The sequence below is a fragment of the Saccopteryx leptura genome, chromosome 1, assembly GCF_036850995.1.
Source record: "Saccopteryx leptura isolate mSacLep1 chromosome 1, mSacLep1_pri_phased_curated, whole genome shotgun sequence".
NCBI classification, from domain to species: Eukaryota; Metazoa; Chordata; class Mammalia; order Chiroptera; family Emballonuridae; genus Saccopteryx; species Saccopteryx leptura.
The window spans coordinates 304,196,589-304,267,781 of NC_089503.1; the positions used below are offsets into that span (position 1 = coordinate 304,196,589).

General features: G+C 41.9%; 3 protein-coding genes and 2 non-coding genes across 6 annotated transcripts; 2 read left to right on the forward strand and 3 right to left on the reverse strand.

Annotated features, from left to right (window-relative positions):
* Window positions 1–4,628: 4,628 nt before the first annotated feature.
* Window positions 4,629–12,211, forward strand: NANOG (Nanog homeobox). Of its 2 annotated transcripts, none has more exons than XM_066361237.1 (4): window positions 4,629–4,779; window positions 8,985–9,244; window positions 11,571–11,657; window positions 11,795–12,211. In XM_066361237.1, exons 1-4 carry the CDS (start codon window positions 4,629–4,631, stop codon window positions 12,182–12,184), a joined length of 888 nt encoding a protein of 295 aa, XP_066217334.1. In that variant the 3' UTR covers window positions 12,185–12,211. The 2 variants fall into 2 exon arrangements, with proteins under 2 accessions (XP_066217334.1, XP_066217335.1); XM_066361238.1 differs by having other exon boundaries at window positions 11,840–12,211.
* Window positions 12,212–23,626: 11,415 nt separating this feature from the next.
* Window positions 23,627–42,031, reverse strand: LOC136386398 (solute carrier family 2, facilitated glucose transporter member 3). Its single transcript, XM_066357835.1, has 10 exons — window positions 41,671–42,031; window positions 39,572–39,664; window positions 38,895–39,052; window positions 32,786–33,026; window positions 32,336–32,498; window positions 31,834–32,021; window positions 29,954–30,058; window positions 29,487–29,588; window positions 26,127–26,330; window positions 23,627–25,525 (listed from the first exon to the last, which is right to left on the reverse strand). The coding sequence occupies exons 1-10, from the start codon at window positions 41,683–41,685 to the stop codon at window positions 25,307–25,309; spliced, it is 1,488 nt and encodes a 495-aa protein (XP_066213932.1). The 5' UTR covers window positions 41,686–42,031; the 3' UTR covers window positions 23,627–25,306.
* Window positions 28,267–28,607, forward strand: LOC136389431 (metallothionein-3-like). The gene has a single exon (XM_066361239.1). It carries the CDS (start codon window positions 28,314–28,316, stop codon window positions 28,518–28,520), a length of 207 nt encoding a protein of 68 aa, XP_066217336.1. The 5' UTR covers window positions 28,267–28,313; the 3' UTR covers window positions 28,521–28,607.
* A 4,697-nt stretch (window positions 42,032–46,728) lies between the features above and the next one.
* Window positions 46,729–46,835, reverse strand: LOC136390185 (U6 spliceosomal RNA). The gene has a single exon (XR_010748620.1). It is a non-coding gene; the product is annotated as a U6 spliceosomal RNA (small nuclear RNA).
* Window positions 46,836–55,561: 8,726 nt separating this feature from the next.
* On the reverse strand, window positions 55,562–55,668 carry LOC136390191 (U6 spliceosomal RNA). Its single transcript, XR_010748625.1, has one exon. It is a non-coding gene; the product is annotated as a U6 spliceosomal RNA (small nuclear RNA).
* Window positions 55,669–71,193: the final 15,525 nt, after the last annotated feature.

Genomic DNA, 71,193 nt, shown 5'->3' on the forward strand with positions numbered 1-71,193 from the left:
CTTTTATTTGTTTTTGAAAGTTCTTGTAATTCTCCAATTTGTTAGTGTTTTAGCCACTGGAGCTGATTTATTAATTTAATAAAGATGTATTGACCGTTTCCCCTACTGCCTAGCACTGTATTCCAGAGCAGTGCTTCTCAGAATTTAGGGTACACAAGAATTAGTGATTCTTAAAAGACAAGATTTCTGGGTCTTACTCCCAGTGATTCTGATTACATATGCACTGAAAACAAAACTAAAAAAAGGTATAACTAGCATTATTGCCGTATTTGTTTCAGTATGGTGGTCTGAAACAGAACCCCCAATATCTTCGAGGTATGCCCATACAATCTAAAATAAGGGTTTCACTGAATCCCTTACTTACATTTGCAGCCCTGGACTCTAGCACGTTGCAGTACACCCCTCCTCCACCCGTACAGCCTACCCAAACAAACCCGAGGTCTCCGACAGCTTCTGAGGCATTCTCAACCTTATTCAAATCGCTTTCCAGGGCAAAGAATGTAGTAAGTCTGCCTTCTAGCCACCACCCCTCCCTTTTGGCCTTTCACTCCGGAGGCTCTTATGCTTGATACAATGGGACACAAGTCAGGGGGATGGGGTGAAGTTGTCCCAGGCTTTTAGGCAAAGAACCCTATCATCAAAGAACAAAGCTTCTGGAACCTGCAGTTTAGAGAGCTCCAGGAAAAATAAGCATGCAGTCTTGACTGCTCTCATTTACTGAACTGCTAATTGAGAGCCAGGAAGTCAAATGTTTCCCTTTTTTAAATCCCCCCGATTTATTGAGATGTAAATTGACATATAATATTGTATTAGTTTAAGGTTTACAACATAATAATTTGATATATGTTATATATGGAGAAATGATCACCATAATAAATTTAGTTACCTGTAAACCACCTCATTCCACCCCCTTTTTCTGCATTCCCTTTTATAATTTTTTTTAATTAAATTTTTTTTTTTTTGATAATGTTTTAGTTTTGGCTAATGCTACTATGAATGTTGGCATACAAACATCTGTTCAAGTTCCTGCATTCAATTTTTTGGGTATGTGCACAAAAGTGGAATTGCTGGATGATATAGTAATTCTATGTTTAACTTTTTTTTTCTTTTTTTTTTTTACAGAGAGAGAGTCAGAGAGAGGATAAATAGGGACAGACAGGAACGAAGAGAGATGAGAAGCATCAATCATCAGTTTTTCGTTGTGACACCTTAGTTGTTCATTGATTGCTTTCTTGTGCCTTGACCGCGGGCCTTCAGCAGACCGAGTGACCCCTTGCCTCGAGCCAGCAACCTTGGGTCCAAGTTGGTGAGCTTTTTGCTCAAGCCAGATGAGCCCGCACTCAAGCTGGTGACCTCAGGGTCTGGAACCTGGGTCCTCCGCATCCCAGTCCGACACTCTATCCACTGCGCCACTGCCTGGTCAGGCAACTCCCCTATTCTTTTTTTTTTAATTTTTTAAAAAATTTATTCAGTTTTAGAAAGGAGAGAGAAGGGGGGGAGAGAGAGAGGAGAGAGAGAAGTGGGGAAGGAGCAGGAAGCATCAACTCCCATATGTGCCTTGACCAGGCAAACCCAGGGTTTCTAACCAGCGACCTCAACATTTCCAGGTCGACGCTTTATCCACTGCGCCACCACAGGTCAGGCGACTCCCCTATTCTTTTTTTTTTTAATCTTTATTCATTTTAGAGAAGAGAGAGAGAGAGAAGGGGGAAGGAGCAGGAACCATCAACTCCCGTATGCCTTGACCAGGCAAGCCCAGGGTTTTGAACCGGCAACCTCAGCATTTCAGGTCAACACTTTATCCACTGCGCCACCACAGGTCAGGCGACTCCCCTATTCTTAAGGTGACCAACTTTTTTACAATGAAAAGGAGGACAAAAATAAATAGAAAACAATATTATAAGTAAAAGAAACATTTTATTTATTGCAACAATAATACACTAATATGATTAATGCATAATAAAAACATTTGTAATATTTTATATTGTAATTATGCTTACATGCCTATTAATTTTTAATAATTATAAGAAAAAAAGTAGCCTGACCAGGCGGTGGCGCAGTGGATAGAGCATCGGATTGGGATGCGGAAGACCCAGGTTTGAGACCCCGAGGTCACCAGCTTGAGCGAGGGCTCATCTGGTTTGAGCAAAAAGCTCACCAGCTTGAGCCCAACGTCGCTGGCTCAAGCAAGGGGTTACTTGGTCTGCTGAAGGCCCGCGGTCAAGGCACATAAAAAAAAAAAAGTACTCATTTAGATACAAATACATCACATCACATGCAATGGATCAACTCTGCATAGATCAAATATGGACTTTTACAGATTAGTCTTCCAATATCAAAAAGGAGGACATGTAGGAGGACTCTTTTCAAGGGAGAATGGAACTTACGAAAGGACTGTCATACCTAAAGGAGGACAATTGGCTACCTTACTATTCTAGACACTTCTGTTTCAGAAGGATGGTCTGTGAAGACAAAGAAAAAGTTACATAGAATTTTATCCCCTTGTTTGGACCCAGCAATACTCCTACACGCACAAATTGGCATCTTTGCATCGTGAATAAAAAAACAATTTGCACGGGCGCAAAGCCAGCAGCTCTAGCTGGAGATCCAAGTGTCGGCGTGTGTGGTGGGGGAGGTTAGCCAAGAGTTGTATCTTAGAAAAACATTATGATTGGGACTGGCTAACAGTTAACTTCTAGGGGTGGAAGATTAAAAGGGGATAAGAAACCTGAAGTTTTTTGAATGTTGAATTTGAAAATGAGGAGGAAAATTGCAAGCCATAGACTGTTTTGTCATAAATATGTTAATGCTTGAAACTAACTCTAAAAATTCTTCTTTTAGAAGACGAATCAAAAAAGAACAGTGTGGAGATGGGAGTGGGGTTGAAGATCATGACTGGATGCCAAACCAGAGAAGAAAAAGCTGATTAAAGAAAAAAGCCAGCCTGACCAGGTGGTGGCGCAGTGGATAGAGCGTGGGACTGGGATGCAGAGGACCCAGGTTCGAGACCCCAAGGTTGCCAGCTTGAGCGCGGGCTCATCTGATTTGAGCAAAGTTCACCAGCTTGGACCCAAGGTCAGTGGCTTGAGCAAGGGGTTACTCGGTCTGCTGAAGGCCCACAGTCAAGGCACATATGAGAAAGCAATCAATGAACAACTAAGGTGTTGCAATAAAAAACTAATGATTGATGCTTCTCATCTCTCCGTTTCTGTCTGTCTGTCCTGGTCTATCCCTCTCTCTGACTCTCTGTCTCTGTGAAAAAAAGAAAAAGAAAAAAGCCAGAGGAGAAAGAAAAGTCAGCAAATGATGACTGCTTGGGAAAGAGGGAGAGACAGGAGGGCAAGCATTGACTCTGCAAGGAGCCCATCACAAATGTGTTGGCAGGTCCCTTATGGGAATAACATTTACCTAGAGTTCTTTTTAACTCCCTCCTTTCAACTGGATTGGTCAACAGATTTCATTATTTTATATCTAGTAATGTCCCAAGTGAAATTAAAAGGTGGTGTTTTCATTCTATCATGTTGCCCACTGGATTAAAATAAAAATCACTACAAACGGTAATGCAAACTTGAAGGTCATGGGCATAGGATCCTGACAGAATTTCTATCAGCAGCCACCATTTGTAGGTCACTAGCTGATGCGTCAAATACTGCATTTAGCTCTTCATTTTCTTTAATTCTTACAACACAGAGAAGGTACTTTTGTCCCTATTCACAGATGAGGAAACTAAGACTTTTAAAAATTGCTGCACCAAGATTCTATCCAGTAAGGAGTGTAAAGAAACTAAAAATCTTTCATAGTAATGGTATGTGCATAATTACTCGCCGGGCACCAAAGTGTCTTGGTTAGCAGATCAGCAGATAGCAGCTCCTTTCCTCTGGATGTTGTTGAAAACAAGACAACAGTCCTATTGGAAAGACTGCCTGTCCTCCTGTAAGCTAAAAAGCAAAGCAACTTCAGTGGAAGTTGAAAACAAGTACTGTTTTTAACATCAATTGAGGCCTTAGCAACACACAATGTGTGTTTTATTGTGACCTCAGGGTAAATCAAAGAAGGAAATGAGAGTTTAAGTTTCTGCATAACTAACCTGATTTCAAGGGGTCTAGAAATTAAGGAGTTAAGTGTCCTAGTGGGAATTTCATTCACCTGCAGTAGCCTCAGGAACTGGAGGTGCATCTTTGATGTTAAAAGGTGGAAACACGATAAATCTAGAAGTATTTCGTTGTTGAGTTGATTTAGTCTGTGGCCCCAGTTTTCTCATTCCCCACCCAGTCTGGGTTATTCCGCAGCTACCTTTTGCATGACAATGGCCGTGGTGAGACTGGCAGACAGGATTAACTGAGAATTCGCAAGGGTGTGTGTGGGTGCGGGGCTGCCAGGAGGGGCGGGTCTAAATTTGGTTGACCCTTCCTTATAAATCTACATCCTCCAAAATCTCCACATTTTGCAAGATTGGGCTGTTTGGCCCCTGTTACTGCAAAGGTGATTCATTTCATTCCATCTTTTTGATACTTTTGCATTTGGAGACCTTTTTATTTCTCTGAGGTCTTCTATCTAGATTCTTAAGCCTGGGACTTTCTTACAATTTTGCTCTTTGGGCTTTTTCCCCCCTCCTTCAACTCAGCAACATGAGTGTGGATTCGGTTTGTCCCCAAAGCCTGCCCTTCTCCGAAGCATCCAATTCTAGGGAAACTTCACCAGTGCCCGAGATTTATGAGCCTGGAGAAAACTATGCATCCTTGGAAATATCATCTGCTGAGACGCTCCATACGGAGACTGGTAAGAAAATGGAATCCTTGAAAACCTGAATTCCTTAAGGGGGAAAGAGGATAAGGGTCATACTTTTCCCACTTGAGCCAGTACAGCCCATTAATAGATGCAGGTGTCCGTTATCTATTAATCCTCAAGACACCTCTCATTCTATTCTTAGTGGCACGTGCCCTTTCACCAATGTCCCAGGTGTCAGGAGTTATGAACTGTGACTAGGGACATGGGACTCAGCAGTTCAACTGCACACTATGTTTGAGAACTTGCGTGCACAGACACTGTAAAAACAAATGAGCTAAAGTAGATAAGCTAATGTATAAATCTTTTTTTTTTTGACATTTTTTTTAGATATTATTTATTTTGAGAGAGAGAGAGAGAGAAGGGAGAGGAGCAGGAAACAACTTTCATATGTGCCTCTTTTTTTTTTTTTTATAAAGATTTTATTTATTCATGATGGGGGGGGGGAGAGAGAGAGAGAGAGAGAAGGGGGGAGGAGCAGAAAGCATCAACTCCCATATGTGCCTTGATCAGGCAAGCCCAGGGTTTTGAACCGGCAACCTCAGAGTTTCCAGGTTGACACTTTATCCACTGCGCCACCACAGGTCAGGCTAATGTATAAATCTTAACGCTGTTCCTGGCACACGGTAACAGTAAATATCACTAAGCCAGAAGTGATAACATCACAGCTTGGGGATTAGGGCAAGGTGTTCATGGTGAGCGGCCTCTTCCTTGCCAGTCACTACTAGAAATGGCATGGCTGATTACATGGGTCTCACCACGTGGAAAAGTCTGATCTCTACAAAGTAGCAATTGGCTTTTCTCCCATCCTTTGGATGTATGAGTGTTAATGGAAAGCTCTTTGAGCACATGCTCAGATCTCCTAAATCTCAAGGAGAAGCGTTCACTTTACTTTATGGTAGATAATTCCAGAAGGTTTGATCTGCTGACAAAGTGGCTAGAACTCGGAATTAAAAACCAGTTTAGGCTTCAAAGCCTGTTCTCTAGTGCTTAGGCTTCTAAATAACCGAGCTAATCTGTGGTAGTACAGTGGATAGAGTGTCAACTTGGAATGCTGAGGTAGTGTCAACTTGGAATGCTGAGGTCGCTGGTTCTAAACCCTGGGCTTGCCGGATCAAGGCACATACGACAAGCAATTGATCAACGAACAATTAAAGTGAAGCAACTATGAGTTGATACTTCTTGCTCCCGTCTGTCTCTCTCCTCTTTGTAAAATCTATAAATAATTTTTTGAAATGGCAATTGAGGGTGTGGGAGATGCTTGGGATACTTAAAGCTGGCACCACTTTTTTAGATATTATTTGTTAAAAACTATTTACATTATTACAACTATAAAACTAAGTTGTGGCGAAGGAGTTACTGCTATGTTTGAGTGTTAGATATTAACGTTATCCTGTTTTCCTAAACTTTGTTAATGTCCTTTGATCATTTCAAACGTTGAAAATACAGACAGTGCTGGATTGTGAGAGAAATAGCTTGAGAAAGAGCAGGTGAACATCCCTCTGTAGCAAGCAAGTGTAGATGGTGAATTTGTATAGATGTAAAACACTGCCCACTTCTAGTCTTGAGAGCTTTTCTTCTTAGAGCTACTTGCAAGAAGCACCAGGTTGTGAAGTTTTGTCTTTTAAAGCCTGTGCATTTTGTACCATGACAAGGGTAGAATTGGAGTGCAAGTAGGAATTGAAGTACTTAATCTAGGTAATACAGGAAATTAATTTTCAGTTCCTAAAGCTGATATGTCCAGGTGCTCTGCTAGACAATTTTTACCTATTACTTCATTTTAATCAATGAAGAAACTGAGTGAGGGAGGAATAATTTTGGAGATGAGGTCACAGAGTAAAAATAAAGGCAAAGTCTGGACTGAAACAGAAACCCATTGAAATTCATGTCCTTTTAGTCCTCGTATTTAGAAATGGGCAATATAACTGTTAGCTTTATGAGATTCCCAGAATCTAATCATGTTTATTTATTTATTTATTTATTTATTTATTTATTTATTTATTTTAGAGTAAACACCTTTATTACATGAGCTGAGATAGGAGAGAAGAGAATTTTTAAAAATTTCTTTAAAAATTTATTTCTTCTTGCCCTGGCCAGAGATAGCTCAGTTGGTTAGAGCATTGTACTAATACACAGGCTGCCGGTTCGATCCCTGGTCAGGGCACATACAGAAACAGATCGATGTTTCTGTGTCTCTCTCTCCCTTCCTCTCTCTCTAAAATCAATAAATAAATTTTTAAAAAATTATTTCTTGATTTATTTATTTATTTTATTTTTTAAGAGAGAGAGAGGGGAAGGGCAAGAGGAAACCATTAATCTGTTGTTCCATTTATTTATGCAGTTTTTGGTTGCTTCTTGAATGTGCCTTGATTAGGGATCAGACTGCAACTTTGGCGCTTGGGAACGATGCTCTGACCAACTGACCTACATGGGCAAGGCCAGGAGGGATGAGGATTTATTTGCCTTTCCGGGCCTTGGTTTCCCTCAGCTGAACTCCCAATTCCTTGCGCTGCTAGAACTGCTCCTCTAGACTTCAGTGTTCTTTTTTCCTTTCATCATATTTCTTCTAAATTTTTTGGGTCATTTTTTTTTTTTTAAATATATATATTTTTTAATGGTGAGGGTGGAACCCAGGCACCAGTACTTTTTTTTTTTTTTTTAATTTTATTTATTGATTTTTAGAGAGAGAGGAGTGAGAGATAGAGAGAGAGAGAGAGGAGGAGGAGCAGGAAGCATCAACTCCCATATGTGCCTTGACCAGGCAAGCCCAGGGTTTCGAACCGGCAACCTCAGTGTTCCAGGTCGATGCTTTATCCCACTGCGCCACCACAGGTCAGGCTTTTGGTCATTTTTTGTTTAAAATCTCTTCTTCCTCAGGAATCACCTTAGCCCCCTTCTTGTGGCTCAGGTGTGCTGTCAGTGAGTACAATACGGTTCTTTACTAGGGTCTTGGTACAGGCCAGGCAGATACATTGTAGACAGACAGCATCAATTCTGATTTGTGCATGCAACACCGGGAGCCCCAGGAGAAGTTGCACACTTCCAGTCTCATGAGGCTGAGTACTTTTTGCTGCCTCCTTGCATATAGACTGTATGTATGCAGCAAGAGCCAATCTTTGTATTGGCAGCGGGGCATCTCAGCTTATATTTTCACTTTGTATTGAGGGGCTTGTACCTAGAGATTCCCATGGTTTGGGACCAGCTGGAAAGAACTAATCATCAGTTTTAAAAGTTATGTAGGTAATGATTAAGATTACAAAAAGAAGTTATGAAGTGACGCAGTAGGTGGGAGTCAAGTGATTCAATTTGACCTTTATGAACAGCCCAGGTGTTGTCAAAGAGGTTTGAGTCCCACTGTGTTCAGCAATACTAGCATGTTTGTTCTATTAGCCTTGTCTGTCATTATTTGCCATGTCCATTGCATGTAAAATGGTGACACTGGATTGTACTAGATTGTACAAAAATTGGCAAATTATTCAGGTTGCTTAAGAATTGTTGCTTACTATCTAGTTCTGAGGTAGTAAGAACTTTAAAAATGTGTCTGACCAGGTGGTGGCGCAGTGGATAGAGTGTCGGACTGGGATGCTGAGGACCCAGGTTCGAGACCCCAAGGTCTCCAGCTTGAGCGCGGGCTCATCTGGTTTGAGCAAAAAGCTCACCAGCTTGGACCCAAGGTCACTGGCTCGAGCAAGGGGTTACTTAGTTTGCTGAAGGCCCGCGGTCAAGGCACATATGAGAAAGCAATCAATGAACAACTAAGGTGTCGCAATGCAGAACGAAAAACTAATTTGATGCTTCTCATCTGTCCATTCCTGTCTGTCCCTGTCTATCCCTCTCTCTGACTCTGTCTCTGTAAAAAATAAACATAAATAAACGTATTTATAAAAAAAAAATGTTGAAAATATGCCTGACCGGTGGTGGCACAATGGATAGAGTGTTGACCTGGAATGCTGAGGGTCTCAGGTTTGAAACCCTGAGGTCTCTCACTTGAGGATGGAATCATCAACATAATCCTCAAAGTCACTGGTTTGAACAAGGGATCACTGGCCTTGTGACGCAACTACGAGTTGATGCTTATCTCTCTCCCTTCATGTATCTCTCTCTCCTCAAAAAAATTTTAAAAAGCTTTGCAAATAATAAATTCGTGAATTTAATATTTAAAAAGCTTTAGAGAAAAGTGTTGTTTTTATTCCCAACAGTCTCTCCTCTTCCTCCCTCCATGGACCTGCATATTCAGAACAGCCCTGATTCTTCCACCAGTCCCGACGTAATATTACCTACTTCTGTAGAGGACGATACAGTGAAGGAGGAGGAAGTCCAGGTCAAGAAACAGAAGATCAGAACCGTCTTCTCACAGACCCAGCTCTCTGTACTCAATGAGAGATTTCAGAGACAGAAATATCTCAACCTCCAGCAGATGCAAGAACTTTCTAAAACCCTGAACCTTAGCTACAAACAGGTAAGGTTGTTTTGTTCCTGTCTCTGCAATAAGAAATAAAAAATAATAATAATAAGGCTAATTTGCAGATAACATCTTTCTATGCGTTCTGCTTTTATGCACCCCCTAAATAATTTAATATGAAAATGAAATGTTTTTGTAGTATACTTTGTAACCATTGTTCATTAAACAGTCTGTTGTGTAAATGTGTCTTTATTTAACACTTCCCTGTTGCACAAACCAAAATTGTGGAAATGTTTCCAATTTTGCCTCAATCAAAAGGGTGTAATACTCCCATCTTCAGGTTAGAGAGTCCTTAACCAACATTGGTTCTCATTAAAGGAAAAATTGCATCTTTTGTTTTTATCTGTGTGCATTCGATTACTCCTGAGGTTTATCATTTTTCATGCATTTCTTTTTAAAAAAAATAATTTATTGGCATTTAATTTTATGGTTTCTTGTCATTTGTGCCATACTTAGAAAGTCCTCTACTCTGTGATTTTAATCTTCTGGTTCTTCTGTGATCTAATTTTCTAACAAGTTTATAAACCATGTGGAAATTTTATTTTGTGTGCTATAGTATAACCTGATATTTTCTAAATAATTGTTCTAGTTGTATGTTCATAATTTCTGAGTTAAAATTGCCACTATTCTCAGGAAATAGGTAAAGTGTTCATCTGGGTGGGGGCTAGTCATGCAAACAGTTTACCATTAACTGTGAATAACGGCATGGGTAAACTACATGTGTACTTCCTGGTTAGTAGATTTGCAGTCTGTCTTTAACTGGTTAGGTTTATTACACAAAAAGCAACCAGCTGACCTGAGCAGCTTGATAATTCATTCATAGAATATTGATTTAAGATTCTTTTTTTCATGTCATCTTTAAGCAGGGGACATTCTAATCTTTGTATTGTTCCAGTTTTTTTTGTTGTTTTTTTTGTTCCAGTTTTAGTATTTGGCTTTTTGTGAGGGTTTTTTTTGTATTTTTCTGAAGTTAAAAATGGGAGGCTGCCTGACCTGTGGTGGCGCAGTGGATAAAGCGTCGACCTAGAAATGCTGAGGTTGCTGGTTCGAAACCCTGGGCTTACCTGGTCAAGGCACATATGGGCGTTGATGCTTCTAGCTCCTCCCCACCTTCTCTCTCTGTCTCTCTCTCTCCGTCTCTCTCTCTCTCCCTTTCTCTCTCCTCTCTAAAATAAATAAGTAATAAATAAAATTTAAAAAAAAAATGGGAGGCAGCCCTGGCCGGTTGGCTCAGTGGTAGAGTGTTGGCCTGGCGTGCAGAGGTCCCGGGTTTGATTCCCGGCCAGGGCACACAGGAGAAGCACCCATCTGCTTCTCCACCCCTCCCCCTCTCCTTCCTCTCTGTCTCTCTCTTCCCCTCCCGCAGCGCGGCTCCATTGGAGCAAAGATGGCCCGGGTGTTGGGGATGGCTCCTTGGCCTCTGCTCCAGGCGCTGGAGTGGCTCTGGTCGCAACAAAGCGACGCCCCGGAGGGGCAGAGCATCGCCCCCTGGTGGGCGTGCCGAGTGGATCCCGGTCGGGCGCATGCGGGAGTCTGTCTGACTGTCTCTCCCCGTTTCCAGCTTCAGAAAAATACCAAAAAAAAAAAAAAAAAAATGGGAGGCAGTCAGACAGACGCCCACATGTGCCCAACCGGGATCCACCCCGCACGCCCACCATGGGGCGATGCTTTGCCCATCTGGGGTGTTGCTCTGTTGCAACCAGAGCCATTCTAGCACCTGAGGCAGAGGCCACAGAGCCATCCTCAGCGCCCAGGCCAACTTTGCTCCAATGGAGCCTTGGCTGCAGGAGGGGAAGAGAGAGACAGAGAGGAAGGAGAGGGGGAGGGGTGGAGAAGCAGATGGGCACTTCTCCTGTGTGCCCTGGCCAGGAATCGAACCCGGGACTCCTCTACGCCAGGCCGACGCTCTACCGCTGAGCCAACTGGCCAGGGCCCTTGTTCCAGTTTTAGTATATGTGCTGCTGAAGTCAGCACGTTTTGTTTTTTGTTTTGTAATTTTTTTTTTAAAGATTTTGTTTATTCATTATAGAGAGGGGAGAGAGAGAGAGAGAGAAGCGGGGAGGAGCAGGAAGCATCAACTCCCATATGTGCCTTGACCAGGCAAGCCCTGGGTTTTGAACCGGCAACCTCAGCATTTCCAGGTTGATGCTTTATGCACTGCGCTACTACAAGTCAGGCTGAAGTTAGCAGGTTTTTTAAAGGACTCTAAAAATTCACATTTTGATAGCTTTAGACGGTTGTAGTTGTCAGGGGAAGAAAATGTTAACAATGTTGTATGATCCCTAGCACATCGGTATTACTACTATTTTATGTTTTCCTGCAGATTAAGACCTGGTTCCAGAACCAGAGAATGAAATGTAAGAAGTGGCAAAAATACAACTGGTCAAAGAACAGCAACCGCGTGGCTCAGGTAACAGGAAATTTACTTACTGTGCTCTGGCCTTTCAGTGATTTTTTAGTTTGGTCTGTTGCTGAAGCACACAATCCCAGCCACGGGCAATTCGGATTTTTCCTGTCCCCTCTCAGTGAACCCACCCTCTCTTGCAGATGAGCTCAGCAACCACAGAGTACCGGAGCCTCTCCTATCACCAGGGATGCCTGGTGAATGCCTCTGGAAACCTGTCAACGTGGACCAGCCATCCCTGGAACAGCCCATCTTGGAACTACCATTCCTGGAATAGTCAGACCTGGTGCCCCCAGGCCTGGAACAGCCAGGCCTGGAACAATCAGTTCTATAGTTTCGGAGAGGAGTCCCTACAGCCCCAGATCCAGTTCCAGCAAAATCTTGTCACAGATTTGGAGGTTGCCTTGGAAACTGCTGGGGAAAGCTATGATGCAATACTGCAAACCCCGAAGTATTACTGTAGTGCTCATCAAACCGTGGATTCATTCCCAGATTACTCCATGAACACACAGCCTGACTCCACCAACATATAGCCATGAACTTATAGCATAACGATGGATATATTTTCAGTCTCAATCTGGGGAGTGGCTGTATTACCTCTCCTAGGATTTTCTGTGTATCTCTCTGCCTTGATAAACTGCTTCTCATTATGCCTGTGGTGCCAATTTGGAAGGGTGGGTGTGGGTTATGACCTGAATCTAATCAAAGAGGTTTCTGTAGCCTTGCTTCTGTAGGCAAAGATAAAAGGTGTCTGTGGCTATAGATAATTAGATGTAGTATTATTTTGGGTAGCTCTAGGCTCTAGAATCGTAAGGTCAAGAATAGAAAGTAAAAGGACAAAGATGTGTGATAAAAGATTATTCATATTTCCTGGGATTCATATTTCTCGATTCAGGTGAATGGTTAACCTATACTATGCTTCACTGATTTCCTCTGCCCCTTTTGCTGTTTTCACTACAACTCCTAATTTGTTACTCAAGTATTTGTAAAAGATGTTTTGTATTTTGCTGCGTCGTGATAATAATGGCAGGTTGGCTGGTTGGTTTGTACGTTTAAATACAAATAAATAAAATGTCTATTTTACTGTTAGTTGGCTATACCCTGATTTTTACCCAGTGGTCTAAATAAAGTAAAAACTTGCTAAGCACGGTTGTTCACTGCATTTTTGATGTGGGGGAAGAACTAACTGAAATCTTTCTTAGCCATTGGGAAGACTGCTATCTCAGAAATGAGCAAAGGGGCCCTGGTAGGGCAGGTCAGTGGATAAAGCATCAGCCCAAGCACGCTAAGGTTGCAGGTTTCATCCCTGCACAGGGCACATACCAGAAGCAACCAATGAACGTACAATTAAATAGAACAAATAAGTGATACAATGAGTTGATGCCGCTCTCTCTCCCTTACCCCCCACCCCCTTTCTCTCTCTGAAATCAATGGAAAGTTTTTTTGGGTTTTTTGTTTTAAATATTCCCCCCCTTTCTCTCTCTGAAATCAGCGGAAAGTTTTTTGGGTTTTTTTGTTTAAATATTTTTTAAGACTTGATTCATTTTAGAGAGGAGAGAGAAAGAGAAAGAAGGGGATAGGAGCAGGAAACATCAACTCCCACATGTGCCCTGACTAAGCAAGGCCAGGGCCTCAAACCCGGGACCTCACGGTTCCAAGTCAATGCTTTATTCACTGTGCCACCACAGATCAGGCAATGGAAAGTTGTTTGTTTGTTTTTTAATTAGTAAAAAAAGTCACCGAGGATATGATGATATGGTGCTAGGTGACTGATTAATTAGACCTGAACTAACATTCTTTCCTCGAGTGCAATATCACTGAAAACAAAATTTGTGGTTATTTTCTGGTAGAGTAACAACACACCTGGGAGGTTTAGGAAGTGATAAGCGGAGCCCTTGGGTTTGTAAAGAGGCTGAATCTGAATGGCAGCCCGGGGGGGGGGGGGGGGGGGGGGGAATACTGAAGTGTCACCCTGTAACACCCATGAAAGGCTCTGACTACTATGCAGTATTCTCCTGCCCTGCCAGAACTATGTTGAATAAGGTATTTTAAATAATTTTGCTATTAATAATAATGTTGCTCTATAATCTTATTCAATTATCTAGACATTTGACCGAAGAAGAAGGCAGGAATAGTTAATTCCCACCAAGACCTAAATTCAACATGCTATTCCTTCCTACTATCAGATATTTGAGTGTTGTGCCAACCTCCATATTATGGACCAAGTAGATAACAAACAGCTCCATATTATGGACCAAGTAGATAACTGAAACAGCATTCACTGAACAATGAGAACTGTATATGAAATGCCATTCTCTTAAGTCACTACTTGTCAGTCTTACATATAATTCAAGCAGATTTTACTTAGACTTTCAAAAATTGATCTGTTCCTGCCACCTGCCTTTTCCACTTATGTTTTAAATGTGTGAGTGAAGGGAAAAAAATCTTAGATTAAACTAGAGCCTTCTTTTTAAGATAATTTGTCATATTTCTGCAAAATTCTTGGCTCTAACTAAATGCACCTAATAGACAACAAATTTGAAGAAACACTAAATGGTGAACCAGAGTCTAGAAACTTCTAGGCAAAATAGCTATTATAAAGTGACAGAACCTAGGAAACACCAAGGCTAGTTGTCCAGTTCTGAACCCTAAAACTTTATACCCCCAGTTGCTGCTTGTGTTTACTTTGGATTAAGTTTAGTTACAAGATAATTGGGAACAGGCAAGGGAGGGCTAAGAATTGCTAAAGATGTAGAGTCCAAAGATGACAACAGCAGCTATTCAAGGCAACATGCTAGGATCTGGAGAAGAAACGGAAGTAAGGGGAAAAGAGAACCATTGAAAAGAAAAAAGGAGAAAAAGACTGATTTCTGATGTTCATTGTTTGCTTTTGGAAATCAGCCACTTATGAAAATGGTATTCATTTACTGTTTCTTATTCCCAACAGGTAGATATAATTGAAGTAAAAGCAGAAAAACCTAAGGCAGAGGATAGTAAAACAATAATTAAGAAGCCAAAGAACATTTTATTTTTTTAATTTTTTTTTATTTTATTTATTCATTTTTAGAGAGGAGAGAGAGAGGGAGAGAGAGGAGAGAGAGACAGAGAGAGAGAAGGGGGGAGGAGCTGGAAGCATCAACTCCCATATGTGCCTTGACCAGGCAAGCCCTGGGTTTTGAACCGGCGACCTCAGCATTTCCAGGTCGACGCTTTATCCACTGTGCCACTACAGGTCAGGCCTTATTTTTTTATAAAATTGGATATTTTAATTGCAAAACTAGACGAAACTTGCTGTTAAAAACAAATTTAAGCAATAACTGCATAATGAAGTGAATCCAGTAAAAATATCTATTCAGTGATAAACACTAAACCTACAGCTATTTTGTATATGGTTTTTGTTTGTTTTTTAAGCTGAGGACAGTGACACAGGGAAGGGCCTAGAATAGAAGGAACAACAGGAGAGAGCCTAGGCGGGGCTGCTTTAGCTCTAGCAAATTTACAGAAAAGAAATGAGCAGAGGAAAAAGGTTCCGGGGGTAAACCCAGGATGAGCAGCACTGCTCATTGCTCCCCTGAAGGCAATCCTGTGGGGACCCCTGCGTTTAGGAGATGCATGCCTGAGGCAGAAGGAGAAGGGAAAGGCTCAGGTAAGTTTGTTCCTGGGGAGCCAAGGTGTCTAGGTGGGTGGTTTTATATGTGAATATTAATGGGCATATTGTACCAGGATTATACTGTACATTCTCTGACTATGGTATCTCCCCTGCCAGTTAAATATGGAAGCTTTTTTTTTTTTTTTTTAACATCTTCAAACCTCTGGGGAGCAGAATTTAGAAATATATTTATTTGAAAGAATCTTAAAAATTGATAATTACATTAAAAAATAGTGCCTATTTTTTCTAGCTATATTAGCTAAGATTGAGATGGTTTCTTTCTTAAATATTCTCTACCAAAGCATTTATTTATTATTATTATTTTTTACAGAGACAGAGAGAGAGAGAGATAGGGACAGACAGACAGGAACGGACAGAGATGAGAAGAATCAATCATCAGTTTTTCATTGCGACACCTTAGTTGTTCATTGATTGCTTTCTCATATGTGCCTTGACTGCGGGCCTTTAGCAGACCAAGAAACCCCTTGCTCAAGCCAGCGACCTTGGGTCCAAGCTGGTGAGCTTTTGCTCAAACCAGATGAGCCTGCGCTCAAGCTGGCGACCTCGGGATCTCAAACGTGGGTCCTTCTGCATCCCAGTCCAATGCTCTATCCACTGTGCTACCGCCTGGTCAGGCACCAAAGCATTTTTTTAAAGATTTTTAAAAAATTATTCATTTTTAGAGAGAGAGAGAAGGGGAAAGGGGGAGGAATAGGAAGCATCAACTCTCCCATATGTGCCTAGGGTTTCGAACTGGCAACCGATGCTTTATCCTCTGCACCACCACAGGTCAGGCCCAAAGCATTTCTGATACAAAGAAAAGACTGGGAGGAAGGTAGAGGGGTGATGGGTGATGATGGAAGGAGACTTGACATGGGGTGGTGAACACACAATGCAATATACAGATGGTGTATTATAGAATTGTGCACTTAAAATCTGTGTAATTTTATTAACCAATGTAACTCTAATAAATTTAATTATTAAATTTTTTTAAAAAAGGAAAAAATGGAATTTAGGTAGCTAAATAAAAGAAAGATTAAGTATTTTGGTTCTTCCTAACATCTCAGTGTGACTTTTGTCATTCCCTTAAAAAAAAGGCTATTAATAAAATATTAAAGCAAGATCATTACAGCCCAGCCTGTGGTGGTGCAGTGGATAGAGCACCGACCTGGAATGCTGAGGTCACCGTTCGAAACCCCGGGATTCGCCTAATCAAGGCACATATGATAAGCAACCAATGAACAGCTAGAGTAAAGCAACTGCTTCTCATCCCTCTCACCCCCACCCCCATAAAATCAATAAATAAAATCTTTAAAAAAAATACAGTTAACTTTAACATCAGTTTTTTTTTGTTTTTTTCTTTTTTTTTTAGCAAACTCATGTACATGCGTACACATGCCAGTGAGAGAAAATAATACAAGAGTAAACTTTCACGTACTCACAACTGTAAAGCTCCTTTTGCCCCACCCTGGACTTTAGCTTTGTCCTGATTTTCAGCTAGTATGTCAACTTCAGTTTGTACCTGAAGGAAAGCAGCACACTGGATTGAAATGCCTGAGTCTTCTGAATTCCAGTTTGGATTCAAAGCTCATGTGTGGCAAGAGTACACAACAGAGAACACCTTTCCGGCAGCCTTAACTCAACGTCCATCTGACCTACTTTGAGAAATAAAAAACGAGAACAAGCAAAAAATAAAAAAGTGGGAGCAGTATGTGCTTTGCTTCATGAATTTCAAGCACCCAATTCTCATGGTAAAGGACATGTTTAATTCTGTTCAGAAAAACTGTACTACTCAAAAATAATTGGGTGTCTACAGGGAAGAGTCAAGCCATGACTGCAAACCCAAGGTAAGGGCAGACAACCGCCAGAGAGGCAGGAAAGTGGGGAAGGGCCTTCAGTAAAGTAAACATTTCTCCCAGGCCCAAGTGACCTTTGCCTCAAGCAGGAGATAAAGGGAATTTGTTAAATAAAGAAGCCAGTTGGGACTGACAAAAGTTTCCAGCAAAGGAAGTTGGTTGACTAAGGATATCGAAATGTAGGCATTTGAATAGGTTCCTTGGTGTGAGGTTGAAGTGTAACCAGATTGAAAAGAAGTAGCAGCTGGTGGTCAGTTTCTGGCTTAAACTATTCCTGATTTCTGGATGGTTATCAGCTCCAGTCCTAGAAGGAAGTGCCCTTGAGAATTTTAGAAGGTTAAATGCCTGGAAAATGACTTTTTTTCCCCCCAGGGGGGACAGAGAGAGAGAGAGAGAGAGAGAGAGAGAGTCAGAGAGAGGGATAGACAGACAGAAACAGAGAGAGATGAGAAGCATCAATCTTCAGTTTTTCGTTGCGGTTCCTTAGTTGTTCATTGATTGCTCTCTTATATGTGCCTTGACAGCGGGCCTTCAACAGGGCGAGTAACCCCTTGCTTGAGCCAGTGACCTTGTCGGGGTCTCGAACCTGGGTCCTCCGCATCCCAGTCCAACGCTCTATCCACTGCGCCACTGCCTGGTCAGGCTGGAAAGTGACTTTGGTGCAAAGGTAACACTACCCCCTTGTACCCTACCACACTAGCTATCAAACAAAAATATCTCACAGATCAAATTAACACACTAGAAGCAAATTAATCAAACACAGGGCATGAAGCATAGGAAATGAGATGGTCATGCTGATGCACTTGGGGCACAAGTGGGGTAGAAAGTGTCACAATGTTCATATGACCCACCTCTCTGACACATGATATGGTGACAAGAACTAAGGGCAAGTATTGAGGACCAGAACTTGAGGTTGAACAGAGCCAGGGCTCTGCAGAAGGAAGGTGCCTGGACACAGTCCCACAGGCTTGCACTATCAGACACTGGGGGCAAGTATTTCTGGCCACAAAAGTAGTTCTCCTTCACCTAATGATGGAATTTATTCTCCTGTGGAATTTATTTCTCCTAGTTAGTCAGAATACATGTGAGGTCAGCAAAGAATGGCCAATATAAGAATGATGCATTTTGAGTGCCTCTGGTGTATAAGGATATTTAGTATTAAAGTGTCTCTTATTCCTTCCATCTTTCAGTGTTGTGTGCACGTGTACCTACTTATTTAAATCTAACATCTTACCAATGAATAATTTGTTTATAGTTACTGTGCCTTATGTGTTACATAAATTGTATTTGCTTTCTCTTCCATAGTCAGAGTGAGCATTCTCAAACAATACGGTCAATGCACATTGCACTATATTAGCCACACAGTTTTGTCCTTTCTGCAAATCTCTAAATCTTCTTTAATTCCTAGCCTCCCCTAGATCCTGCATCTTACTTAAGTCTCTTACCTCCATCAGCCACTTATCCTACAGTCATATCCACTATTCCCTATTCCCCCAAACTAAGTCAGCCTTTGCAGAAGCGGGTCCCATGCTGTTCAGTGAACCACTAAACACAGTGTTAACTCCCACCAGTTCCCTGATCAATTCTTATCTCATTAGGTCAGTAAAATCCTTTTATCTACTGAGACTCTACCCTCTGGGAAGAAAAAGCTCTTGTTTAAATACCTGCTACATCAGTCTTCGTCAGGGTTAGAGAAATATGATTATTCTTAACTTTGTAGGTGGCTCTTTCCCCGTCTATCCTTATGCCACTGGCATCATCCAAAGGGACAGTAAAAATTAAAGTGAGTTTCTTTTATTTTTACTTTTTTTAGCAAGAGAGACAGAGACAAAGAGAGAGATGGAAGAGACAGATGGGAACAGACTGACAAGAAGAGAGAGTGATGAGAAGCATTAACTCAGAGTTGTGACACCTTAGTTGTTCACTGATTGCTTTCTCATATATGCCTTGACCCGGGGGCTTCAGCAGAGCCAGTGACTCCTTGCTCAAGCCAGTGACCCTTCTCTCAAGCTGGGTGAGCCCATACTTTAGCCAGCAACCTCGGGATTTCGAACCTGGGTCTTCTGAATCCTAGGCCGACATCTATTCAGTACGCCACTGCCTGGTCAGGCATAAAGTTAACTATCATTTATACATAAAGAAGCTAAAGCTCAGAAAGTTTTTTTCTCAGCCCATCTCTTTCTCAGGAAATTCTTGTTTCTTTGTTTGTTTTGTTTTGTTTTCCTTTTTCTTTTTTTTTCTTTTTTAAATTTTTTATTTATTCATTTTTAGAGAGGAGAGAGAGAGAGGGAGGGAGAGAGAGGAGAGACAGAGAGAGAGAAAGGGGGGAGGAGCAGGAAGCATCAACTCCCATATGTGCCTTGACCAGGCAAGCCCAGGGTTTCGAACCGGGGACCTCAGCATTTCCAGGTCAACGATTTATCCACTGCGCCACCACAGGTCAGGCCTTGTTTTCCTTTTTCTGAAGCAAGAACTGGGGGTGGCAAACAGACTCTCCCATGCGCCCAACCAGGATCCACGCGGCATGCCCACCAGGGGGCGATCTCAGCCCATCTGGGGAGTTGCTCTGCTGTAACCAGAGCCATTCTAGTGCCTGAGGCATAGGCCATGGAGCCATCCTCAGCGCCCGGGCCATCTTTTGCTCCCATGGAGCCTTGGCTGCAGGAGGGGAAGAGAGAGATAAAGGAGAGGGGGAGGGGTGGAGAAGCAGATGAGCGCTTCTCCTGTGTGCCCTGGCTGGAAATTGAACTCAGGACTTCCACACGCCAGGCTGATGCTCTACTGCTGAGCCAACCCGCCAGGGCCTGAAATTTTTTTTTCTTGAGAATTTTATTATCCATCTTATTTTAATTGAATTTATTGAGGTGGCATTGCTTAATAAAATACAGGTTTCAAGGGCACATTTCTACAATACACCACCTGTAATTTGCATTGTGTGTTCACTGCCCCACATCAAGTCTCCTTCCATCACCATTCATCCTCCCTCCACCCTCCTAAACCTCCTCCTGCAATCACCACATTGTCCGGAAGTTTAAGTAACTAATCCAATGTTGTTATGTTACCTTCCTTTCACTGTCTGAGTTGACTATAAACTGACTTCTTTGAGAAACTGCTCTGCCCATCCTCTTAAATGTAATTTTTTTTTTTTAGAAAGAGGGATAGATAGGGACAGACAGACAGGAACGGAGAGAGATGAGAAGCATCAATCATCAGTTTTTTGTTGCGACACCTTAGTTGTTCATTGATTGCTTTCTCATATGTGCCTTGACCGTGAGGCTACAGCAGACCAAGTGATCCCTTGCTCGAGCCAGCGACCTTGGGTCCAAGCTGGTGAGCTTTGCTCAAACCAGATGAGCCCGCACTCAAGCTGGCAACCTCAGGGTCTTGAACCTGGGTCCTCGGCATCCCAGTCCAATGCTCTTTCTACTGCGCCACTGCCTGGTCAGGCTGTAATTTATTTTCTTACATGTTTTAAAAACTTTTTATTTTGGCCCTGGCCGGTTGGCTCAGTGGTAGAGCGTTGGCCTGGTGTGCAGGAGTCCCGGGTTCAATTCCCAGCCAGGGCACACAGGAGAAGCGCCCATTTGCTTCTCCATCCCTCCCCTCTCCTTCCTCTCTGTCTCTCTTCCCCTCCCACAGCCAAGGCTCCATTGGAGCAGTTTGCCTGGTGCTGAGGATGGCTCTGTGGCCTCTGCCCCAGGCGCTAGAGTGGCTCTGGTCGCGGCAGAGCGACGCCCAGGATGGGCAGGGCATCGGCCACTGCTTGCCGGGTGGATCCCGGTCGGGCACATGCGGGAGTCTGTCTGACTGCCTCCGTGTTTCCAACTTCAGAAAAATACAAAAAAAAAACCCAAAACTTTTTATTTTATTTATTTTAGTGAGGAGAGAAAGAGAGAAGGGGGAAGAGCAGGAAGCATCAACTCTCACATGTGCCTTGACCAGGCAAGCCCAGGGTTTGGAACTAGTGACCTCAGCATTCCAGGTCAAGGCTTTATCCACTGCGCCACCACAGGTCAAGCCATTCATAAATTTTTAAAAATTAATTCTATTGCCCTGCTTGGATAACTCAGTTAGTTGTAGCTTCATCCAGAAGCACAGAGGTTGCTGGTCTGATCTTGGTCAGGGTACATACAGAAGCAGATTGATGTTCCTGTCTGTCTTTCCCTCTTTGCCTCTCTCTCTCTCAAAAAAAAAAAATTATTTTATTGATTTTAGAGAGAGAAGCAGGAAAGAAATGTTGATTTGTTGTTCTACTTATTTATGCATTCATCAGTTGATTCTTGTCTGTGCCTAGACATTGAACGCACAACCTTGGTTTATCGGGATGATGCTCTAACCAACTGAGCAACCTGGCCAAGGCTTATAATCCATTTTGTCCTTAACACGCCGTTGTAATCAAAGTAAAATTTTAAAATCACTTCAAAATTCATCTTTCATTAGTTCATTAAATGTTTAGCTAGGTGTTAAGATGAGCAATATAAATATGGTGCTTATCTTCTTAGAGACAGCATAAATGGTTCAGCTCCTGTCCCTTTTTGAAAAGAAAGAGAGAGGGCCAGACAGGGATGGACAGATAGGAGATGAGAAGCATCAACTTGTAGTTGCATTACTTTAGTTGTTCATCGATTGCTTCTCTTTTTTGTTGTTTTTTTACAGAGACAGAGAGTCAGAGAGAGGAATAGATAGGGACAGACAGACAGGAACAGAGAGAGATGAGAAGCATCAATCATCAGTTCTTCGTTGCAACACCTTAGTTGTTCATTGATTGCTTTCCCACATGTGCCTTGACCACAGGCCTTCAGCAGACCGAGTAACCCTTTGCTTGAGCCAATGACCTAGAGTCCAAGCTGGTGAGCTTTGCTCACACCAGATGAGCTCATGCTCAAGCTGGCAACCTCAGGGTTTTGAACCTGGGTCCTGTGTCCCAGGCTGATGCTCTATCCCCTGTGCCACCACCTGGTCAGGCTGATTCTGTTATTCTTTTAATACTCCTTGTCTTGAAGTGTATTTTATCTGATATCTTCCTATTCCATTTTTGAATCCAAATTTTCAACATCCTTCCACCAAAACTCTTATCGGCTTGATCAGGTGGTGGTGCAGTGGATAGAACATTGAAACATTGACCTGGGTTGCTGAGGACCCAGGTGTGAAACTTGAGGTGGCCAACTTGAGAATGGGGTCTCTGGCTTGTGTGGGATCACAGACATGACCTCACGATCACTGGCTTGAAATGTAAGCTTGCTACCTTGAGCAAGGCATCACTGGAACCCCCTGGTCACGGCACGTATGATAAACAATCACTGAACAACTGAAATGCTGCATCTACAAGTTGATGCTTCTCATCTCTCTCCCTTTCTGTCTCCCTCTCTCTTGCTAAAAAACTGTCCCTACCAAAATTATTGATATCCATATTCTTAAATTCAATGGCAATTTTCAGTTCTTAGTTTACTAGACAATAAAAAAGCAGTCTTTCTTATTTTTTTTTAATGTGTATTTTATTGATTTTAGAGAGGAAGGGAGAAAGACAGGGACACTTGTATGTGCTCTGACTGGGGATCAAACCAGCAATCTCTGTGCTTCTGGACAATGCTCTAAACAACCAAGCTATCTGGCCATGGTGAAAATAGCCTTTCAACATGATAAAGATGACTCTGGCCTGACCAGGTGGCACAGTGGATAGAGTGTTGGCTTGGGATGCTGAGGACCCAGCTTAGAAACGCTGAGGTTGGGCCTGACCTGTGGTGGCGCAGTGGATAAAGTGATGACCTGGAATGCTGAGGTCGCCAGTTCAAAACCCTGGGCTTGCCTGGTCAAGGCACATATGGGAGTTGATGCTTCCAGCTCCTCCCCTTGTTCTCTCTCTCTCTCTAATAAAAATGAATAAATTAAATAAAAAATTTTAAAAAAAAAAGAAAGAAACCCTGAGGTTGTCAGCTTGAGTGCAGGCTCACCATCTTAAGTGTGGGATCATAGACATGACCTCATGGTCTCTGGCTTGAGCAAGGGGTCACTGGCTCAGCTGGAGCCCCCTGGTCAAGGCACATGTGAGAAAGCAATCAATGAACAACTAAGGTGCCACAACAAAGAATTGATGCTTCTCATCTCTGTCCCCTCCCTGTCTGTCTCTCTCCCTCACTAAAAAAATAAAATATCCACAAAAGTAACTCTGTCACATATAAAGGTAAAAATTCAACAGTTAATATTTAACTCCCTCAAATAAACATTGTAATACCTTTATTGACATATAATATTATATTCTGCTTTATTTTTCTAAGTGGTGTTATTCTTTTTGTTTTCAAATGTATAGTTGCCCTTGTTTACTTTTCTTTTTCTTCATGTATCTGACTGAGACTGTTTTGTAAGAAACTCACTCAAGGTTACAATAGGTATTGAATGGCCAAACTAGGATTTAAAGCAGATTTTGTTGTTAGAACAGGAAAGACAAAAACAAAAACAAAAAACCAAGCCTGTGAGGTCATATGTACAATCAGAATTTTTATTTCAAAACAAAGAACCACAGTTACAATAATATAAAACCTATTTGGAAGTATTCACAGTCTGGTCACTGAGAAATGGCACACCCTCCACACTGCATGACTGCCCACCCAGTTTGTGAGGAGCCAGAAGTGGAAGTGCAGTTGGAGGAAAGTCACCCGCACATACATTCATTCTCTCAAGTATGGGCTACACTGCAGTTACTCATACTATCTCAATGTGGGCTACGAGAATGGCTCAAGTGCCCTTAGCGCACTTGACATAATACTATGGTAACATGGTAACAAGAGTAACTTGACATGGTAACAGATGAAAAATGAAAAGAAAAGAAAAGAAAAGAAAAGAGAAAGAAAGAAAGAAAGAAAGAAAGAAAGAAAGAAAGAAAGAAAGAAAGAAAGAAAGAAAGAAAGAAAGAAACAGCAAGCACAGGTTGACTCTAAAGCAATAACATACTTCAACTAGATAATAATCGTTTAGGAAAAATCCTCTCCCAGTAATGAGGTTACAAAATTCAAGTTAGCCATGAACACTCTCCTCTGAATTCTTTTAAAGCTATGGCTTAAAACAAAATTAAAAAATCTAAACATCTAAAATCTCCCAAAAAGAAACCAAACCTTTACCAAGAATCAATGTTTTTAGGTTGCTCTCCCACCAGATGAGTGGCAGGAGCACTTAAAAAAAATAAAAATAAAAAAGTGAGTCCACGATGACAGGAAGGTCTAGTAGAAGGGAAAAGAGAATTGATTTCTGCAAACAACTTTCCCTTCTCTGGACTCCATCCAAAATCAGAACCCATCAACCACTATTAACTACAATACCCACCTTAGTAATATAATCCTAGATTTCAAATAATACTACATATAATCTCAAACAAAAAAAAGTTCCAAAGGAAACCAGTAGCTTCTTTATACAGGCACATGACTTTTTTGAGAAACTGAACTTGAGAATTTCCGTCCGAAGGACAGACACTGTTAAGAGGTAATGTGCAAACCTCACACACATCGCACTCCCTCCCATTTGCATTACCTGATGCCTGAATTCTCCCCTCCTGAGACTGACCTCTCCAGTATCAAATCTTCCACCCTACAGAGCACCTCCCTTCCAACCTCAATTGCCTGAAGTTTTCATTATTTGGTAAAATCACACTTAAAAAAATAAATATTTATGCAATAAAACCAGAAGATAAATAAATAAAACTCAAATTAATGTGCTCTGTAGAGCTGCATGGAAGTGAGGATGGTGCCCATGAGTGACCCCTCTCTGTCCTCCACACTCACGTGTATCTGGTTCCTGGGGAGTCTGAGTGGGAAGCTCTCTCCCCTACGTGCCCCCATGAAGAAATGTTAGAACTTACAGAAGGAGGAGCTGGCAAAGTTGGCAAGTGCCAAGTAGCTAATCCTTCCTGAAATGAAGGTAGGTTTACTCGGTTTCTCCTAAAGGAAGAGAATGTCCAAGAAATGAAACGTTTAAAAAGCCACTGAAGATACAACTGACCCCAGCATTGGGTTCCTCTGAGTGCTGACGGAGTGTGGGGGGGAGAAGAGAATCAGCTAGCAGCATTCAGAAGCAGTCCTGGGTTACAACCTGATGAGGTCTCTCCCCCATTCAGGGAGAGGCTGCTTTTCCACGTTGGGAGGGAGGTGGGGAAGCATGGCTTAGAAATCCACGGAGGTCTCCTTTCCGGGCTGCATGCTGTTCATCTCCACAATGGGGCCTTTCTCGACTCTATCAGCCCCCTGTGCCTGCCCTTCAAAGCTCCGTGTAATTTCCTCAAAAGTCCTGCCACGGGTCTCTGGGACTTTGAAGAAGGTGAACAGCAGGAAGGTCACAAGGAAAACGGTGAAGATAATAAAAACGTAGGCTCCTATGTAGTTCTACAAAAATAAACAGAAAAAGGAGTGTTGATAAAAAAATCTGGTCACCGACAAAACCCAGTTTCCCTCACATCTGTATTTCCAATAGACTTTAAGCCATAAACCGTTTATAGTTAATGAGTCAGGTTTCTGCACAGGTCTGTTTATGATTTCATTGCTAACTTCCTGTATTATTCAGCAATTTTGTCACTCCTTTTTCCATTTATTAAAGTTAGCTGTTTCTTCCAAATACCTATTGAGTATTTTAGGATTTTTGATTATCATTGTTCAAATCTAGGTTTATTATGAGGACTCACAGAAATAGGAAATGCCTTGCAGATGTCCACTGCGAGTCCCTTTATCCAAATCAGCTCCAGGTCATTTTATAAGAGGACCCATGTCCTTCAATAACATCCTATGCTTTGTGAGCCTTTAAAATCATGAAGCCAAAATGCTAATTCAAATGATGAATTTTGAGTATTGCTTTGAAACCTTTTGGGGGGGGGGCGGTTTAAAGCCCTTGAGATAGAATTCTTCCCGGTGTCAGTAACCATATGGTAAACATGGCGTAAGTGGGCTGATTTCAAGATGGGCTCGGTGAATTCTGCTTTAGTTCACTTACTTCAATTAAGGGGAAGAGCAGTCCAACCAAAAAGTTGGAGGTCCAGTTGGAACAACCAGCCACTGCCATTGCAGCTGGGCGGGGCCCCTGGCTGAAGAGTTCGGCCACAATAAACCAGGGAATGGGGCCTGGGCCAATTTCAAAGAAGGCCACGAAGACCAAGATAGCCCCAATGCAGATAAAGCTCATCCAGTTATACGAACTCTACAGAAGAAGGAATAGAGGAAAAGTCATCATTAAACAGAGCATGCCTTTGGCAGGATCCAGCTTCCCAAAGACAAGTACTGACTGATACCAAAAAGCTTCTCCTGTCCTGTGGTATAATGGAGTTACTGGACTTAAGAGTAAAAAAAATTTGGGGTTTTGAGTCCTAGCTTTGTGATCACACATAGATCTTTTTTTGTGTGTGTGTGTGTGTGTGGCAGAGACAGAGAGTCAGAGAGAGGGACAGATAAGGACAGACAGACAGGAAGGGAGAGAGATGAGAAACATCAATTCTTTGTTGCGGTTCCTTAGTTGTTCATTGACTGCTTTCTCACATGTGCCTTGACCGTGGGGCTACAGCAGACCTAGTGACCCCTTGCTCATGACAGCAACCTTGGGCTCAAGCTGGTGAGCCTTGCTCAAACCAGATGAGCCTGTGCTCAAGCCGGTGACCTCGCCTCCACATCCCAGTCCTATGCTCTATCCACTACGCCACCACCTGGTCAGGCATAGATCATTTTTATGGAAATCATTTCATCAACTGTAAAATGGAAATAATTGCCTTAAAATTATTATTATTTTAGCGAGAGAGACAGAGAGAGACAGACAGACAGAGGGACAGGTAGGAACAGACAGACAAGGAGAAAGATGAGAAGCATCAATTCTTCATTGCAGCTCCTTAACTGTTCATTGATAGCTTTCTCATATGGACCTTGACTGGGGGCTCCAGCAGAGTGAGTGACCCCTGCTCAAGCCAGAAATCTTGGGCTCAAGCCTGCAACCTTGGGCTTCAAACCACCAACCTTTGGGCTCAAGCCAGTGACCAGGGGGTCATGCCTATGATCCCACGTTCAAGCTAGGCATCCTGCCCTCAAGCCGGCAACCTCAGGGTTTCAAACCTGGGTCCTCTGCATCCTGGTTCAATAGTTTATCCACTGTGCCAATGCCGTCAGGCTCAAAACTATTATTTTTTAAAGTTGTTATTTATTAATTTTAGAGAGAGAGACAGAGTGAAATATTGATTTGTTGTTCCACTTATTCATGCATTCATTGGTTGATTCCTATATGTGCTGATGGGGGGATCGAACCCACAACCTTGGCATATCGGGATGACACCACCCAACTAAGCTATCAGGCCAGGGTCAAAATTATTATTATTATATTTTTTTACAGGGACAGAGAGAGAGTTAGAGAGAGGGATAGATAGGGACAGACAGGAATGGAGAGAGATGAGAAGCATCAATCATCAGTTTTTCATTGTGGCACCTTAATTGTTCATTGATTGCTCCCTCACACGTGCCTTGACCGTGGGGCTACAGCAGACCAAATAACCCCTTGCTCAAGCCAGCGACCCTGGGTCCAAGCTGGTGAGCTTTTGTCCAAACCAAATGAGCCCATGCTCAAGCCAGTGACCTCGGGGTCTTAAACCTGGGTCCTCCGCATCCCAGTCCGATGCTCTATCCACTGTGCCACCACCTCGTCAGGTAATCATCAGTTTTTCATTGTGACACCTTAGTTGTTCATTGATTGCTTTCTCATATGTGCCTTGACTGCGGGCATTCAGCAGACCGAGTGACCCCTTGCTCGAGCCAGCGACCTCGGGGTTTTGGACCTGGGTCCTCCGCATCCCAGTCCTCTGCTCTATCCACTGTGCCACCGCCTGGTCAGGCCAGGGTCAAAATTATTTTAAGAATTAAATTACAGCCTGACCAGGCGGTGGCGCAGTGGATAGAGCGTCAAACTGGGATGCAGAGGACCCAGGTTCGAGACCCAGAGGTCGCCGGCTTGAGCGTGGGCTCATCTGGTTTGAGCAAAAAGCCCACTAGCTTGGACCCAAGGTCGCTGGTTCTAGCCAGGGGTTACTAGGTCTGCTGAAGGCCTGCGGTCAAGGCACATATGAGAAAGCAATCAATGAACAACTAAGGTGCTGATCCAGTTGCGGGAGAAGCCAGTTCGCCCTCTCCAGCGGCATCTCTTCTCGACATGGACTCTGAGACCTGCCCCTGCCCTACTGGTGGATCCTGCACCTGCTCCGGCTCCTGCAAGTGTGAGGGGTGCAAATGCACCTCCTGCAAGAAGAGCTGCTGCTCCTGCTGCCCCACAGACTGCGAGAAATGCGCGAAGGACTGTATGTGCAAAGATAGAGAGGGGGCAGAGGCCAAGACCCAGAAGTACAGCTGCTGCCAGTGAGATGCAGCCCTGCCCCTCCATGACACACTGTAAATAGTGCTGGTGGCCCAGGGCCACCTTGCCGAATGACAATAAATCCTATGAATGGCAAAAAACAAACAAACAAAAAAAAACAACTAAGGTGTTGCAGCGCACAATGAAAAACTAATAATTGATGCTTTTCATCTCTCTCCGTTCCTGTCTGTCCCTGTCTATCCCTCTCTGTCTCTGTAAAAAAAAAAAAAAAAAAAAAGAATTAAATTACATAATGTATTTTATAAGCTATATGTTACATAGATGTAAAGATTACAGCAATTTAATTACCTATCTTTGGCAAACTACCTTTTTTTGTTTAAATTTTTTTTTTTTTTTTTTTACAGAGACAGAGAGTCAGAGAGAGGGATAGACTGGAACAGAGAGATGAGAAGTATCAATCATTAGTTTTTCGTTGCGCATTGCGACATCTTAGTTATTCATTGATTGCTATCTCATATGTGCCTTGACCGTGGGCCTTCAACAGACCAAGGAATCCCTTGCTCGAGCCAGCAACTTTGGGTCCAAGCTGGTGAGCTTTTGCTCAAGCCAGATGAGCCCGCACTCAAGCTAGTGAGCTCGGGGTCTTGAACCTGGGTCCTCTCGCATCCTAGTCCGATGCTCTATCCATTGTGCCACTGCCTGGTCAGGCTTGTTTAAATTTTTATTTATTCACTTTAGACAGGAAAGGAGAGAAAGAGAGAGAAACATTTATCTGTTCCTGTATGTGTCCTGGCCAGGGATCAAACTGAAAACCTTTGTGCTTCAGGATGATGCTATAACCAACTGAGCTATCCAACCAGGCCAAGAACTACTTTTCTTAAAACTCTGGGCATGCTGCTTCTCCTAAATTTGACTTTTTTCAATCTGCAGCCTCAACTATGCATCCCTGTCACAGAGTCAACTGTAACATCTCCTTCCCCTCTCCCTGTAGTTTACTCAAAGAGCACTCACCCTTAACAACAAGGAAACAGTCATGAGGACGGAACAAAAAGCCATCCCTCCAAGGCCAATCATATGTAGAGTCCTTCTTCCTGCCCTTTCCACCAGAAACAGCTAAAAGAAGAAATATAACATGACATTTCTGCTTTCCTTTTCATAAAAACACTGTGAGCTACCAGAATCTGCGTTAACAATTGCAGGGTACTTGCTATAGTCACACTCCCCTTTTATCTTACGCAATCCCTCCTATAACCTCCCTCTTTCCCATCCATTCCATATTTGTTTGAAAAAAGTGAAGACTACTTACACCCATTATTCAACAGCTCTTTTCCCCTCAAAGAGGAACTGAACAACAACAATGGCTTTAAATAATGGTAGGGAGGTGGAAGTACATACAACCCATCTTTGAACATGGGTAGCAAGAAGTCCTCTGCCCCCTAACCCCTGTCCCCACAAAATGATCAAACCATCCAACTTACAGATACTACAGTGAAGACGGTATTAACCACACCAGCACCAATGGTGGCATAGACGGGCTTCTCGACACCTGCATCTTTAAAGATTCCTGTTGAGTAATAGAACACCTGGGAGGAAACAAAAGAAGATGCAACTTTAAAGTAGCACTTGTGCATGGCAGCTGAAAAATAGGACCAACTTGCTATTTCGAGTATGAGATGTGATTTGCAAAACACATTGCTAAAAAAATGATTAAATTATATCAATCAAAGATTGATGAGAAACCATCAGGGCATAAATCAGTATTTAAAGAGGTGGGACAAGGGTATTCTTCATAACCAAATATTTTATCGACAATGGATAGGAGGTATAGGAATATCCTCTCTTCTCACACCAAGACTCAAAAGCAGAAAGCTGATATTTGCATAGAATTTAAGGGCTACCTGCCAATTACTAGCTTCCAGTCTTGTGCCCCTGGCTCTCAATTGTCATTGTTTCCATTCTAGACGGAAAAAATGCATAGAATAAGATCACATCAGTCTCAAGTTGCCAGTGTGCTTTTGGACCTCCTTTCCTGACTGTTTCCCAGGACTTTACACTGATTTTATTTATGTATTTGTTTATTTACTTATACACTGATATTATAATGTAAAGTCCCAGAGAAAAGCCAAGGCATAGAAATTCTTGGCTATCTACTTTGGGTTGTATGACTTACTTATCACTGATGACATCATATAACATAGATCAGAGTTAAAGTAGCACTAAAATTATCCACTGTGCTGGAAATTTTAAGAGTGGTCAAAACACTGTGTTGCCCCATATATTGAAAAGTCTAGAAGATGACAAATGTCAACCATCTGTTCCAAGACTAAGAGTGACTAAATTTACATTTTTATTTATTTTTGCATTTTTCTACATGGAAAACATGTACTATCAATATCATTTTAAAAAAATATTTTATTTATTCATTTTAGAGAAGAAAGAGAGAGAACAGGGGAGGAGCAAGATGCATCAATTCCTATGTGTGCCTTGACCAGGCAAGCCCAGTGTCTAGAACTGGTAACCTCAGTGTTCCAGGTCAACACTCCATCCACTGCTTCACCACAGGTCAGGCAAATTTTTTTTAAGGAAATTCTTTTATTTATTTATTATTATTTTTTAGATTTTATTTATTAATTTTTACAGGGAGAAGAGAAAAAGGGAGGGATGGGGAGTGAAAAGTTTCAACTCATAGTTGCTTCATTTTTAGTTGCTCATTGCTTGCCTTATGTATCTTGACCAGGCTAGCCCATGGTTTTAAACCCACGACCTCAGCATTCCAGGTCAACGCTTTATCCACTGTGCCACCACAAGCCAGGCTTAGAAAGATAAAGGAGAGAGAGAGAGAGAGAGACAGGAACATTGATCTGTTCCTGTCTGTGCCCTGACCGGGATCAAACCAGCAACTTCCAAGTTTTGTGACAATGCTCCAACCAACCAAGCTATCTCGTCAGGACTCAATATCATTTTAAGAAATAAAACCGACCTGTGGTGGCACAGTGGAAAAAGCATTGACCTGGAATCCTGAGGTCGCCAGTTTGAATCCCTGAGCTTGCCTGGTCAAGGCACATACAGAGAGCAACTAATACAAGTTGATGCTCCCCATTTCTCCCCCCTTTCTTTCTCTCCTTCCCTCTCTCACTCTTCTTTCCTCCTCTAAAAATGAGTAAATAAAAATCTTAAAAAAAAAAAAAGAAATAAACCCAAAACCAAATCAAAACCTGGATAATCAACATTTTCTGAGTGGCTGCTACATGGCAGGCATTGTGAAGGACTCTACGTAAGAAGGTGAGCTATTCAGCTCAGGTCAGGGGTTGTAACGGAGGTATTTCAGAACGCGTCAGATACAAACACCGATACTCACGGCATTGATTCCAGAGAGCTGCTGAGAGAGCTGCAGCATGATGGAGATCAGGATGGGCTGCTGGTAGCTCCGGACCCTGAAGAGCTCCAGCACAGTGACTTGTTTCTCTTGGGCCATCCTAGCACCCTCATCTTTCATCTCCTGGATCTCCTGAGACACGTCCTGGGTGCCCCACAATCGTTGGAGGACTGGTGGAGAGAACAAAGAGGAAAGGAGACAGATAAGGCGCTGTGCCCACATCCATTTTCCCCATAAGACAGCTGGGGAGAAGCCACTGGAGATGAGCCCTGGACATGAGCTAATCAATCAGCATCTGTGTCTTAAATTAGCTTCTCACCTTCTTTTTTAGGGGTTAAAAGTCCCTGACTTAGTAATCAGAAAACTCTTCACGTGGGTTCAAAGGGCAGGGAAAGGAGATGACAAAAAATAGATCCAATATCCTCATCCTAAAATAAACCAGAACCCTACAATTTCTGTAAGTGAATCTGTGAAGGATACTCACTCTTCTTAGCATTGTCCTCTTCCTTTCTGTTAATGAGCAAGAATCTAGGGCTCTCTGGGCAAAATGGAAGGGCTGCGATTTGCAGGACAGCTGGAAGGATGGTGAAGCCCAACAGCACAGGCCAAAGATCATAAGTCCCTAAGATGACGTTCAGACCAAAGATCTAGAAACCAGACAAAGATAATAGTATAAACCTCATACTTTATAGGCCACATGTTGATTAAAAACAAGCAAAAAAGTTCAAAAAAATTATCCATTCTTTTATCACAAGAAAAGATAAATTAGTTTCTTTTCTCTACCCTGCTTGCTTCTTCAGCTGTCTGTGAACTATATAATAATATCTCAAACATATGTAGTTGAATATGTGCCTAACGTTCTTTTGAGTACTTTATGTTAACTCTTTTAATGGGCCTTGAAACTAACACTCATTAAGTTTAAGTTATAAAGTACCTGGGCCACCAGAATCCCGATGACGATGCCCAATTGGTGGAGAGTGCCAAAGGCCCCCCGCAGGGCAGTAGGAGAGACCTCTCCAATGTACATGGGCACAAAACCTGTGCTGAGTCCGCAGAAGAGGCCAATAACCAACCGGCCCAGGATCAGCATCACAACTGACTCCGCTAATTTGCAGAATCCCATAAGGCTGCCACCAGCGATAGCCAATAGATTGACAATACGCATTGAATTGCGCCTGAAAGTTCAAACAAAGACAAGTTAGCAAAAACAATCTTATCATTCCTTTTCTTTCCTTATTATACTGTTCTCCAGGCTCATACATCTCTTTTAACTTTTCCACTTTCTATCACCAGAACATTTCTAGTTGGGATAATGGCTCTTATACCTCTAATATGCATAAAACTCACTTACAGAACTTAAGATTCTCCTCTTTTAAGTTGTAGTTACAACCCAGCATTTTAGCAGCAGGTTATTGCTTTAAATGAATTTATTGGGGTGACACTGGTTAATAAAATTATATGGGTTGCAAGTGTACAATTCTAAGGCCCTGGCTGGTTGGCTGAGTGGTAAAGCATTGGCTCGGCCTGTGGAAGTCCCAGGTTTGATTCCCAGTAAGGGCACACAGGAGAAGCAACCATCTGCTTCTCAACCCCTCCTCTTCCTCCTCTTTTTCTCCCTCTCTCTCTTCCTTTCCTGCAGCCATTGCTTGAATGGTTCTGGCAAGTTGGCCTTGGGCGCTAAGGATGTCTCCATTGCTTTTCCTCAAGTGTTCAAATAGCTCAGTTGCCCAAGCAACAGAGCAGTGGCCCCAGATGGGCAGAGCATCACCCAATAGGGGGCTTGCTGGGTAGACCTGGTTGGGGTGCCTGTGGGAGTCTGTCTCTCTGCCTCCCTGCTTCTCACTTAATAAAAAAAAATTATAAAAGTGTACAATTCTATAATACTTCACCTGTATACTGTATTGTGTGTTCACCACTCCAAGTTAGGTCTCCTTCTATTAACCATTTATCCCTCCTTTATCCTCCTCCGACTCCCCCCACCCTCCCTTTCGCTCTGGCAACCACTATGCTATTGTCTGTGTCTATTTATTTACTTTTTGCTTAATCCCTTCATCTTTTTCACCCAGCCCCCAATACCCCCCTCTGACAACTGTCAGTCTGTTCAATATCTATGAATCTGTTTCTATTTTTTTATTAGATTTTACATATAAGTGAAATCATGTGGTACTCTTTCTCTACCTGGCTTATTTCATTTAGCATAAAGCTCTTCAGGTCCACCCATGCTGTTGCAAAGAGTAAGATTTTAGCAAGCACTTTAGGCCAGTAGTTCTCAAAGCGGTCCATAAACAAACATATTTGGCTAGAAATTTGCTAGGAATTAAAACTGTCCTACCCAGCCCTGGTCAGGTAGCTCAGTTGGTTAGAGTGCCATCCCAATATGCCAGCATGCAGGTTCAATACCTGGTCAGGTTACACATACAAGAACCAACCAATGATGGCATGAATAAGTGGAACAGCAAATCAAAAAGTTTCTTGCCCTTTACCTTCCTTCCCCTCTTAAAAAAAAAAAAAAAAGCATGGCCTGTCGTGGCTCAGTGGATAAAGCATTGTCCTGGAATACTGAAGTTGCCAGTCTGAATCCCTGGGCTTGCTCCGTCAAGGCACATATGAGGATCAACAACTACGAGCTGATGCTTCCTGCTTCCCCACCTTTCTCTCTTTCCTCTCTAAACATCAATAAATAAAATATTTTTTAAATGAAATAAAATTTTATTTCAGATTTATTAAATCATTAGGTTTGACTCTGGGGTGGGATCCAACAATCCCAGTTCTAAAAAGCTCTTTGGTTGGCCCTGGCAGGTTGGCTAGCAGTAGAGCGTCAGCCCGGCATGTGGAAGTCCTGGGTTCGATTTCCGGCCAGAGCACACAGGAGAAGCGCCCATCTGCTTCTCCACCCTTCCCCCTTTTCTTTCTCTCTATCTCTCTCTTCCCCTCCCACAGCCAAGGCTCCATTGGAGAAAAGACCCAGGAGCTTAGGATGGCTCCATGGCCTCCACCTCAGGCGCTAGAATGGCTCTGGTTACAAGGAAGCATTGCCCTTTAGTGGGCTTGCCAGGTGGATCCTGGTTGGGCACATGCAGGAATCTGTCTCTCTGCCTCCCCATTTCTCACTTCAGAAAAATACAAAAAGATTAAAAAGCTCTGCAGCCACTGTGGAAAGCAGTATGGAGTTTCCTCAAAAAAATTAAACATGAGCCTGACCAGGCGGTGGCGCAGTGGATAGAGCGTCGGACTGGGATGCTGAGGACCCAGGTTAGAGACCCCGAGGTTGCCAGCTTGAGCGCGGGTTCATCTGGTTTGAGCAAAAAGCTCACCGGCTTGGACCCAAGGTCTCTGCCTCAAGCAAGAGGTTACTCATTCTGCTGAAGGCCCATGGTCAAAGCACATATGAGAAAGCAATCAATGAACAACTAAGGTGTCGCAATGCGCAATGAAAAACTAATGATTGATGCTTCTCATCTCTCCGTTCCTGTCTGTCTGTCCCCGTCTATCCCTCATTCTGACTCTCTGTCTCTGTAAAAAAAAAAAAAATTTTAACATGGAACTGCCTTTGATCCAGTGATCACACTTCTGGGAATATATTCTAAAACACTAATTTGAAAGAATATATGCACCCCATGTTCATTTGAAGCATTATTTACAATAGCCATGATCTGGAAAGAGCCTAAGTGCCCATCAGTGGATGAATATATAAAAAAGCTGTGATACATCACACAGTGGAATACTATGTGGCTGTAAAAAGAAAAAAAGGAAATCTTATCTTACCTTTTTTTTTTTTTAAATTTATTTATTTTTTTTTTTTTTCTGAAGCTGGAAACGGGGAGAGAGAGTCAGACAGACTTCCGCATGTGCCCAACCGGGATCCACCCGGCACGCCCACCAGGGGGCGATGCTCTGCCCCTCCGGGGCGACGCTCTGCCGCGACCAGAGCCACTCTAGCGCCTGGGGCAGAGGCCAAGGAGCCATCCCCAGCGCCCGGGCCACCTTTGCTCCAATGGAGCCTTGGCTGTGAGAGGGGAAGAGAGAGAGAGAGAGGAAGGAGTGGGGGGGGGGGGGGGTGGAGAAGCAAATGGGCGCTTCTCCTATGTGCCCTGGCCGGGAATCGAACCCGGGTCCCCCGCACGCCAGGCCAACGCTCTACCGCTGAGCCAACAGGCCAGGGCCGGAAATCTTACCTTTTGCAACAACATGAACAGACCTGCAGATTATTATGCTAAGTGAAATAAGCCAGTCAGAGAAAGGTAAATACCATATAACCTCACTTATATTGGAATCTAATGAAGAAAATAGAAATAGGCATGGACTCATGGAACAGACTAACAAGTATTGGGTGAAGGGGGCAGCTGGATAAAAAAAGGTGAAGAGATTAGTAAAAACATACATAACACACAGACAACAGCGTGGTGATAACCAGAGGGAAAGCGGGGTGGGGAGAGGTGGAGGTGGGCAAGGGGGGAGATGGGGATGAAGAGACTTTGCGTGGGGTGGTGGGTGCATGATGCAGTGGGCAGACGATGTTTTATTGAGTTGTACACTTGAAACTTGGATGGTTTTGCAAACCAATTTCATCCCAATAAATTCAATTAATAAAAAGAAAATAAAAATAGACAATAGTGTTGCCAAATAAATAAAATCAAGCAATATAAATTCTTAGTTTTTCTAATGCCTCTGTGAACTACTACTTATAGTAGTTTTTTTGGGGGGGGTGTTCATTTTTGTTTTTAAGCATCAGGACACTTGCAAACTTGTGACTTGTAAAGTTCACTTAAGGAGGAATTTAAAAATTCTTAAAAATAAAAGTAATATCTGTTCGGAAAAAAAAAATTAGAAACCCCTCCAAGTGATTTGGTACAAGCTAAATTTTGAGAATTAATGCCCTAAGCACTTCTGATATATATAGTTGGTCCACGAACATACTCAAGAAATATTTTTGGACAAATGATTCTTACTGCATTTGGTTATAATGTAGTTAGTTGTTCAGATAGATCACAAACACTCTGTGATGATAGATTATTTCAGACAGCTCTCCTTTCCCAGGCTAGACTGTGGTGATTCCATTAACAATTAGTGTTGATAACTAACATCAAGTAACAAATTACTGCATTTATGTACTAAAAATGTGGCGGAGCCACTGAAATAGTTGATAGAAGACCAAAATAAAAGACTAACAGTGAAACTACTAAAGCTGTTGGGAAGAGCCAGCACTATGATACTTCCACGGTGACTCTCGACTGAGGTGGCTCATTGGAATTACTTGGGGAGCTTTGGAAAATACTGATACACAGGTCCTGGTCTGGCACTGGGACTTACCAAAAGCTCCCAAGGATACTAAATGTGCAGCTACAGTAGAGACCCTTTTAAGAGAAAAACCCCACCCCTCATTCTCAATTTTACCTTTCTCTTCGTTCCTTCCTTGTTTTCCCTTCCTCTGTTGGTTCTTTTTTTTTTTTAATTTATTTTAGAGGGGGGGAGAGGAGCAGAGAGCATCAACTCCCATATGTGCCTTGACCAGGGAAGCCAGGGTTTCGAACCAGCGACCTCAGCATTCCAGGTCAACGCTTTATCCACTGTGCCACCACAGGTCGGGCCTCTATTGGTTTTTTTGATAACAAAATTTTAGGAAGAAGCCATGTTAGTCCTGGGAAACCAACATTAAAATTTTAATGCCTTCAAAACCAAAAATCAAACAAAAATCAAACATTATCAAATACATTGCTTTCATTTTTAAAAAAAACTTGAATTCCATTTACGTTTCCAGAACATCCAATTAGCAAACTAAACGATTCTTTTGGCATGACCAGGCGGTGGCACAGTGGATACAGCGTCGGACTGGGATGTGGAGGACCCAGGTTCAAGACCCCGAGGTCTCCAGCTTGAGTGCGGACTCATCTGGTTTGATCAAGGCTCACCAGTTTGAGCCCAAGGTCGCTGGCTCAAGCAAGGGGTCACTTGGTCTGCTGTAGCCCCCCCACCTCAAGGCACATATGAGAAATCAATCAATGAACAACTAAGGAACCACAACAAAGAATTGATGGTTCTCATCTCTCTCCTTTCCTGTTTGTCTATCCCTATCTGTCCCTTTCTCTGACTTTCTCTGTCTCTGCCACAAAAAAATAAATAAATAAATAAAAATAAAAACTGAGTTGGCTTGACCATAAAAAAAATAAAAATAGCCCTGGCCGGTTGGCTCAGTGGTAGAGCGTCAGCCTGGCATGCAGGAGTCCCGGGTTCGATTCCTGGCCAGGGCACACAGGAGAAGCGCCCATCTGCTTCCCCATCCCTCCCCCTCTCCTTCCTCTCTCTCTCTTCCCCTCTTGCAGCCAAGGCTCCATTGGAGCAAAGTTGGCCCAGGCGCTGGGGATGGCTCTATGGCCTCTGCCTCAGGTGCTAGAATGGCTCTGGTTGCAACAGAGCATCGCCCCCTGGTGGGCATGCCGGGTGGATCCCGGTCGGGCGCATGCGGGAGTCTGACTTCCTCCTTGTTTCCAATTTCAGAAAAGTACAAAAATAAATAAATAAAAATAAAAAATAAAATAAACAGTTCTTTCACCAGTCATTATTGAAAGTATTCTACCCAAGGCATTTATTTTATTAAGCCAACATAGAGTGAGAAGATACAAGTCTCTTGTTTCCAGGGAAAAAAAATTCAGTTTTGTTATTTGGCCATTATCCACATACCAAAGACTAAGGACTATAAAGTATTTCCTATTCTGCTGCATAAAATAATGAAAGCATTGTAAATAAAGTACGTTTCTGGGAAACTCCATAGTGAAATTTACTAGAAACTGAATTAGCTTAACCTGGACTGCAAAGGTCAATCATTCACACAGCCCAGCTCTTACTGGCCGAGTGGAGGCCATGCAACACAGTAGAGCCCCAAGCAAGACTAGTCCTATTCAGTGCCAGCTGGATTAGGTTTTCATTTATCAGAATTTGGGGTGCTCTCATTCAAATGCACCATTACCGTCCCATCCTAATTCTCAATACCTGTCCTCAGTGCAACCAGGATAGCCCCTCTTCTTTGCCCAGTTTCTGGTCAATACCTGCCAAAGCGGTTGACAAAGAGTCCAACGGAAAAGGATCCAATCATACCACCAACGGAGAAGATGGCCACAGACAAGGACCAGAGGGTCGTTAGTAACACCGCAGGGGGGTCTCCTACTGTCTTCCCCACAGTGTGATTGATAAAGTCCTTTATGATCTGCAAATTAAAATGATTGGTGGGAAAGCAGACTGTTACAGTTAGCTAAGAGACAAATACTGGGGGGGAGGGGTCTTCTCTTCCTAAGAGAACATCATTACAATTACTACTTTATAGGTAGAGAACCAAGGGAATAACTACATAGATGGGGATAGAAGAGAGATCATGTTGGAGTTAATGTAATGCTGAAAAGAACAATTTTTTATTCCGAAAATCTCAGTAGGTAGCACTGATATTCAGTGAGTACCCCAGCCCTCTCCTTTCTATGTAAATAACCCCTAAGGGATAATAAAAGATTGTATCACCATAGGGTGAGAGAAAGAATGGGTACAGTGCAGGATATAAACAGCAAATGAGTTTTGTTTTAATAATTCAAGTAGACTTCCCCGCCAGTATGATTCTCCCTCTTCAGCCTTAGCCGGGCTGGATACCAAGTTTGACATTCTTAATTCTCAAAACCCTACTTTAAAGGAATCATTTCCCTATTCCAAATTTTAACTCTAGTTGCCCAGTACCCACCGTCTCAGGGGCATTGATGACTCCAGTGTTGTAGCCAAACTGGAAAGAGCCTATTGCAGCAATGGTGATGGCAAAGATCAGAGATGCGGTGACCTGGGGAGGGGGGGGGTAGGAACAGTCTTTAAAACTTTTTTGTTTTGTTTTTATTGGTTTGTTTTACATTTTAAATATTTTTAAATATTTTATTTATTGATTTTTAGAGAGAGGGAAGAGAGAGAGAAGGGGGAGGAGCAGGAAGCATCAACTCCCATATGTGCTCCAGGCAAGTCCAAGGTTTCGAACCGGCAACCTCAATGTTCCCGGCAACCTCAATGTTCCAGGTTGACACTTTATCCCACTGTGCCACCACAGGTCAGGCGGTTTGTTTTACATTTTTAATTATCTATTGATTTTAGAGAAAGGGAGGGAAACATGGATCTGCTGCTCCATTTATTTATGCATTCTTTGGTTTCTTGTATGTGCCCTGAAAGAGCTCGAACCTGCAACCTTTGCCTACAGGGACAATGCTCCAACCAAATGAGCTATCCAGCCAGGGCAGTCCTTAAAACTCCTGATAATTGTCTCTTATTAATTAAGGAGATGTATTAGGATAACTATCGTCTATAAATGGTATAAAAAGAACAAAAACAAAAATAGATCTAGATAATGAATTGGAACACAAGAGAATAGCTTATCTGCAAATATACGGACAAGCATATAGAATAAACTTGGGCAAAGAAGCAAGAACTTTTGGTAAAGAAAAAGTTAAGGGGTACTGGGTTAGTCAGTTTGGAATTCAAAAAACTGCCCCAGGTAAAAGCAAACAGAATTGCACTGGGAATGAAAGAATTTGGGAGGACACAGGGGACTCAGAATTCCTAAGGACAGATTATTTTGGAAACAGCTAGATCCTGTGCAGTCTCACCAGCACCCTGGAATCCACAGAAGCCCCAGAGCTGGTAGCGTGGTGGTGTCTTCACCACTGAGCAGCTCTTGTATCGCTCTCAGCATCATGTAATCTACCCATTGTGTCAGGCCCCATTTGAAATTCTTCCAGTTTACTTAATACTGTACTGCTATGCCCCACCCAGCAGGGGGAGAGCACAGATTCACTCTCAATCCAGCACAGGAGCCGTTTCTTGAGGGAAGGGGACAGAAATAAACCTAGTCATCTCTCAGCTTGCCAGGAATAGTTCAAGTGGCTGTTATCTTAGACTTCTATCTCAAAGTAGCTCAATATTTATTCCTGAAGACATCCTCTCCATCCTCCTCCCCCCCCCCCCCCCCAATTACCAACACCACCATTCTTTAAACTCCTCTCTCCAGTTAGATGAAAGTGGCAGGCTGAGAATTTCAGTTCCCAAATTAACCTTGCCTTCCAAGCAACTAGGTATAAGGACCCCTGAGGACCTGGCCAGTGCAGTTCTTCCTGTTTGATTCTTTTCCCTTTAGTAAAAACCTTTTTCCCCCTTATCATACTATCTTTGAAAGCCTTTTCCTCTTCCTTCCCATTTTATCATCACTCCCCCTATCCTTTTATTTTCAGATAAGTTTACCTTAGTGAAAAGGCCTCTCTCCTTACAAATACTGCGTACAGAATACAATGATATTATTATATCGTGCACTCACAATCATAATAACAATAGGAAGGACAACTGGAGATCTCTCCTTATTATTCAAGGAATCCCATAGGTCAGGGAACAGATGGCTGGACACCTGGCCCCCACACCAACCTCAGACCTTTTCAAGGTCTAATGCTTCCAGAGAAATCCTCATACTGCGCCTGGACCCGCACTTGTAATCAACACAACCGAGCAGCCCCTGATCCCCTGTATACGCGACAGGCTCTTAGTGGAGTATAATTATGTAAAATAAACCTGAGAAACAAACACAACTTCTCTCGGTGACTTTCCTTAAGACAAGAAGGTGATGGAACTGGAATAAAAGTCCTTTGCAGCCTATGACAGTCGAAGCGAACTGTAGCGCTGCAGGCTGGAAAGGCCTGAAGATGGCTGGGCGATTTGAAATAGTTTAGAATACAGCAGCCATCATCATAACGGTTTGCCTTGCAGAGTGTATCCTCAAGAAGCAAAAATAACTGGTAATTGCATCATTCTTACCTTCTGTGTCCCCATGGTCCTAATTTAATTCTTTTTGAATCTTCAAGAAAGATCTAGGAGTAGGATTCCAGAGACACCTCTTCCAGCCAACAAAATCTTCAAAATGTCCTTATCCGGCAGCAAGTTTTCCTTCAGGTGCTCAAGTACATCGCATATCTCACTCCCAGGCTCACGCTCACCCTCACCGGCCAAGAGCGCATCGGGCACCTACTTATAACCCCTGCAAAGGGTGGAGCCAGGGTGGAGCGGAGCCCCCAGCCCTTCCCCTGAACCGCCCCCAAATAATCTCGTGACCTGTCGGAATTCTGTTAACATCAAATTCAGCCCCCGCCTTAGGTAACAACTCCCTCCCTGCCCTCCTTTTAAAACCACTTCCTTCTCCCATCCTACTAGGGTTTTTTTTTTTTTTTTTTTTTAAGCTCTCCTCCTTCCCTTTTCTAAAGCAGCTACAGCCTTTCAGTTTCACAGACAAAATGCTACCAGAAAAGCCTGGAGGGAGGGCAGGTTCACTTTATTTTTTGCTTTTACAGCTGCTCAGAATTGAATCAGTCCGTAAGGAGATGAGAATAATGCTATCTATGTAAGGCCAAGTCAAGTGGGTGTTGCTATCTGAGAGTTAAGGTTGTTTGAAGGAGTTTCAGCAGAATCAATGAGCCTATGAATTTATCAGCTGCTTTTTGATTGTGACTAGGTCTACAATCTTGAAGGAGAGTGAAGGACAGTCTGGAAGAAAAAAAGGGAGAGACGAACTGGGCCAGTTTGTGGCTTTGTTTGTCCTCTCATTGGCATAATCGCTCCAGGTAGGAAGAGAACCTGAATATCCAGAAGCCAGACCAACTTTCTTAAACTACAGGAAGGAGAGAACCAACTTACCTATGGGATAGTATTGTATCCACCAAACACCCATTCTAAATTCTACCCTTTCTGCAAGCTTGGCCTCTAATCTCAGATTTATAACATGTAGAGATGAGATAATGATCAAATTTAGTTAAACAGGTATTTGCTGAGCACACGCTATGCATCAGCTACCTCCAAGGAGGTGAGAATTCATCAGTATACAGGGAGTCCTCAGGTTACGACACAGTTCCGTTCCTGCAACAGTGACATAACCCGAATTTTGGTATAAGTTGAAATATCTCATTATTGCCTGGCCTGTGGTGGCACAGTGGATAAAGTGGCCAACCTGGAATGCTGAGGTTGCCGGTTCAAAGCCCTGGCTTGCCTGATCAAGGCACATAGAGAAGCAACCAATAAACAGCTAGAGTGAAGCAACTACTTCTCCTTCCCCTCCTCTGTAAATCAATAAGTAAAATCGTTTTTAAAAATATATATCTCATTACTAAGTTATATAAGAAAATTGAGTAGATTAGAAGAAAAAAAACAGGTAAGAAAAATGTGAAGAGAGGAAGATGAAGGATAAGAAAAGGAGAGAGAAGAGGCTCCAGTGTGAGTTAACAAAGCAAAACAAGTTGTGGTTAAAGAGTTGCATGAGTGAGAGATAACATCAGGAATTTGAGGGAGGTGAACTATCCCTCTTCAAATTCCTTGTGGGGTCAAATAAGTTTGCAAATACAATGTAGGTATATGTTTGCTTGCTTATAGTTTGCATTGGGTGTGGGGGACAGGCTGTAAGCAGGCAGGGTCTTTATAGCCTAAGGTTTAGTTTTAAGTCAAGGCCTTTCCCACCCTTTTAATCCTAAAATCTTCTCAACACTAAGCTTGTCCCCATACCCTTGACTGTTGCATGATGTGGGGTGGTGCACTCTTTTAGGAATCCCATTTATGCCTCAGATAAGTGACTTTGTATCAGAGACTTTCTTGTTTGTATTGTTGGCTTAAAGGTTTTGATTTCTCCACTATAAAATGGGGCAGAGGAGCCCATGCTGTAGCAGGGTAGAGAAAGGCCACTTGGAGGAGAGGAGAAGCTGCCAAGATGGTGGAGTGCTGAAGGAGAAGCCAGTTTGTGCAGAGTTTGTGCAGAGAGAAGGAGATGGGGAACAGAGATGAATAAGGCTGGTGAGGTAGAAACCTTTGATTCTAGGAATACTTGGATAAGTCAGTGGCTTTGGAAGCCCTGAATGGAAAGGGAAGTATTTTTCCACTGTGTGTATTTTTTGCCCACCGGGTGCAAGCTAGGATTAAAGGTAATGGCCCACCAGTTCTTGGCTTCGTTGTTTCATTACTGTCTGTCCGAATCAAATGTGAACCTGCATGGGCCAGGCGGTTGTGATGGTGGCCGTGGGTATTGGCTTTACATGCCCATTAATTTGTAGTCCAGCAATCCCTTAAGTATGCAGGGAAGAGAATGTGGCTGAGAGAAGCTCAGTAAATGAACGCAGTCTTTCAAAGTAAAGCAAAGGAAGTAGCATTGAGGTTTTGGTTGAGGGCTTTGAGTTCAGATTGAAACTACTGGACAAATCAGATTATTTTGTCTCATTTCCCTAAATGAGGATATTTTCTAAAGCTGAGAGAACTGAGGACGAGTTAAATGTGATGTCCAAGGAAATCTTCCCTGAAGGCACACCTCCCTTCCCCCATTTCATCCTGTCTTCCAGGAAACACCGAGTCTAGAGGCCTCTTTAGTTACCACAGCAACTGAATTAGCAGCCAAAGGACAAAGAATATCCTGTTTGACAGCGCTAATAGAAGTATATTTTGAGCCACTTATATAATATTACATTTTTGTTGGTCAAATAAGTTTGTAAATATGATGGATATGTTTGCTTGCTTATAGTTTGCATTGGATGTGAGGGACAGGCTGTAAGCAGGCTGCGTCCTTATAGCCTAAGGCTTAGTTTTAAGACTAAGCTTTTCCCCACACCCTTGACTGTTGCATGATATGGGGTGGTGTACTCTTATGAAGAATCCCATTTATGCTTCAGATAAGTGACTTTGTACCAGAGATTTCCTTGTTTGTGTATTGGATTAAAGGTTTTGATTTCTACACTATAAAATGGGGCAGACCAGGAGCTTGCTCTCTCTGGGTTCCTGAGATTAGCATTAGAGAGGAGAGTAGAGAAAGGCCACGTGGAGGAGAGGAGAAGCTGCCACGATGGTGGAGTGCTGAAGGAGAAGCCAATTTGTGCAGAGAGAAAGAGATGGGGAACAGAGGTGAATAAGGCTGGTGAGGTAGAATACTTTGATTCTAGGAAAACTCGGATAAGTCAGTGGCTTTGGGAGCCCTAAATGGAAAGGGAAGTGTTTTCCCACTGTGTGTATTTCTTGCCTGCCGGGTGCAAGATAGGATAAAGATGATGGCCCACCAGTTCTTGGCTTCGTTGTTTCATTACCGTCTGTCCGAATCCAATGCAAACCTGCACAGGCCAGGCAGCTGTGATGGTGGCCATGGTTACTGGCTTTATAGTTTTCTAGTAGCCACATTAAATATTTTTAAAGAGGCCCTGGCCGATTGGCTCAGCGGTAGAGCGTCGGCCTGGCGTGCGGAGGACTCGGGTTCGATTCCCGGCCAGGGCACATAGGAGAAGCACCCATTTGCTTCTCCATCCTCCCCCACTCCTTCCTCTCTGTCTCTCTCTTCCCCTCCTGCAGCCAAGGCTCCATTGGAGCAAAGATGGCCCAGGCGCTGGGGATGGCTCCTTGGCCTCTGCCCCAGGCGCTAGAGTGGCTCTGGTCTCGGCAGAGCGACGCCCCGGAGGGGCAGAGCATCACCCCTGGTGGGCGTGCCAGTTGGATCCCGGTAGGGCGCATGCGGGAGTCTGTCTGACTGTCTCTCCCTGTTTCCAGCTTCAGAAAAATACAAAAAAAAAAAAATTTTTTTTAAAGAAACAAGAGAAATTAATTTTAATATTTTATTTTATTTTTATTTTTGTGTGTGTAACAGAGACAGAGAGTCAGAGAGAGGGACAGATAGGTATAAAGCCAGAAGCCACGGCCACCAACACAGCAGCCCGGCCCATGCAGGTTCGCATTGGATTTGGACAGTTGGTAAAGAAACAACGGAGCCACAAACTGGTGGGCTATCATTTTTAATTCTAGCTTGCACCCGACGGGCAAGTAAAAAATACACAGTGGGCTCCAAAACCCACTCACATTCAGTGCTCTCAAAGCCACTGACTTATCCGAGTTTCCTAGAATCAAAGGTTTCTAGCTCACCAGACTTATTCACCTCTGTTCCCCAACTCCTTCCTTCTCCCCGCACAAACTCTGTATAAACTGGCTTTTCACTCAACACTCTGCCATCTTGGCTGCTTCTCCTGGCCTCCTCCACGTGGCCTTCCTCTGCTCTCTGCTCTGCTCTCTCCTCTAATGTTAATCTCAGGAGCCAAGAGAGCAAGCTCCCGTTCTGCCCCCATTTTATAGTGTAGATTCAAAACCTTTAATCCAATATACAAAATAGGGAAGTCTCTAATACAAAGTCACTTCTCTGAGGCATGATTGGATTGTACCGCCCCACGTCAAAAAGGGTGGGAAAGGCTTAATCCCAAAACCAAGCCCCAGGCTACAATGATCCTGCCCGCCCCCAACACACATTAATATCACCTGGGCAACAGCCTCCACTGGGCAGCGTTATCTTTTACAAAGTGAGCATAATACATTTTATCTGCCCAACAATAGGGATAGACAGACAGGAAGGGAGAGAGATGAAAAGCATCAGTTCTTCGTTGTGGCAACTTAGTTCATTGATTGCTTTCTCATATGTGCCTTGAAGGTGGAGGTGGCTACAGCAGAACAAATGACCCCTTGCTCAAGCCAGCCACCTTGGGCTCAAGTCAGCAACCATAGGGTCGTGTCTATGATGTACGCTCAAGCCAGTGACCCTGCACTCAAGCTAGTCAGCCCATGCTCAAGCCAGATTAGTTCACACTCAAGCCGGTGACCTCAGGATTTTGAACCTGGATCATCTATGTCCCAGTCCAACGCTCTATCCACTGTGCCACCGCCTGGTCAGGCTTAATATTTTATTTGACCTAATATATTCAAAAGAATACTTCAGCATGTAATTAATATAAAAATTACGCTTGTCCATTTTTTTTCCTGCCGAGTCTTCAAAATTCAGTGTGTGTGTGTGTGTGTGTGTGTGTGTGTGTGTATTTTTTTTTAAATATGGAACACTTCACTAATTTATGTGTCATCCTTGCGCAGGGGCCATGCTAATCTTCTCTGTATCATTCCAATTTTAGTATATGTGCTGCTGAAGCGAGCACTCGGTGTATATTTTACATTTGCAACACATCTCCATTTTGGTCCCTAAGCTTTCTACAGTTAAACTAATATGTTATTTTATCAAAACAACAAAGTTGTGTTTAATGGGAAAATACTTTAAATTGTCTCAATTTTAAACTAATTAAATTAGCGATTCACATCTTTAGTGGTACTGGCCATGTGTAAGTACTTAATAGCTACATGAGGTTCATGTCTGGACCTTGCAGCTAACAGTAAGACAACCAGGATGTTCTCTACTCTTTTCTCCATTCTTAAAAAAAATAAAATGATTGATTTTAAAGAGAGAGGAAGGCAGAAAGAGAGAGAGAAAAAAACCATGGATTTGTTCCTGTATGTGCCCTCACTGGGCATCGAACCCATAACCTTTGCACTTTGGAATGGTGCTCCAACCAAGCTGCCCTACTAGGACTCTCCATTCTTTTTTTTTTTCTTCTCCATTCTTTTTTATCTTTGGCTTTATTGTAGGTATTATATGTCTCACAATGTTATTCTTGGCTCTAAATCACTTTGTCTTTTCTTTCCCCCTCTCCCTAGCCTTAGAATAATGATTATTCAATGTTTTCAAGAGCAAATGGCACCAGGGAAATTAAAAGTGGGTCTGACCCTGGCTGGATAGCTCAGTTGGTTAGAGCATCGTCTGGAAGCGCAGAGGTTGCCTGTTCAGTCCTCGGTCAGGGCACATACAGCAGCAGATCAATGTTCCTGTCTCTCTCTCTCTCTTTTCCTTCCTTTCTCATTAAAATCAATAAATAAAATTTTTTTTAAAAAGTGGGTCTAGGCCCTGGCCAGTTGGCTCAGCGGTAGAGCGTCGGCCTGGCGTGCGGGGGACCCGGGTTCGATTCCCGGCCAGGGCACATAGGAGGAGCGCCCATTTGCTTCTCCACCCCTCCCTCCTTCCTCTCTGTCTCTCTCTTCCCCTCCCGCAGCTGAGGCTTCATTGGAGCAAAGATGGTCCAGGCGCTGGGGATGGCTCCTTGGCCTCTGCCCCAGGCGCTAGAGTGGCTCTAGTTGTGGCAGAGCGAAGCCCCAGAGGGGCAGAGTATCACCCCCTGGTGGGCAGAGCGTCGCCCCTGGTGGGCATGCCGGGTGGATCCCGGTCAGGCACATGCGGGAGTCTGTCTGACTGTCTCTCCCCGTTTCCAGCTTCAGAAAAATACAATAAATAAATAAATAAATAGCCTGACCTGTGGTGGCGCAGTGGATAAAGTGTCGACCTGGAATGCTGAGGTCACAGGTTCAAAACCCTGGGCTTGCCTGGTCAAGGCACATATGGGAGTTGATGCTTCCTGCTCCTCCCCCCCCTTCTCTCTCTCTCTCTCCTCTCTAAAAATTAATAAAAGAAAAAAAATAAAATAATAAATAAAAATTTAAAAATAAATAAATAAATAAATAAATAGTGGGTCTATTGTACCCTTTCACTTCCTCAGAGCAGGCTTCAAGGTAATTCAGAACACAGTGTTTGCCCCAGTAATTATTTGCTCAGTATTTATTGAAAAAATCAACAAAATAATGGTGAAGGTCCAGGACTATAACTGTCCCAAAATCAGTTGTGTAAAACCACTATGACATCTGTAGAATATTTTTTTTCTTGGTAAAAAGCAGACAGGGTGAAAAGGAGAGAGATCTGACACCTGTTTTTCTGGCAAAACTCAGTCTAAGAAAATTACCTTCAAAAATGCTAGCTACGTACTATTTTTAATAGGGAGAAAGACTACTTTTTAACAATGTATATTTGAAAGGTTACAACTGGAATGCAACTGAAATCTCAAGAATCTAAAGCTGTGCTAAACATACTCAGACAAAGTCTTGTTAAACAAGTGGGATGAGAGAAAGGCTTTCTTAAACAAGTGGATCTAATCTTCTGAGGCTCAGAAACCAGTTCAGTAGAGTTCAGTACAGAGGGGTCCAAGTTAGGCAATCCTCACTGTGGACAACTGTTGCAGTAATGTAAGGTTATAGTAATTAAATATATAGAAATATAGAAAAATATGGAAGATATATAAAAATTATTAGGATATAATATTAAAAGCAATTAAGGAAATTAAATAAAGTTATGCTGTCTGGGTAGGAATTAATATAGTGTGTACAGATATAATAAACAGACTCTGTCTTTTGTGCAGGGCTCAGTTAGTGTGTGTGTGTGTGTGTGTGTGTGTGTGTGTGTGTGTGTGTGTGTGGTTACATATAGATAAGAAATGGCTTGATGTCATAACTGTGGGTTGACGTAGACAGGAGGCTTCCCTAGGAACATCTTAAAAGTGGTCCTGCAAGGAACTCCCAAACAGGTGGTTTGAGATGATAATCCTGTAGATTGACACCTGTTAGAAGGCATTAGCCAGAAAAGGTACTAAAGCTAAGAGGCCACCCTGCTGAGGTAGTTGCCCAGACTGCAGCGTGAATTTGGACTGTCTCCACACCGCTCTGATCAAAGACAGCTGAGAGGAGCATGCTGACGGGGGCCCCCTTAAGCTGTACCCAGGCACGCCAAAAAGATTTGTGAGTAATAAACTGCCTGTGTGATTCTTGCAACTAACTTGTGTGTCGGTTGTGTCTTTCCTCCGGTGGCAGTTGGTGTTGGCACTGATAAATAGAATCCTTATAGCCACCTCAAGAGTAGTCTTGAAGAGGCTGCCAGCCTTGCTGATAAGCAGGAGTGTTGAATTCAACTGCACAGGAAGTTGAATCAGGGATGCCTGATTGACGTAGAGCTCGGGCTCCACTGGGACAACTGGTGTAGTCGGCACTCAGCCTTCAAAAGGCAATTTCAATTGGAAATTTCTGGCTTAAAACCAGAGAGCAGAAGTTAAGGGAAATTCATAAACTCCATATGGTTTAATGGCCATCTGCAGAAAGCTGAATAAATATTTTGACCTCATACAGTTTTAAGGCCGTCTGCTAGAAGCTGAGGGAAACCTCTTCCATCTCCAGGTCTGACCTAGTCGGGGGTATATACTGACCAACTAATTCTTTTTTTTCTTTTTCTTTTTTTTTTTTTTTTTTTTTTTTTGTATTTTTCTGAAGCTAGAAACGGGGAGAGACAGTCCGACAGACTCCCGCATACGCCCGACCGGGATCCACCCGGCACGCCCACCAGGGGGCGACGCTCTGCCCACCAGGGGGCGATGCTCTGCCCCTCCGGGGCGTCGCTCTGCTGTGACCAGAGCCACTTTAGCGCCTGGGGCAGAGGCCAAGGAGCCATCCCCAGCGCCTGGGCCATCTTTGCTCCAATGGAGCCTCAGCTGCGGGAGGGGAAGAGAGAGACAAAGAGGAAGGAGAGGGGGAGGGGTGGAGAAGCAGATGGGCGCTTCTCCTGTGTGCCCTGGCCGGGAATCGAACCCGGAACTTCTGCACGCCAGCCAACTAATTCTAAGAGGCAAAAATTTGTTTTTTCATCTTTGGGTCTGACCTAGTCAGGGGTGTATACTGATCGGCCTATACTAAGGAGAACGAATATCCCAAGGTGGACTCAGCAGATGGTTGTCACTCTTGAAAGGCAACTCTGAGAAAACCGTTCTCAAGCCCACAAGTTATAAAAAATATTATAAAGAGGATCTACAAAATAAGTTCTGGAGCAAATTCATGAAAATATTATATTGCTTAAAGCTAAAACTAACTAAAGGTCTAAGAGAGTGCTGGAGGAAGTATAGAGTAGAAACTAGTTTCAGATATCTACATACTAACCCCCAAAAAGTTTTACCCATTTGGAAAATACAGAGTAGGAATTAGTATTAAGAAGGAAAATGGCCTGACCAGGCTGTGGTGCCATGGATAGAGTGTAGGACTGGAACGCGGAGGACCCAGGTTTCAGACTCCAAGGTCACCAGCTTGAGTGTGAACTCATCTGGTTTGAGCAAGGCTCACCAGCTTGAGCCCAAGGTCTCTGGCTAGAGCAAGGGGTCACCCAGTCTGCTATAGTCCCCCGGTCAAGGCACATATGAGAAAGCAATCAATGAGAAACTAAGGTGCTGCAACAAAGAATTGATGCTTCTCATCTCTCTCCCTTCTGGTCTGTCTCTCTCTGTCTTTATCACACACATACAAAAAAAGTTGGTTACCTTACTATCTGCATCTATTTATTCGATGGTTTGGAGGAGAATTCCTGTAATTTCCTTTCCTCTCGCCCTCTCCATAATAGTAAGGTGACCAACTTTTTTACAATGAAAGGGAGGGCAAAAATAAATTGAATAAAACAATATCGTAAATAAAAGAAACATTTTATTCATTGCAACAATAATACACTATAATATGATAAATGCATAATAAAAACACTTGTAATATTTTATATTGTAATTATGCTTACATGCCTATTATTTTTTAATAATAATTGTAAGAAAAAAGTACTCATTTAGATACAAATACGTCACATCACAGACAATGGATCGACTCTGCATCGATCGAATACGGACATTTACAGATTAGTCTTCCAATATCATAAAGGAGGACATGTAGAAGGACACTTTTCAAGGGAGGACAGAACTTACAAAAGAAGGACTGTCCTCCCTAAAGGAGGACGACTGGTCACCTTAAGATAGACACAAAGGCAAGGAATTAGCAGGGAAAGTATTAGCAAGAGTCAAAGTAGACCCAGTAGTAATAAGAAGGAAAACTATTAAACAAGAAGATGCTAATAATGAGTAAACTATTGAATTTAATCCATATACCCAAACAAGCTAGCAGATTTAAGAAAAATATTAATTCAAGGAAATAATACAGATATAGACTGGCTAATAAAGATTTATGAACAGGGAGGACATTCAACCCTCCTATCTACAGATGAATTAAAAGCAGTTATAGATGCAATTAAAAACCCAAAAATTAAACAGCAACTTGGATTGCTAATAGATAAGAATAAAGACAGAATAGCATCATTATGGAACTGGATTAGGGAAGCATGGAAAACAGCATACCCTACAACAGAACTAACATCAGGAGCAATAACAGCTAGATGGACAGAAATAGGAGATTTAAAGATACAGTTAAGAAAGCTAGTACATTTACTAAGTATATATGAGGATGATTTGGAAAACTCATAGGAAAATAAAAATACATCAGGGATTACTAGAGCACTCATACATGGAGCCCCCGAGAATTATAAAATACCTTTACAAAACTTGTTACGCCTGATCAGGCAGTGGCGCAGTGGATAGAGCATTGGACTAGGATGCAGAAGACCCAGGTTCAAGACCTCGGGGTTGCCAGTTTGAGCACAGGCTCATCTGGTTTGAGCAAAGCTCACCAGCTTGGACCCAAGGTCGCTGGCTCAAGCAAGGGGTTACTCGGTCTGCTGAAGGCCTACGATCAAGGCACATATGAGAAAGCAATCAATAAACAACTAAGGTCTCGCAACAAAAAACTGATGATTGATGCTTCTTATCTCTTTCCGTTCCTGTCTGTCTGTCCCTCTCTCTGACTCTCTCTCTGTTTCTGTAAAAAACAAAAAACAAACAAACAAAAAACTTGTTACAAGGGGCATCCACAGCAGAGAACATTAGAGAAAGAATACAATTACATCAGGACTTAAATGGGAAAAAAATAAATAAATTTACATATTATATAACCATGCCAAACCTAGGGAGAAAAACCACAAATAGTTTCCAATATAAAAGAATAAATAATAAAAATAATAACTTTAGCCTGATCAGGTGGTGGCGCAGTGGATAGAGGCGCCGAACTGGGATGCGGAAGACCCAGGTTCGAGACCCCGAGGTCCCCAGCTTGAGCGCGGGCTCATCTGGCTTGAGCAAAATAAAAAATGCTCACCAGCTTAGACCCAAGGTCACTGGCTCAAGCAAGGGGTTTCTCGGTCTGCTGAAGGCCCGCGGTCAAGGCACATATGAGAAAGCAATCAATGAACAACTAAGGTGTCGCAACGCGCAATGAAAAACTAATGATTGATGCTTCTCATCTCTCTCCGTTCCTGTCTGTCTGTCCCTGTCTATTCCTCTCTCTGTCTCTGTAAAAAAAAAAAACACTTTAAATCATCATACAGGGGCCCTATTAAACAGGGAAACCCTAACTGTTTAAAAAAACCAAGCCCCTTATTGGAAAAAAAATAATCAATTTTTTCAATAAAATCAAAATAACCTTTTAAATTCAGGGAACATCAGGGAAATCAAAACCAAAATTGGAGAAACAATAAGAATAATCTTTTCTCCAATCAAAATGAAAATATAAATAACCCATTCCAGCAAAAACAGTAAAAAAACTGGAATGGCCCCCCAAGGAACAACAAGGGGGCAAATACAAGCAATGGCAAAGAAATTGAGCAGAACAATTATACATAAACCAGGAGATAACAGACCTCATATTACCCTTGAAGCAAAATTTCCAGATAGTGGTACAGAATTTCAAACACAATTGCTCATGATACAAGTTCCCAAGTCTCATTATTAAGGGTAATATATAATTCAAAAAAATTAATTGGGGCTTGACCTGTGGTGGCGCAGTGGATAAAGCATCGACCTGGAACACTGAGGTCGCGGGTTCAAAACCCTGCACTTGTCTGGTCAAGGCACATATGGGAGTTGATGCTTCCTGCTCCTCCCCCCTTCTCTTTCTCTGTCTCTCTCTCTCTCACTCTCTCTCCTATCTAAAATGAATAAATTATAAAAAAAAAAGATTACTTGGAGTTGAAGGAATAATAGGAGATTCATTAATAGCAGCAGCAAGAGATGGAATTATATATTATAAAGGATTAACAAAGGAAGTAACCTTTTATGTAAATTCAAAATTTTTAAATATTATAGGAATGGAAATATTACCATGTTTATTAGAGCCAAAAATACACACACCAAGATTACATAAATTTCAAGCAAATTTAGCACAGTTGCAAATAAAACCCATATGTTTACCAGAACCTTTAAAAGCCTCATTTACACCACAATACCCACTAAGAGATGGATATCAAGAGGTGACAGAGGTCATAAATAAATTAATAGATGAAAACATAATTTAGGTAGGAAGATCACAGATATATAATAGTCCAGTGTGGCCAGTAAAAAAAAACCAAATGGAATGTAACAGAAATTCTCCTAGTAGAGATGGAACCTTACCTGATGCAAAAAAATTAATTAACATCTTACAAAAAGACAATCCGAAATTTATGGCAGCAATTGATCTCTCGGATGTGTTCTTTGCAATACCCATTCATGATGATTCCAGACCAATTACAACTTTCACGCGGCAAGGAAAGCAGTATCAATGTAAAAGGCTGCCACAGGGATACAAAAATTCACCAGCAATTGCACATAATTTATTAGCATCTAGCATAAATCCAAAGGATTACCAATCTAAAATTATTACCTACATTGATGATATAATAATTTATGGTGAAAACAAAGAAAACCTCCAGAAAGACTTAAAAACAAACTAGTAGAACAATTGAAAGGAGTAGGATGGACAATAAATCCAGAAAAAATACAACCCCCAGAGACAGAAATAAATTTTTTAGAAATTCAGTGGAACTCAGATGGTAGGAAAATACCAGAAAAGGTAGTAAACAAAATACTTAGCATCAAGCAATTCAGTCTCATACTATTCATCACCAGAACGCTGCAGCCCTGTGTAAACAGTTTCAACTTTCTCGGGAAGCAGCACGGCAGATTAGGAAATCCTGTCCAAGGGGTCCTTTACTACAATCTGCCCCTTCATTTGGAGTTAACCCTCAAGGACCCCTAACAGGACAATTTTGGCAAATGGATGTTACTCATATACCTTCATCTGGCAAACAGTCCTATGTCCATGTTACAGTGGATACATATTCTGGATTTATAGTAACCTCTGTCAGAACAGGAAAGGCTGGTAAGCATGTTATAGCTCATTGTCTGTATGCATTGTTCTATTATTGGATTTCCTAAACTGGTTAAACTGAAAATGCTCCTACATATGGAGCAAAAGCATTTACTGTATTTTGTCATTCTTACAATCTTTAAAGTTAAGGTATTATTAAAGTGTACCCAGCAAATATTTTAAGGTCAATTTAAAAAAATTTAAAAGGGGGGAGTCATATCCTGGAACTCCTATGGGTCTACCATATCATGCTTTTTACTTAAAAATTTTTAAATTTCTTTTGAACGCTGATGAACAGGAGACGCCAAATCTTTTTCTCCTGCAAACTACTACCTTCTTTATTTGATCCAACTAATAACACTGTTTTGTCTTTTTCCAAATAGCTCCAGATATATGGAAAAGATTTATATAGGCAGATGGGGATCCTCAAACCCCACAGCGAGATCTTCTGAGCATGGCTTTTAAGATACCAAAAGGCAGAAAAAGCCCAATAGAGATCAGGGGAACTACCAGCTTTTAGGATACGCCCTTAAAGTCTCCAACACCTCAAAGGGGTCTAATAGGATGCCATCTGGGTCCTGCTTCAATAGCAGAAAGGAAGGTCATTGAGCTAAAGCCTGCCAGACTTACATGCCTCTGCTGTGAGGAAACAGGGACACTGGAAGCTAGGCTTCCCCCTCGCTCCTCTAAGGGAGGGTTCAGTCTCTTCCAGCCCTGCTCCAGTCACCTATGACCTAACCTTGCCCAGAATGCTGGGGTTTGCCACTGAAGGCTGAAGGTGCCCAGGGCCGTTGGCCCCATCTACGACACTGTGGACGAGCCTAGGGTATTTCTTCCAAGAAGCAGGTAAACTGATCTCATTTGCACAAGGGCCACTTAACTATGTCTTGCCTGAATAGTCAGGTTTTTTGGTTTTTTTTTAAATATGGAATGCTTCACAAATTTGCGTGTCATCCTTGCACAGGGGCCATGCTAATCTTCTCTGTATCGTTCCAATTTTAGTATATGTGCTGCCAAAGCGAGCACATAGTCAGGTTTTTTATTCTTCCCTCCAAGATCTCTGTTGTGAGTGTTGATAGTCCTACTTTCTGCTGCTTTGTTTAATATATAGTGTTTCCTTTATTCCTCCTACCTCAATGCCTCACTCATATTTCAGGCTGGGACCTACTCCTAATTTAGAGCTCTCTTTCCCCCTTTTGCCAAATTCTATTATGAATCTACCTTTGCCACCCAGCTAAGTGTATCCCAAGGTTCTCTTTACCAAGCCACAGTCACAGAGCTCCAGGGAAAAGCAACCTGGTCTCATCTCTCCAGGCAGAGGAGAACAGAAGCTCCATCTCCACACATGCTGCAGATGGCTTTTCCAGTCTACCTGAATCATTACCAGCTAGAAACAGCGGTCATTGGGACTTGGACGTGAGCTGCAAAGTATAGAATTGTGACAATTCCAGTGCCATGCAGACTTTTCCTAGATATGGACTTTTCCTGGACTCCTGCTCCTTGTGACAGCTCCTAACAGACTGAACTGTGGTTGGGTTGCATTTTTCAGGGATTTGGCATGGTGTTGGGGCCAACTTGGACTTGGTGAACTTGTTAAGGACACTACTCTTTTATGGATTCTTGCTGTATTGGCCAAGAGTTTGCTTAAAAGCTTTAATCACTGTAAAAAAAAAAAAAAGAATAGAAGACTAGATAAAGAATATGTGGCACATATACACCATGGTATACTATTCAGCCATAAGAAATGATGACATCAGATCACTTTGGTGGGATCTTGATAACATTATACGGAGTGAAATAAGTAAATCAGAAAAAAACAAGAACTGCATGATTCCATACATTGGTGGGACATAAAAACGAGACTAAGAGACATGGACAAGAGTGTGGTGGTTACGGGGGGGGGGGGGGGGGGAGGGAAGGAGGGAGAGGGGGAGGGGGAGGGGGAGGGGAACAAAGAAAACTAGATAGAAGGTGACAGAGGACAATCTGACTTTGGATGAGGGGTATGCAACAGAATTGAATGACAAGATAACCTGGACATGTTTTCTTTGAATATATCAGAGGTCCCCAAACTACGGCCCGCAGGCCACATGCAGCCCGCTGAGGCCATTTATCTGGCCCTCGCAGCACTTCTGGAAGGGGCATCTCTTTCATTGGTGGTCAGTGAGAGGAGCATAGTTCCATTGAAATACTGGTCAGTTTGTTGATTTAAATTTACTTGTTCTTTATTTTAAATATTGTATTTGTTCCCGTTTTGGTTTTTTTACTTTAAAATAAGATATGTGCAGTGTGCATAGGGATTTGTTCATAGTTTTTTTTTATAGTTCGGCCCTCCAACGGTCTGAGGGACAGTAAACTGGCCCCCTGTGTAAAAAGTTTGGGGACCCCTGGAATATATGTACCCTGATTTATTGATGTCACCCCATTAAAATAAAAATTTATTTATAAAAAAAAATACTTAGCATCAAGGCCCCCAGTAATAAAAAAAGAAGCTCAAAAAAAAAAAAAAGAAGCTCAACAGTTAATGGGATTATTTGCATACTGGAGAAATCACATCCCATACTTGTCAGTATTAGCAGAGCCAATATATAAAGTAACTAGGAAGGCAATAGATTTTACATGGGGGAAAGAGCAATAAGAAGCCTTAGAACAATTAAAAGAATATTTAGAGCACCATCAAAACTTAGCGGCACCAAAACCAGGAGGCACAATCACATTAGACATAATTTTCACTGCAACTCATGGATATTGGGGCTATAAAAAAAAGGACCAAGTGATAAAGAATACCAGTAGGTTTCTGGTCCCAAAGATTCCCATACTGCCACAATAAATGTTCACCCTATAAGAAACATATATGGGTACTATATGCAGCGCTTCTCCATACAGAGCCACTAACAAGACAAAACCCAATAATAGTCAGATCCTTACTACCCCTCAAAGCATGGCTTAAAATGTTGGCCAAGGGCCTGACCAGGTGGTGGTGCAGTGGATAGAGTGTCAGACTGGAATGTGGAGGACCCAGGTTCAAGACCCCGAGGTCACCAGCTTGAGCGCGGGCTCATCTAGTTTGAGCAAAGCTCACCAGCTTGGACCCAAGGTCACTGGCTTGAGCAAGGGGTTACTCAGTCTGCTGTAGCCCCACGGTCAAGGCACATATGAGAAAGCAATCAATGAACAACTAAAGTGCCACAACAAAAAACTGATAATTGATGTTTCTCATCTGTCTGCATTCCTGTCTGTATGTCCCTATCTATCCCTCTCTCTGACTCTCACTCTGTCTCTGTAAAAAAATAAAATAAAACAAAATAAAAAAATAAAGTACTCTTTAAAAAAAAATGTCGGCTGAGGAATTGGCAGGTACCCAAATTAAGGAGAAAGTGCTAGCATGGAAATGGTACAAAAACTCCAGAGAAATAACAAGCACTGGCGAACCATCCCTCCTCACAGAGGAGGTCTCCAAACTGGAGATAGACCCCCAAGACAGATTGTTGAGAACCAAAAGGTGCCCAAGAATCTAGGAGTGGTACGGCCTAAATATAGACCCTCACTGAAAAATGCCTGGTTTACAGATGGATCAGCCTCCGTAGCCAGTGACTCGACCAAATGGAGAGCAGCAGCTTTCAATCTGGCAGCAAATACAGCGCTCATGAGGGAAGGAAAGACTGACTCGGCTCAACATGCAGAGCTAATAGGAGTCCTTCTGGCAGTGGAATATGCTATGGAGAAGTGGCTACCCAAAGTATATGTTTTTTTGGGTTTTTTTGTTTGTTTGTTTTTATATATAATTTTTAAAATTCATTTTAGAGAGGTGAGGGAGAGACAGAGAGAGAGAGAGAGAGAGAGAGAGAGAGAGAGGAGAGACAGAGAGAGAGAAGTGGGGAGGAGCTGGAAGCATCAACTCCCATATGTGCCTTGACTAGGCAAGCCCAGGGTTTTGAACCGGCAACCTCAGCATTTCCAGGTCGACGCTTTATCCACTGCGCCACCACAGGTCAGGCCAAAGTATATGTTTTTAATGATTCAATGGCAGTATATAAGGGAATAACAGAATGGTCAGGAAAATGGAAACAAAATAAATGGTAAAATAATGGAAAGGACCTCTGGTCCAGAGAACACTGGAAAAAAAACTAGATAAATTAACATCACACATAAAACTCTATGTAACCCATATATCAGCTCATGCTACAGATAATTCTCCAACCACACTAGGGAATCAAATAGCAGATAAGTTAGCAAGAGGAATTAAGGTAGATGAAGAAATTAATATTAAGGATACAGCAAAAACATATGGGATAAAGTTAAGATTAGAAAAAGATGAAGATACAGGAGAATATAAAATACCCTCAACCTACAATCAAATTAAAAAGGGGAGGGTATAGCCTAACCAGGTGATGATGCAGTGAATAGAGCATCGGACTGGGATGCAGAGGACCCAGGTTTGAAACTCCAAAGTCGCCAGCTTGAGCACGGGGTTATCTGGTTTGAGCAAGGCTCACCAGCTTGGACCCAAGGTCGCTGGCTTGAGCAAAGGGTCACTTGGTCTGCTGTAGCCCCCCCCACCCCTGTCAAGGTACATTTGAGAAAGCAATCAATGAACAACTAAGGTGCCGCAATGAAGAATTGATGCTTTTCATTTCTGTCTCTCCCTATCTGTATGTCCCTATCTGTCCTTCTCTCTGTCACCAAAAAAAGGGGGGGGGAGGGGATAAATATAAAATACAAGAGGAATACTTATATTTTACGTCAGAGTTTATAAAGGAAATTCATATCCAATTAGGACATCCAGGACAAACAGCAATGATAGAATGGTTTAGAACCAAAAATTTAAAGGCAAAAATAGAGGACATAAAGAGAAGCATTAATAGATGTACAGCCTGTAAAAATGTATATACATTCTGGACAACAGAGGCACCAGGGTTAGATAGACCCCAAATACCAAATTTTCAAGCCCAAATTGTTTTTATTGGCCCCTTGCCATGGTATTTCCAACAAAAATATGCATGTACGATGGTTGACATACACACAGGAATAAAGTTTGTCTTAACAGCAAAACAGCCATCGGCAGCCATTACAATTAAGACATTAAATATGTGGAAAACATTCTTTGGAACTCCTAAAATCATAGATTCAGAGCAAGGAACCCATTTTACAGCCAGCTGAGTACAATCTTTTGCTGCTATAAATAATATAGATTGGAATTTCATATGCCATATAACCCAACAGCATCAGGAATAATAGAGAGACATAATGAGCTATTAAAAGCCAAATGTCATACACTATTAATAGATAGAAAATTTAACAATTTACAAGCACTTCTTTTTTTTTTTTTTTTTAATCTTTGTTTCTTTTTTATTTATTTATTTTTTAGAGAGGAGAGGGAGAGACAGAGAGAGAGAGGAGAGACAGAGAGAGAAGGGGGGAGGAGCTGGAAGCATCAACTCCCATATGTGCCTTGACCAGGCAAGCCCAGGGTTTTGAACCGGCGACCTCAGCATTTCCAGGTTGACGCTTTATCCACTGCGCCACCACAGGTCAGGCAACAAGCACTTATTAATGAAGCATGTTTTGCCTTAAATAATAGATCAAGAGTAAACAGAAGTTCTCCCCTGGAAGAACTGATTAAACCCATTTAGAACAAGCAGAAATTAAAATGGGAAGCATACTTAAAATTAAGAAAAATTCACCCTATAAGAGTAAAATCCTCTAAGGATGCATCTCTCTCCCAATAGGAAATAATCTGCAACACAGGATACAACACCGTGTGGACAGTAAATAAACAGGGACAAATACAACAGATCAAAGTAGATAACCTTACATAAAATAACTGAAAATGTGTAATTTAGTAAAATTGTTAATTTGGATCCTAGTACTCCTTATGATCGTACCTTATACAATTATAATTCTACATATAACCTGGTGTGCCAATAGAAATTGCCTGAGCAAAGGAACACAGATGTTCTGCTGCTCTCAAATTAATAATAATACTCTCTGCATTTTAATTTTTTTTTTATTCATTTTAGAGAAGAGAGAAAGAGGGAGAGAGAGACAGGGGGGAGGAGCTGGAAGCATCAACTCCCATAGGTACCTTGACCAGGCAAGCCCAGGGTTTCGAACCGGCGACCTCAGCATTTCCAGGTCGACGCTTTATCCACTGCGCCACCACAGGTCAGGCCAACTCTCTGCATTTTAGACCATAGGACATTCTGGAGAAAATAGTAGGAAAGTGAAATAGTACAACACCTATATAGAGTGCCTAGAGACAACCCAGAAACTGGCCAAACCAGAATGAAATCATCCAATATGATCATGAGTTTGTTCATCCTGATTGTCAATGTAATATTAGGATGTAATGCTAATAATGCTAACAATAATAACAATGCTGTTACTGCTACTGATATTGTGACTATCTTTAAATTTCCTAATGTACTAAACACACAGGAACTAGACATAAACTTTTTTGACCTACCTGTGGTAGAAACCACCCAGAGGAAAGCATTTTATAATTTAGGAAACTTCACCTTCGTACACTGCAACACCAACCTGACCTACTGGGACCACACTGCGAACTCAGGGAATTGGACAATGGATAACATCGCAGATGACTCAATGGACACCTGCAACTAATCACCGACACCATGAACATGACAATGAACGGGAAAACCATATACTCATCATATGCAATTCACAGCACATTAAAATATAAATATTTACCAAGTTGCCTGACCTGTGGTGGCACAGTGGGTAAAGCGTTGACCTTGAACACTGAGGTTGCCAGTTCGAAACCCTGGGCTTGCCTAGTCAAGGCACATATGGGAGTTGATGCTTCCTGGTCCTCCACCCCTTCTATCTCTCTCTGTCTCTCTTCTCTAAAAATGAATAAATAAAAATAATTTTAAAAAATATATTTACCAAGAACCACATTCAGCGAACTGCAGGAAGAACATGAACAGGGAAAGAGATTATGGAGAAACCTTAAAAAAAACTTGAAGTACTCCATAATAAGGCTAAAAAACTTATCTCAAAAGCTGGACAAGAACAGAATAATATAAAGGAACTGAGACTAATACCTAACAGTATAAGCATCATCTTAGACCAAGATACAAAAAGACTTGGTAAACCATATAATTTTATAGAGACTACTATAGGATATATATATATATATATATATATATATTTTTTTTTTTTTTTTTTTGGTGACAGAGACCGAGAGTCAGAGAGAGGGACAGACAGACAGGAAGGAAGAGAGATGAGAAGCATCAACTCTTCATTGCAGCACCCTAGTTCATTGATTGCCTGAGTGACCCCCTGCTCGAGCCAGCGACCTTAGGCTCAAGCTGGTGAGCCTTGCTCAAACCTGATGAGCTCGCGCTCAAGTTGGCGACCCTGGGGTCTCAAACCTGGGTCCTCGGGCATCCCAGTCCAACGCTCATCCACTGCGCCACTGCCTGGTCAGGCAGGATCTATATTTTCAACACTGAGCTGTAAACCAACATGGAATTTATTAAATCCAGTATATTATATTGAACAAGGTATTCATACCTTTACATCAGTATAAACTGGAATTAAGGAAATATTGAATAATAATACTTATATGCCTGTTTGTTTTGATTGTATTAGGATTAAAGGTGTGTAATCCCTTTTGCAATATATGTTTAAAAAGGAATAAAAAATAGTTTTGTAACGATTCCTGCAAGCAAATAGCTTGTTGGGATCAAGGGGTGGAATGTTGCAGTACTATAAAGTTTAGTAATTAAATATATAGAAATATGGAAAAATATGGAAGATATATAAAAATAATTAGGATATAATATAAAAGCAATTAAGGAAATTAAATAAAGTTATGCTGTCTGGATAGGAATCAATATAGTGTGTACAGGTATGATAAACAGACTGCCATTCACACAGGGCTCAGTTAGTGTGTGTGGTTACATATAGATAAGAAGTGGCTTGATGTCATAACTCTGTGGGTTGAAGTAGACAGGAGGCTCCCCTAGGAACATCTTAAAAGTGGCTTGATGTAACATTTCAGTAGATTAACATAAAAAGGGCTCCCTGCAAGGAACTCCCAAAAAGGAGGTATAAGATGATAATCTTGTAGATTGACATCTGTTAGAAGGCATTGGCCAGAAAAGGTACTAAAGCTAAGGGGCCCCCCTACTGTAGTAGTCACCCAGACTCCAACATTAATGTGGACTGTCTCCACGCTGCTTCGACCAAAGACAGTGAAGAGAAGCCGCTGATGGGGCCCTCTTAGCTGTACCCAGGCACACCAAAAGGATTTGTGAGTAATAAACTATCTGTGTGATTCTTGCAACTAACTTGTGTGTTGGTCGTGTCTTTCCTCCGGTGGCAGTTGGTGTTGGCACTGATAAGTAGCATCCTCATAGCCACTTCAAGAGTAGTCTCAAAGAGGCTGCCAGCCCTGCTGATAAGCAAGAGTGTCCCACTGCACGGGGAAGTCAAATCAGGGACACCTGATTGACAATGTAGAGCTCGGGTTCCACTGGGACAACAACAGATAACACTTGCTCAATACAACTTTGTTTGATGATGTGTTTGGGGGAGATTGGTTGTTTGACTGGGGTCTTTGGTGCACTTTGAAAGTAGGACCCACTAGATTTCAAGCTCCACTCAGGAGTCACAGCTCTAGTGATGGATCTAGAGGAAATATGTTAGAGTAGGCCAGCAAGGTAAAAGTCCTAAAATGCATAGCCAGTACCATTTGGTTCCGGAGATGTTCTTCCGCTTTTACTGAAAACATAAGAGGAGGAAATGTGTTGGATAAATTTCAAAATGGAATAAATTGGGGAGGAAAGTTATGATATTCCTACCTAAGTGGAATGTAGAGCTGAATGGACTAATGGTCTAAAACGTATCTGCCAACGTAAATCTTAACCCTAGTGTCATCTCACTCTGTGCAAGGATGTCTGCTAGTGTGATAACCAAGCAGGGAAACAAGCAAACCAAAACCCTGCCGCAGACCAACATTGCTAATAATTCCAGGTCCTGAGTGGGAACGTGGGGAATGAAGAAATAAATTTATAGAGAAAAAAGATGGGATTTGGAGGTCTCTTTGTAATGCAAAAGACAGCTTGCAAAAAGCAAGTCTCTACCCCCACCCACACTTTATTTATAGGGCAGAGCAATATGCAAATAAGGAAGTCTCCGATAAGATACAAAGTCACACATCTCCAAGGCAACCCAAGAATTCTCCCAAGTGCAGAAAACCCTCCACAGTGCATAAGATCTTAACTTCACAAAACAAAGAGTAAAAAGAAAACTGCCTCTAGTCTCTCTCAAGGACATGGGGGACAGGACCAGTAGAAACAATTCAATATCACAACTAACATGGAGGTGTGGAGAAAAACTTTGCCTTTAGCAGTTAACCAAGCAAATGAGTTGGGGGGTTGGGATAAGTGCAAATACTCAGCTTCATAGCCAATATGGAGGTAAGAACATGGCCTTTAGCTAAGCCTTAAACTGGGAGGGCTTTGCCAACTTGCAGTCTCCCACAAAACCCCTCAGATCAGGAAACACTATAGGGCTTAACCAATTAAAGATAACTACAAGGAAAACTGCCTCTATCACAGGACAGTGATGGCATTTAAATGACATGTCAAGGCACACAAAAAACTAGTGACTGTTCTAAAGTCTGCTAAGGTTGTGCTGGCCAGTTAGCATGGTTGGTTAGCGTTTCGTCCTGAAGGAAGTTGATGGTTTGATTACTGGGTCAGGGCACATAGAGGAACAAATAATCCTGTCCCTCTTCTGCTCTCTCCCTTTCTCTCTCTAAAATCAATAAAATAAACATTAAAAATAAAAGTCTGCCAAGGTTAATTCCACTCATTGCTTATACGTGCAATATTCCTCATAAAGGACTTTTGTTTCAGCATATCTTTTCTTTTTTTTTAATTCCTGTTTTACTTTTTTTTTTAAATTTTTTTAAATTTTTATTTTTTTTATTTTTTTTACAGGGACAGAGAGAGAGTCAGATAGAGGGATAGACAGGGACAGACAGACAGGAACGGAGAGAGATGAGAAGCATCAATCATCAGTTTTTCGTTGCGACACCTTAGTTGTTCATTGATTGCTTTCTCATATGTGCCATGACCACTGGCCTTCAGCAGACTGAGTAACCCCGCTCGAGCCAGTGACGTTGGGTCCAAGCTGGTGAGCTTTTTTGCTCAAGCCAGATGAGCCCATGCTCAAGCTGGCTATCCTGGGGTCTCGAACCTGGGTCCTTCCACATCTCAGTCAGACACTCTATCCACTGCACCACTGCCTGGTCAGGCCATATCTTTTCTTTTAATCAGCATATTTTTTCATCTTTATTAGTTTAAGTTTAGGCAGCATTCATTTTGAATCTGAAAACGCTTTTGAAAATACACCCTTAGGGAGAAGGAAAAAAAAAAGAGAGAAGTGTTGATTTTCCTGTCTAAAATGGGTTTTCAGGAACTGCATTATTCCATAGGTAGGTAGGACATAAAAGTGAAACTAAGAGACATTGATAAAAGTGTGGTGGTTACAGGGGGAGGGGGGAAAGGGAGAGGGAAAGGGGGAGGGGGAGGGGCACAAAGAAAACTAGATAGAAGGTGACAGAGGACAATCTGACTTTGGGTGATGGGTATGCAACATAATTGAACGACAAGATAACCTGGACTTGTTATCTTTGAATATATGTATCCTAATTTATTGATGTCGCCCCATTAAAAAAATAAAATTATTTAATAAAAAATAAAAAAATAAATAAAATGGGTTTCAACTATTCATCACTCCAATTAACCCTGAAAGACCTAATCTCAGCTCCCAGACCCTTATCACTTTCTAAGGGGTCTTCTTTCCTTCAATTTCCTTTAAAAGTTAATGCATCAGCCTGACCTGTGGTGGCGCAGTGGGTAAAGCATCGACCTGGAACCCTGAGGTCGCCGGTTCAAAACCCCGGGCTTACCTGGTCAAGGCACATATGGGAGTTGATGCTTCCTGCTCCTCCTCTGTTCTCTCTATCTCTTTCCTCTCTCTCTCTCTCTCTCTCTCTAATAATAAAAATGAATAAATAAAAAAAATTAAAAAAAAAAAGTTAATGCATCACATGCCAGTGCTACATGAATTATCCTAAATTAAAATTAAACTTTTTTTTATTGATTGATTTTAGAGAGAAAGGAAGAGAGAGAGAGAGAGAGAGAGAGAGAGAGAGAGAGAGAGAAGAACATCAATCTGTTCCTATATGTGCCCTGACCAGGGATCAAACCCACAATCTCCGCGCAAATGTTCTAACCAACCAAGCTACTAGGCCAGGGTCTAAATTAAAACTGTACTCATATCAATCTCTTGTGCAAATATCTTCCATGGTTATTGAATAAAGTTTAGATCAGTCCTGCTCAATAAAAATATGTAAGTCATATATGAAATTTAAAAATTTCCAGTAGCCATATTAAAAAATAATGAAAACAGCCCTGGCCGGTTTGCTCAGTGGTAGAGTGTCGGCTTGGCGTACAGGAGTCCAGGGTTTGATTCCCAGCCAGGGCACACAGGAGAAGCGCCCATCTGCTTCTCCACCCCTCCCCCTCTCCTTCCTCTCTGTCTCTCTCTTCCCCTCCCGCAGCCAAGGCTCCATTGGAGCAAAGTTGGCCCGGGCGCTGAGGATGGCTCCATGGCTTCTGCCTCAGGTGCTAGAATGGCCCTGGTCACAACAGAGCAATGCCCCAGATGAGCAGAGCATTGCCCCCTGGTGGGCATGCCGGGTGAATCCCGGTCTGGCGCATGCAGGAGTCTATCTGACTGCCTCCCCGTTTCCAACTTCAGAAAAATACAAAAAAAAAAAATAATAATAATGAAAACAACCAAGCTGTTAACTTTAATATATTTTATTTAACTTACTACACCCCAAATATTCTCATTTCAACATGTAATTAAGATAAAAATTATTAGTCAGATATTTTTCTCTTTCTTTTGGTATTAGACCTTCAAAATCAATCTGTATTTTACACTTAACAGCACATTTTAATTGAAATACTAAATTTTCTTTTTTTTTTTTTTTTAGTGAGAGAGAGGGACAGACAGACATGAAGGGAGAGAAATGAGAAGCATCAACTCTTAGATGCAGCACTATAGTTGTTCACTTATTGCTTTCTCTTATGTGCCTTGATGGGGGTCTGGGGAGGGGCTACAGCCAAGCCAATGACTTCTTGCTCAAGCCATTAACCTTGGACTTGACTTCAAGCCAGCAACCATTGGTCTCAAGCCAGTGACCATGTGGTCACTTCTATGATCCCATGCTTAACCCAGTGACCTCAGGGTTTCAAACCTGGGTCCTCAGCATCTCAGGCTCATGCTCCATCCATGTGCCACTGCCGGGTTCAACAGGACACTAAATTGTCAACGATAGAGGTGAAATGTCGTCTTATTAAAACAATAAAGTTGTGTGTAACAAAAATATTTTACACTGCTTCAAATTTCTTTACACTACTTCAATTCTTAAAGATCGTTTAAAAAATGTTTATTTTATTAACTTTAAAGAGAGAGGAAGGGAGAGACAGGAACATGAACCGTTCCTGTATGTGCCCTGACTGGAAATCAAACTGGTAACCTCTGTGCTTTGGAATGATGCTCTACCGAGCTATCCAGCCAGGGCCACTACTTCAATTCTTAAATACAAACTCAAATGAATTAAAATAGGATGAAATTAGCCCTGGCTGGTGAGAGCGTTGTCCTGATATGCTGCAGGTGCAGGTTCAATCCCAGGTCAGGAAACATACAAAAACCAACCAATGAATGCATAAATAAGTGGAACAACAAATCGATGTTTCTCTTTATTTCCTTTCCTTTTCTCTCTCTCAAAACAATAATAAAAAAAAAGTTAAAATGGGATGAAATTAACAGTTCCTTAGTCATACTAGCACATTTCAAATATTCAATAGCCACATATGGCCTGTGACTAACCTATTGAACAGTAACGATCTAGACTCCTTAGTATGATCTGGAATACAGACTAAACACCCAAGAAGTATATCTCCCTTGGCAAAAGTCAAACTGAACTATTTGTTGATTTTCAAACAGGCCCTATTTCCTGTCTTACAGTTTTTACTTTTCTATTGTCTCTCTTACAAATCTCTTCATTCTTACTTGTAAAGACTAATCCCATCATTCAAGGGTAAATATATATATATTTTTTTGTGGCAGAGACAGAGAGAGTCAGAGAGAGGGACAGATAGGGACAGACAGACAGGAAGGGAGAGAGATGAGAGACATCAGTTTTTCGTTATGGCTCCTTTAATTGTTCATTGATTGATTTCTCATATATGCGGTGACGGGGGGTGGGCGGCTACAGCAGACTGAGTGACCCCTTGCTCGAACCAGTGACCTTGGACTTAAGCTGGTGAGCCTTGCTCAAACCAGATGAGCCTGTGCTCAAGCCAGTGACCTTGCCTCCACATCCCAGTCCTATGCTCTATCCACAGCACCACTGCCTGGTCAGGCTCAAGGGTAAATTAAAATTCTTTCAGCCAGGCCTGACCTGTGGTGGCGCAGTGGGATAAAGTGTCGACCTGGAACATTGAGGTCGCCGGTTCGAAACCTTGGGCTTGCCTGGTCAAGGCACATATGGGAGTTGATGCTTCCTGCTCCTCCCCCTTCTCTCTCTCTCTGTCTCTCTCTCTCTCTCACTCCTCTCTCTCTAAAAAAATCAATAAATAAAATATTAAAAAAAAAAATTCTTTCAGCCAAAAAAATTCATTTGAAGATTATACATGCCTTATAATATGCCATTCTATCTTGATTTTTAGATATTTAGGCTGAAACTCCATGGATGCATGATCTGGTTTGGTTGTTTTTGTCTGGCTCAGAATAGAATAGCATTCAAATACATGTTAGTTGAATGAATATAGCAAGGTTGCAAGATACAAGGTTAATATTTATATATAAAAGTCAATCAGCCTGACCTGTGATGGTGCAGTGGATAAAACATCAACCTGGAAATGCTGAGGTCGCCGGTTCGAAACCCTGGGCTTGCCTGGTCAAGGCACATATGGGAGTTGATGCTTCTAGCTCCTCCCCCCTTCTCTCTCTCTCTCCTCTCTCTCCCTCTCTGTCTCTCTCTCTCCTTTCTAAAAATGAATAAATAAAATAAAATTAAAAATTAAAAATAAAAAAAAGTCAATCATGTTCCTATATACCAGCAATAAAAACATGGAATTTAAAATTAAAAACACAATACCATTTATATTAGCCTCCAAAAAAAGAAAATGTTTAGATACAAATGTAACAAAATATATATATACAAGATCTATATGAGGAAAACTACAAAACTGATGAATGAAATGATAGAGGAGCTAAATATTTCAAGAGGTAGTCCATGTTCACTGATAGGAAGACTCAATATTATCAACATGTCAGGTCTTCCTAACTTGATTTGTAGAGTCAATGCAATCCAAATTGATATCCTAGCAAGTTATTTTTGTGGATATAAAATACTGATTCTAAAGTTTATATGAAGAGGCAAAATACCCAGAAATTCAAAAAATATTGAAAAACAAAGTTGGAGGACTGATACTACTTAGCCCAACTTCAAGACTTACTATAGAATGTCAGTAAACAAAATATTGTGGGTTTGGTGAAAAAATAGACAAATACATTAATAAAACAGAATAGAGAGCTCAGAAAGACTGATATAAATATAGTCTATAGATTTTATTTTTTAAGTGACAGAGATACAATAAGGGAGAGAGATGAGAAGCACCAATTTGTAGTTGTGGTACTTCAGTTGTTCATTGATTTTCCTCAGACGTGCCTTGACTGGGGGGCTGCAGCGAAACCAATGACCCCTGGCTCAAGCCAGTGACTTTGGGCCTCAAGCTAGTGACCTCACACTCAAGTTGGATGAGCCCACAGGGTTTCGAACCTTGGACCTCAGCATCCCAGGTCCAAGCTCTATGCACTGCACCACCACTGGTCAGGCTATTGTCTATGGATTTTTGACACAGGAACAAAGACAACACAATGGAGCAGATAGTCTCCTTAACAAATGGAGCTGTAACAATGGGACATCTAAACATAAATAAATAAATAAATAAATAAATAAATAAATAAATAAATAAATAATCTAGACAAAGACCTTACACTGTTCACAAAAATTAACTCACAAATGTCAAATGCAAAATCATAAAACTTCCTAGAACGGGAGAAAACAGATGACCGTGGTTATGGCGATGACTTGACAAAGGCACCATCCAGAAAAGCACTAATCAGTTATTAGAATGGCCAAAATAGCACACTGACAGAACCAGCTGATGAGGATGTGGTGTAACAGGAACTCTCATATATTGCTAATGAGAATGCAAAATTGTATAGCCACTTTGGAAGACAGTTTGGTAGTTCCCTTTTTTAAAAAATTTAAAAATATTTATTGATTTTAGAGAGAGAAGAGAGAGAAAGAGAAAAGCAGGAGGATAAGAGCAGCAAACATCAGCTTGTAGTTGCTTCTGCATTGCCTTGACTTGGTAAATCCGGGGTTTTCAAACCAGCAACCTCAGCATTCCAGATCGATGCTTTATCCACTGTGCCACCACAGTCAGACCAGTTTGGTAGTTTCTTACAAAACTAAATATACTCTTACTATATATATTACTATATTGTCATCTCTTTAATAAAATCCAGCAATCATACTTCTTGGTATTTACCCAAAGGAGTTGAAAACTGACGTCCACTCAAAGACTCACACACAGATGTTTATAGCAGTTTTATTCATGATTACCAAAATTGGGAAACAACCAAGAGATCTTTAAATAGATGAATGTATAAACTGACCAGACAATGGAATATTATTTAATGTTAAAAGGAAATGAACTACAAAGCCACAAAAAGACATGGAAGACCCTTTAATGTATACTAGTAAGTGAAATACAATCTGAAAAGGATAGATACTGTATGGTTTCAACTACACAACATTCTGCAAAAGGCAAAACTATGGACACTGAAAAGATCTCTGGTTGTTAGGGATGTGGGTGGGGATAGGAGGAAGGATCAATAGGCAAAACACAGAGAGTTTTTAAGGCAGTAAAACTATTCCATGTAATGCTGTAATGTTGGATACATGTCATTATACATTTCTCCAAATCCACAGAATGTGCAAGACCAACAGTGAACCCTAATGTAATGTCTACGGGCTTTAGGGGATTATGATGTGTCAATGTAGGTTCATCAAAATGAATGTATAAATAAGTAGAACAAATCAATGCTTCTCCCTTTCTTTCTTTCTTTCTTTCTTTCTTTCTTTCTTTCTTTCTTTCTTTCTTTCTTTCTTTCTTTCTTTCTTTCTTTCTCTCTCTCTTCCTCTCTCTTCAAAATCAAATAATAAATCAGGGGAGATGTTTATTTTACTTTTTTTTTTTACAGAGACAGAGTGAGAGTCAGAGAGAGGGATAGATAGGGACAGACAGACAGGAATGCAGACAGATGATGAAGCATCAATCATCAGTTTTTTGTTGTGGCACTTTAGTTGTTCATTGATTGCTTTCTCATATGTGCCTTGACCATGGGGCTACAACAGACCGAGTA

What these genes read in the sequence shown, in the direction of transcription:
- NANOG (XM_066361237.1), top strand. Translation starts at nt 4,629, where the DNA reads ATGAGTGTGGATTCGGTTTGTCCCCAAAGCCTGCCCTTCTCCGAAGCA. An exon ending in TGAACCTTAGCTACAAACAG is followed by an intron (nt 9,245 to 11,570) that starts GTAAGGTTGTTT and finishes GTTTTCCTGCAG; the next exon opens with ATTAAGACCTGGTTCCAGAA. An exon ending in ACAGCAACCGCGTGGCTCAG is followed by an intron (nt 11,658 to 11,794) that starts GTAACAGGAAAT and finishes CCTCTCTTGCAG; the next exon opens with ATGAGCTCAGCAACCACAGA.
- LOC136389431 (XM_066361239.1), top strand. Translation starts at nt 28,314, where the DNA reads ATGGACTCTGAGACCTGCCCCTGCCCTACTGGTGGATCCTGCACCTGC.
- LOC136386398 (XM_066357835.1), bottom strand. An exon ending in TCATCAATGCCCCTGAGACG is followed by an intron (nt 39,053 to 39,571) that starts GTGGGTACTGGG and finishes TTTAATTTGCAG; the next exon opens with ATCATAAAGGACTTTATCAA. An exon ending in TCGGGATTCTGGTGGCCCAG is followed by an intron (nt 32,499 to 32,785) that starts GTACTTTATAAC and finishes TCTGGTTTCTAG; the next exon opens with ATCTTTGGTCTGAACGTCAT.